The 72,089-nt window shown below is 35.5% G+C and overlaps 2 protein-coding genes and 4 pseudogenes across 2 annotated transcripts in view; 4 read left to right on the forward strand and 2 right to left on the reverse strand.

Moving 5' to 3' along the window:
* Positions 1-34,475: 34,475 nt before the first annotated feature.
* LOC120155274 (extensin-3-like) lies at positions 34,476-35,273 on the forward strand. Its single transcript, XM_039166846.1, has one exon. The coding sequence runs from the start codon at positions 34,476-34,478 to the stop codon at positions 35,271-35,273; it is 798 nt and encodes a 265-aa protein (XP_039022777.1).
* Positions 35,274-39,548: 4,275 nt separating this feature from the next.
* LOC120155187 lies at positions 39,549-43,805 on the forward strand (annotated as a pseudogene).
* A 1,660-nt stretch (positions 43,806-45,465) lies between these two features.
* On the forward strand, positions 45,466-47,873 carry LOC120155220 (annotated as a pseudogene).
* Positions 47,874-49,316: 1,443 nt separating this feature from the next.
* Positions 49,317-52,630, reverse strand: LOC120155275 (annotated as a pseudogene).
* A 4,123-nt stretch (positions 52,631-56,753) lies between these two features.
* LOC120155242 lies at positions 56,754-57,246 on the forward strand (annotated as a pseudogene).
* A 13,444-nt stretch (positions 57,247-70,690) lies between these two features.
* The window catches only part of LOC120155276, a 2,251-nt gene continuing 852 nt past the window's right edge, over positions 70,691-72,089 (reverse strand). The window contains exons 1-3 of the mRNA XM_039166847.1: positions 71,654-72,089; positions 71,387-71,534; positions 70,691-71,288 (exon numbers count right to left, since the gene is read on the reverse strand). The exon at positions 71,654-72,089 is cut by the window's right edge and continues 852 nt beyond it. Coding sequence (XP_039022778.1) covers positions 70,691-71,288; positions 71,387-71,534; positions 71,654-72,089 — 1,182 coding nt within the window. The remainder of the gene's footprint in view (positions 71,289-71,386; positions 71,535-71,653) is intronic.

Consider the following 72,089-nt stretch of genomic DNA (forward strand, 5'->3'; position numbering starts at 1 on the left):
GTTCATTTCATACCACCAAACCCAATTACAAGCACTTTAACTATTTTTATCATTCTAATACCTTAATAACTTCAATATCTTATTCAAATTCTTGAAATTAAGAATCTTACAAAATTTTCAACATAATCCAAACTCATTTCTAACACTTATTACTTCTTATTCTCACTGTTGACAAGTCAATTCCAACTTCCAAATTCACTTATTTCATCTTATTCACAATTTCACTTATACACTTCTTACATTTAATTATCCATAACTTACAATTCTTTAAGTTTCTATATCCCTTTTTGTCTTTATAATCTTTCTAAAGCTTCATCAATCAAAACCACTCCTAAATTTCAAGAATTAATCAGTTGAAACCAAATTCACCTTAGTTTATGGAGTTTCACGGTTGGAGGAGGAAGAAGATGAAGAGATGTCTAGAATCCTTTTGTTCTTCCAATTATGAGCTCCATGTGGTTATAAAATAACCACAACCAAATTTTTAATTATTTTCCTTGTCACTTGACCATTTTGCCCTTTTATTTCTCATTCTTTGCTAATCAATCATACATAAAATATTCCAATTAAGTCCCTAAACTTTTCAATTTATCTAATTTAGTCACTGAATTCTAAAATCTCACAATTTGGTCACTAACCCGATGTTTGGGATGTTACAAATATCCCCCTTAAGAAAATTTGTCCTCGAATTTTCATTGCACGAAGAGATGGGGGTATTGATTACGTATATATTCTTCACGTTCCCACGTTGCTTCCTCTACTTTGTGATTTCTCCATAAAACTTTGACCAATGGATGTGTTTTATTCCTTAACTGGTTGACTTCATAAGCTAATATTCGCACTGGTTCCTCCTCATAGGTCAAATCGGGTTGAACTTCTATTTGTTCCAGTGCAACGATATGGGAGGGGTCGGACCTATATCTCTGCAGCATGGACACATGGAAAACATTATGAATTTTCTCCATTTTCGGTGGTAAAGCTAACTAATATGCCACTGGTCTTATCCTCTTAACAATCTCGTATGACTTAATGAATCTAGGAATCAATTTTCCTTTCCAACCAAACCTTAATACTTTCTTCCAGGGAAATACCTTCAATAAAACTTTATCTCCAACTTCGAATTCAGTTTATATTCTTTTAAGATCAGAATATGACTTCTGCCGGTCGAATGCCACTTTAAGATTATGCTGAATTTCCCGAACTTTTTCTTTCACATCTTGAATCAAATCCAGACCAAGAACACTTCGATCTTTAAGCTCATACCAATTTAATGGCATACGACATTTCCTCCCATATAACGCCTCATAGGATGCCATCTTAATGCTGAACTGATAACTATTATTGTAAGTGAATTTTGCAAGTGGTAAATACTTTTCCCACGACCCTTTGAACTCAATTATGCATGCTCTCAACATATCTTCCAATATTTGAATAGTACTCTCGGATTGTCCATCTTTCTGAGGGTGGAAAGTTATACTAAAGTTCAGTCGAGTTCCCAATGCTCTATGTAAAAATTTCCAAAATCTCGAGGTGAATTGAAGATCTCGGTTAGAAACTATTGAAACAAGCACTCCATGTAATCTAATAATTTCTCTAATTTACAACTCAACATACTTTTCCATAGAGAAATCAGTTTTAACAGGAAGGAGATGTACCGACTTGGTCAATCGATCAACAATTACCCAAGTTGAATCTCTTTTGTTCGGAGTCAGATGTAGCCCCGAAACAAAATCCATCGTCACATTCTCCCACTTCCATTGAGGAATGGAAAGTTGTTGCAATAATCCTGAAGGAACTTGATGCTCAGCTTTGACTTGTTGACATGTTAAACATTTAGACACAAATTCAACAATACTTCTTTTCATTCTTGGCCACCAATATCAATTCTTCATATCCATATACATCTTGTTTCCACTCGGGTGCATCATCAATGGACTGTAGTGGGCCTCTTTCAATAGATCCTTTTTCAATTCCTCATCATCTGGAATCACCACTCTTCCTCTATAGTACAAATTCCCATTAGACTTAATCTCGAAATCCTTATTCTCTTCATTCTTTACTTGTTCCAATCTTTTCAAACACATTTCATCTTTATTTTTCAATTCTCTAATTCGATTCAACCATGTTGGTTTAAACTTTAATTTTGCACATAGACCACCATCTCCATTTAAAGATAACCTACGTCTAAAGTTCGTAAGGCTGCAAACGTTTTTCTACTTAAAGCATCTATAACCATGTTAGCTTTTCCATGATGGAAATCAATTATTACATCTTAATCCTTTAAGAACTCCACCCATCTTCTCTGCCTCAAATTTAATTCTTTCTGAGTCATCAGATACTTCAAGCTTTTATTATATCTATAAAGATAACAACATTCTCTATATAGGTAGTGACACCAAATCTTGAGAACGATACTACTGCAGTAAATTTCAAATCATGTGTTGGATAGTTATTTTCATACAGTTTCAATTGCCTAGAGGCATATGCTACCACTTTTTCTTCTTGCATCAATACACATCCTAAACCGTTATGAGATGCATCACTATAAACCACGTAATTCTTACCAGACTCAGGTTGGACCAACACTGGAGCTTCTATCAAAATTCTCTTTAATGCTTCAAAACTTTCTTGACAGTCGGAAGTCCAAACAAATGGTACACTTTTCCTCATTAATTTGGTCAAAGGTAGAACTATCATCGAGAAATTCTTAATAAATCTTCGATAATAACCAACAGCTCAAGGAAACTCCAAACTTCAGACAAATTCTTTGGAACTTCCCATTCTAAAATTGATTTTATCTTTTGAAGATCCAACCGAATCCCATCTGCAGAGATCACATGCCCTAGGAAAGTCACTTCATTTAGCCAAAACTCGCATTTAGACAATTTGGCATAAAACTTCTTATCTCTTAGGGTTTGCAAAACTACCATTAGATGTGCACTATGCTCTTTATTAGACTTCAAGTACACCAATATATCATCAATAAAAGCAACTACAAACTGGTCCAGATAAGGTTGAAATATCCTATTCATGAGATCCATAATAACAACAGGTGTATTTGTTACCCCAAATGGCATCACGATGAACTCATAGTGACCATATCTCATTCTAAAATCTATCTTCGAAATGTCTTTCTCCTGAATCTTCAATTGATGATAACCAGAATGTAAATCAATCTTCGAGAATACCGAATCTCCCTTTAACTGATCAAACAAGTCATCAATTCTTGGGAGGGGATACTTATTCTTGATTGTTACCTTGTTGAGCTATCGATAAACAATGCAGAGACACATTCAACAATCATTCTTCTTAACAAACAACACTGGAGCTCCCCCAAGTTGACACACTTTGTCTTATAAATCCCTTCTCTAACAATTCTTGCAACTGATTTTTCAACTCGCTCAATTCTTTTACAACTCGCTCAATTCTTTTTGTGTCATTCTATAAGGTGCCATTGAAATAGGCGCTATTCTAGGCATCACTTCAATTTGAAATTCTATTTCTCTATCTGGAGGTAGTCCTGTCAACTCTGCACGAAAAACATCAGGGAACTCTCTGACTATTGGAATTTCTTCTAAACATTTCTCTTTAGCTATGATATCTATCATATTTGCAAGGAAACCCTGACATCCTTGTAGCAGCAACTTCTTTGTTGATATTTCTGATATTACATTTGCTAAATGATTCACTCTTTCACTGATCGCATTCACTGTTATTCCATTTGAACTAATTAAAGTTACATTTTTTAGTCTACAGTCGACATTTGCATGATAATGATACATCCAATCTATCCCCAAAATTACTTAAAACCCGTCAAAGGGTAATTCCATCATATTAACAAGGAATTCAATTCCTTGAATCCTTATAGGACACCCTTTAAAACCTTTATTTACCCGAGCACTATGCCCTAAAGGATTAGTCACTATCACCTCACTACTCGTAGTTTCTAATGGAATTCTAAACTCTTTTACTAATTTACTACTAATATATGAATAAGTGGAACCCGAATCAATCAACTAACACCAATTTATCAAACAACTGAAAAGTACCTGCTATAATCACTGGATCATCATAGTCTTCATTTGTCTTTATACTATACACTCTTGCAGTTGAACGCACTTCATGTTGTGTAGAGGATTCAGTCTGGTTTCTCCCTCTACCTCTTCCTCATCCTCTTTGCGATGCAGAAACGATTCTCGCGGATGGTGCAGATTTTTCAACCATCAATGGACAATCTCAGATAAAATGTCTGGTGTCCCCACATCAGAAACAGGCTCCGGAGGCCATCAAACACATTCCAAAATGATTTTTCCCCACAATGCTGAAACTATCTTGATTGACCCTGATTTGATCTCCCAATACCAAATCCCACTAATTGTGTATGTCTAATTCTCATCTGACTTAATCCTCTTGCAAAGGATGCAACTGACTCAGACCTAGCCTAAAGTTGAAATCCAGAATCTCTACATCTTTTTGATGGTGCTGAGCTTGAAGAAATACCATTTCTCTTAGATGTCTATACCCTTTGTTCTCAAAATCTTTTATTCTCATTTTGTTCGGGGTTTCATTTAATCTTCGTTTGTTTATATATATATATATATATTAATAATTAGTTTTAATATTAGGTTCATTTGACAATATTAGTTGAATAAAACCCAAGATTGCAAAACCCAAATATAGCTCGTGTGTTAAGGTTGGAGAAACCCTATCCCTTTTTTACCCAACACTGCACAATTCACAACGTGCGCTTCAACAGTTTCCACGTGCCTGTAATTGAACTCTGGATTTACCCATGCCATTGGAATCAACCGGAAAGGCAGAACCTTTTACTTCCATCGCATACATGCAAAACACAAGCACAATAAAGAATCAGAAAAAATGAGGCATTTTTCGAGTAAAAAAAGGATATGTAGCAGCAAAAGAAAACAATAAAAGAGGATATTTTCCCCTCGGTAAATTGAAATAGTAGCCAATATGCATAAAATGGGGTTCCCCTTTTTCGAGAAAGATCGCAGAACATGAAAGAGGAAAATCATTTTCCTCAGTAAATTGGATATATCAATGAGACAACAACAAAATAGGAGGAAACATTTTCATCTAGAACGGTAGCAAAAAAACATTATCTTTATCAACAACCAAAAGGAAAAATTGGAGGGGTTCTTCGTAAAAAAGATAGATTTTTAGAGGAAAAAAAGAGCAAAGTAAAACACAAAATCGGGAGGGATATAAAAAGAAAAAAATAAAATAAAATAAAAAACAAAGATTTGAAAGAAATCTTATCTTTCTCCTTCAGGTGGGGACGAACTCCGGCTATTGAAGTAGAGGATACCTTTAAAGTGAAGAATACTGGGAACTTCCAAGCACCCGTACAATACTAGGAAAAAGGTAATAGAGGAGAATAGACCAAATTGAGAAAACACAGCTAGAAATACATGATAATATAAGGAAAACTCAAGAATATATGCGTGAACAAATGTTGAAATCCCAGAATGATATGATGGAGAAACTTGCAAGCATGTTATAGGGAAAAAATACAGATCGAGAAAAGACCTCAGTTGTCGGTGCTATTGTTGAAGAACCTTTGTACCCGCAAGATTTGTATCGCGTGAAGATCATGGAAATGCTCCAATTGTTGATGTTCCCACTGAAGAACCCCTATACCCTTCAGGCTTTACACCACCTCATGTTAGAGTACAACAAGGAGCAACTGCTCAGCCAAGAAAAGTGCACATAAACTTACTTGGCACCTTCGCGAGCCCACAACAAGCTGAAAACGTTCCAGAGAAAGGCAAAAAAGAGTAGAACAAATAGAAGATAAAATCAAGGCCATAAAAGAAAACATTAGTGTGTATGGAATCGATGTCAATGAACTGATATGGTTCCTAATTTGGTGTTACCTCCAAAGTTTAAGGTTTTGGACTTTGAAAAATTTGATGGCACAAGTCACACACTAAGTCATCGACTTAGTGAGACACAATATATATAATGATACTATAATGAAATTTGATTTGGTGTTCCTCATCCTCTTTGCGATGCAGAAACACTCATACACTAAGTCATCGACTTAGTGAGGCACAATATATATAATGATACTATAAAGAAATGTTGTATTATGCAATCATATATTCATTCAATGCAACCTATATAGGCATGCATTTCACACATAGAACTTATCACAGTATTTAATATTAATTCATATTATATATTTGATTAGCCCATGATACAATATCTAGAGCTTAAGGTATATGATTGCATTGAGGTTGTGCAAAAATATTATCACCACAAATCGTATAAAATGCCCTGAAGTGCCACGTAGAAATGCACCGAAGTGCCACGTAGAAATGCACCGAAGTGCCACATAGAAATGCACCGAAGTGTCATATATAAAGTCCCGAATGACCACATAGAAATCTCTTAAGAATCATATATATATTCCAAAGAACCAAATATGTGTCTCAAAGAACCGCATATATGTTCCAAAGGATTATATATATGTCCCCAAGGACCACGTAGAACTATCAACTCTTGGCATGCCAATTATACCTATAGCTCTCATTTACATAACATTGACTTTTCATAATTCACATAGTTTATATCTCATAGACATATAAGTTCGTAGCTTTTATCACAAAGTTCATGTAAACTTCTCATACATATTCACTTAGATCACTGTCTTATAATGCATATCATATGAGTTCATGTCATATATCATATCGTGTAATGTAATCAAGACATGTTTATACCCTACCATTCGTAATTATGCTTCTACTTATGCAATCATGTATTAAATATGTTGAAACTAGACTAATCATAAGTCTAATTTCAATATCTTATTATAAATATTATATAAGTATGCACTCACCTTAGCCTTGCTATTCTAAGCAACACACCTATATCTCTTTGTCTTTCCCTCGATCAATCTTACTCGTCAATTATTTGGGAACTTGTTTATGCTCGGTATCTACATAAATAAGATTTCCAAAATAATTATCAGAATCCTAAACATTATGACTCGATCTTAATAATTTAAGTATGACGAACATAATTCACATTTTCCTTATTAAGTAGCATCGATACCTAAGGTACAATATTGATACTTCCTTTATAATGGTATCGATACTGTGCTTGAGTATCGATACCCTTTCCCAATTCTGTAATTCTATTTCTCAAAATGGCATCGATACCTTTCTTATGGTATCGGTACCCTTCGTATCGATACTACCCCTTTCGGTATCGATACCTCATGAAGAAGTTGTTCATATAGGCCTTAAGGTATCGATATGTTCATGCAATATCGATACCTACACAATATTTTCACCTAATATGGCTTTATAGTATCGATACTTGTTTATCTAGTACCGATACTACCAACCCAGAACATACTCCCAACATAAAAAAATTATCAACACTTTACTTAATTTCCACCTTTAAAGTTCCTTTCATACCACCAAACCCAACTACAAGCATTTTAAATATCTTTTATCATTCTAACACCTTATTAACTTCAATATCTCATTCAAATTCTTGAAACTAAGAATCTTACTAAATTTTCAACATAATCCAAACTCATTTCTAACACTTATTACTTCTTATTCTCACTATTGATAAGTCAATTCTAACTTCCAAATTCACTTATTTCATCTTATTCACAATTTCACTTATACACCTCTTACATTTAATCATCCATAACTTATAATTCTTTAAGTTTCTATATCCTTTTTGTCTCTATAATCATTCCTAAAGCTTCATCAATCAAAAGCACTCCTAAATTTCAAGAATTAATCAGTTGAAACCAAACCCACCTTAGCTTATGGAGTTTCACAGCTAGAGTAAGAAGAAGATGAAGAGATGTCTAGAATCCTTTTGTTCTTCTAATTATGAGCTCCACGTGGTTATAAAATAACCACAACCAATGTTTTTTTTATTTTCCTTATCAATTAACCATTTTGCCATTTTATTCCTCATTCTTTGCTAATCAATCCTACATAAAATACTCTAATTAAGTCCCTGAACTTTTCAATTTATCTAATTTAGTCGATGAATTCTAAAATCTCATAATTTGGTCTCTAACTTGATGTTTGGGATATTACATGTTAGTTTATCTTCCTCAAGTGACGGATGAACTTGTATGACCACATCCCTCCACCTTTGAGCATATTGTCTGAAGCTCTCATTAGATCTTTTCTCCATGCTTTACATCATGATTCGATTATGCCTCACATCATTCACGTGCTTACATTGCTCAAGAAAAGCTTTGGCCAAATCCTTCTATGTTTTGATATGAACCCTGCTTAACTGGTTGTACCATCGAATGGTTGAACATGCTAAGCTCTCCTGAAAACAATGGATCAACAGTTGATCATCCCCATACGTAGCCAGTCATTTTCATGCAGAATATAGTGATGTGAGCATAGGGGCGTCTTATGCCATCAAATTTTTCAAAGTCCGAAACCTTAAACTTTGGAGGCAATACCAAATCAGGAACCATATCAGTTCATTGGCATCGATTCCATACACACTAATGTCTTCTTTTATAGCCTTGATTTTATCTTCTAATTGTTTCCATTTCTCTTATAACTATTTGTTATGCTCTTTTTTGCCTTTCTCTGGAACATTTTCAACTTGTTGTGGGCTTGTGAAGGTGCCAAGTAAGTTTATGTGCACTCTTCCTGGTTGAGCAATTGCTCCTTGTTGTACTTTAACATGAGGTGGTGTAAAGCCTGAAGGGTATAGGGGTTCTTCAGTGGGAATACCAACAGTTTGAGCCTTTCCATGATCTTCACGCGATACAAATCTTGGGGGTACAAAGGTTCTTCAACAATAGCACCGGCAACTGAGGTCTCTTCTTGATCTGTATTTCTTCCCTGTAACATGCTTGCAAGTTTCTTCATCACATCATTCTGGGATTTCAACATTTGTTCACATATATCTTCTTGAGTTTTCCTTATATTCTCATGTATTTCTAGCTGTGTTTTCTCAATTTGGTATATTCTCTTGTCTATTGCCTTTTTACTAGTATTATACGTGTGCTTGGAAGTTCCCATTATTCTTCACTTTGAAGGTATCATCTACTTCAATAGTCGGAGTTCGTCCCTACCTGAAGGAGAAAGATAAGATTTCTTTCAAATGTTTTTTTTTTGTATTTTCTTTTTTCCTTTTTATATCCCTTTGATTTTGTGTGTTACTTTTCTCTTTTTTTCCTCTAAAAATCTCCCTTTTTTATGAAGAGTCCCTCCAAATTTTCCTTTTGGTTGTTGATAAAGATAATGTTTTTTGCTACCGTTCTCGATGAAAATGATTCATCCTATTTTGTTGTTGTCTCATTGATATATCCAATTTGCTGAGGAAAATGATTTTCCTTTTTCATGTTCTGCTATCTTTCTCGAAAAAGAGGAACCCCATTTCGTGCATATTAGCTGTTGTTTCGATTTATCGAGAGGAAAAGATCATCATTTATTGTTTTCCTTTGCTGCTACATATCCTGTTTTTACTCAAAAAATGCCTCATTTTTTCTAATTCTTTATTGTTGCTTCTGTTTTACATGCATGCGATGGAAGTGAAAGGTTTTGCCTTTCATGTTGATTCCGATGACATGGGTAAATCCAGAGGTCAGGTACAGGCGCGTGGAAGTTTGTGAAGCGCGCATTGTGAATTCTACAACGCTGGGTAGAAGAATGGGCTAAGGTTTCTCCAACCTTAACACACGAGCTTTATTTGGGTTTTGCAACCTTGGGCTTTATTCAACTAATATTGCCAAATGAACCTAATATTCAAACTAATTATTAATATACATATATATATACACACACAAACGAAGATTGAATGAAACCCTGGATAAAATGAGCATCTACACTTTTGATTTTCGTGATTTCGTCCATGTTAGTCATAATGTCTGAAGCACGAAGACCTGATAATCCAAACGGGTTTGACAACTTGATAAATAATATAGAAATGAAGTTATCGATTGTCGGAAGATCTAATCTTCTTTATGGTTCTTCTGATATTAAAAACATAATTGTGAAGAGACAAATATCGAATATATTATATCCTCTTTACAATACATCTCTCGGTCCTGCTACTATTAATGAGTTCGTCATGAAGAGACAAACACTGAGTGGACCAAATCCTATTCATAATGGTCCTCCTGGCTCTCCTCCTTCTAATGAGTTTATCATGAAGTGAAAACACCAGAAGAACCATATCCTCTTCACAATAAACCTATCATCTTTTCTACCTCTAATGAGTTTGTCGTGAAGAAACAATCAATAGGAGGATTGAATCTTCACAATACACCTCTCAATCTTCCTGCCTCTAATGAGTTTGTCGTGGGGAGACAAACACCGGGAGGACCCAATCATTTTCACAATAAACTTCTCAGTCCTCCCGCCTCTAATGAGTTTGTCGTGAAGAGACAAATATCGGGAGGACCCGATCTTTTCACAATAAACCTCCCAGTCCTCCAGCCTCTAATGAGTTTGTCTTGAAGAAAGTAACACTGGAAGGACCCGATCCTCTTCACAATAAGCCTCTCAGCTCTTCTGCTTCTAATGAGTTCGTCGTGAAAAAACAAACATCATGAGAACCCGTTTCTCTTCACAATAAACCTCTCAATCCTCCTGCCTTTAATGAGTTCACTGTGAAGAGACAAACACCGGGAGGACCTAATCCTCTTCACAATAAACCTCCTAGTCCTTCTGCATTTAATGAGTTCGTCGTGAAGATACAAACACCAAGAAGACCAAGTCCTCTTTATAATACTCCTCTCGGTATTCCTACCTTTAATGAGTTCATTACAAAAAAATAAACACTGGAAAAAATGAATCCATTTTATAATGCTTTTGTTCCGCTTAACATTCATAATGTCATTAGAAAAGAAGAGTATCAAGGCCCACTCCTCTTAATGATGGGCATTACTAGTCTTTGATTAATGTACTAATTCATAAATCTTTTAAAAGAATAAAATAGTTTTATACATATTTATGGAAAATGGCAAATCACTAAAAAAATCATTCTTTTTAAATAAGTGTAAAAAGGAGTGCATTTGAATAATTCTTTCAATAAAGAAAATTCAATGTTTAATACAATTAGATGGTTCCGTCAATTTATCTTTTTATTAAAATCAAACGAACTTAATCCGGTAAAAATGATACTCACATGGTACAATTTTATTGATTGAGATTTTAAGGTCCTTTTAACCTTGGCCCTTACAGTTGAGGTTCATTTCAGTTTTCATTACAAATTATGATCATAATTATGATTACTTGTAGTTGTATGGATAGTAAAAGGTAATAGTACCTTATCAATATGAAAAATTATATATTTTTTAGATTGGTATAAAATTTTTAAGTTCTCATATAATTTATGTATTTTCTTTATATATTTTTTAAAATTTTATAAAATTAAGTATTTTAATTTTTAAAATTATCTCATACAAAATATCCAATTAAAAAAGTCAACAAACAACAACATTTATATTTTCCTTTTTTACTCTTATATGTCTCCCTCCTTTACACCTATCAAAATAAATCTATCAAATTTATTAATAACTTTTTAGGGATAATATTATTATTTACTTTTATCAAATATATCTTCTAAAACTATATACATATTTAATATAAGACATAAATTATAGAACAGAAGAAGTATAAAATTTTATGTATCTTTACCTCTAAATCGAAAGGCTAATTGCTGGGTAGTCCAATTAGATGGTGTATGGGAAAACCATTTAAACAAAATATAGAAGCCCTTCTCCCTCGTATTAAATAAAATTGCATAATTTTTTTATTTTAATATTTATTATATTGTAATAACCTAATTTTGCTTGGGTTAACAAACCTGGCAGAACGTTGATGCCTCAACACACGCCACAAGCACCACAATAAGCCAACAACCGTACTGGTCCAAGCAGCTCCGCTCCTTGCCACGATAACACTGAGCTCACATTCCAACAATGGTCCCATGGCCACGTGAGCATTCCCTTTGCAGGTCCCCTCTCTACCACGTCCTCAAGTGAAGGATAACAACAACATATAGAGAGCACGAATCAAGCCAAAAAAGGAGAGGAATCACAACTTTCCATTTGGCACTGTACAACAGCAGATTAATGGCCAAGGAATCAAGAAATTCTTGGTATAACCTGCACAAAACAAGAAAAAAAGGAGGGATAACCAGAGGAGCGAGCAACCCAAAAAAAAGAGGCCCTTATATTTTCATCGAGCAACCAAAAACACGACAAAAAGGAGAAACCCCTTTCGATTTTTGGGAACAACCAACCAAAACCCAACAATCAAACAAAAAAGGAAAGGCTTTTCCTTTATGAGCAAATCGAGCACCCAAAAAAACACCGAAAAGAAAGAAAACACTTACCTTCTCTGTGGGAAGGGGGTCGTCACCGTCGTCTGGAGTTAAACCCCCCAAATCGAAGGTAATCTATTCCAGGTGTCTTATTTAGGAGGAGGGGTTAGAGATTTTTGAGGGATCTTTGATTGGGGTTTGTTTTAGGGAGAGTTTAGGAGCCCCTCGGCTCCTCGTCGAAGTCCCAGGGGCGAATGGAGGCTGTAGTGGCCATTTGTTTTGTTAGGGGCGAGGAAGAAATGAGAAAAGAGAAGAAGAAAAAGAGAGGGCGACAGAGAAAAAACAAAAGAAAGAAAGAGGGGAAGGATGCAAATGAGGGCTAGGTTAGTTTCTTACCCAAAATACCTTATATATACTACTGCCAAAACGTCAGCGTTTAGGGGTTAGGGCAACCCGCGTCTGGTTAGTAGGGTAATATCGCTTTAGGTCCCTGATACCTTTGTAATCTTTCGCTTCAGTAATCAATCGAAAGTTTGCATCTTTGTGATTTGGGTCGTTGATTTATTTATGTTTATGTTTTAATCACCGTTCATTTTAATTACTGGTTTACTATTTGAGTTTGTACATGTGTAATTCTTGGTATATTTACATGTTGGTCCTTATTAGCTCTGTTCAACTGTGATTTGATCCTTGTTTTAAATGGGTAAAAAACATTTTAGTCCCCATTCCTTTCTAATTAAATTATTTTTAGTCCTCATATTTTACATATACACACACCCACATATATATATAAGGGTTGTAAACCTGAAATAGAAAATATTACCTTTTGTGTTAGAGTTTAGGATAAATCATGTAGAGGCCCTCCCTATTTTGGCTTATTCTTACACTCTGGTCACTAGTCTTTGGGTTATTCTCCCTTTAGTCCTTTTAACTTGGTGTTTTTTTTTTCTATTTTTGTCACTTATTTGTGTTGTTTTGAAGTAATTTTCCCTTGATATGCTGTTTTAAGTTGAATCTTTAAATTTAGGTCTCAAGTATTTTAGTCATAATTTAGATTATTTTATCTATTAGATTTAATTCTTGCATTTTTTATTTATTTTAATTTAGTCCCTTGTTAGATAGTTGTATTCTTTAATTAGTTGTATTTATTTGTTTTGCATGTTGATAAGTTTATACGTGTACAAGTGTGCGAACGATCTATTTAAGAAACACATGGCATCATTTGTTACATAATATGTATGATATCCTCACAAGCATTACTTGACTCGATCCAAATAATTTGAATAAGAGTAATACCTTTTCGTTTTAAAATTGACGTGAGATGGTTGTCTTAACTTATGAGAAGGCTACTTCCAACAATTTTAAATCAAAAATGTATCTCGTTAAGTGAAACCCTAAAATTTGACTATACCTAAAATTTGGGAACGAGAGAACAAGAAATGTTCATCTATTTAGAGTCTTCAAGAAAATATTGTTAGAACTTATCTAAGGTTTAATCTCGATGTCTTTAAATAATCAAATATTCTTCTTCTTTCTAAAAAGATTGGTAAGTTCTAATTAAATTTGTTTAAATTACGTGCATTTGAATATTACAATGAAACCGTAATATTTCTTTATTTCGATTGGAGTAAGAATTGATTGTCTCAAGGTACGAATGTTGTTTTAAGGGATCTTAAATTAAATTAAATTTGAACTCGTAAATTTCATTGTAAAGACAATTAATTAATTGACTAGGTACCGATTTAGGGCGCTGTGGGGGTGCTGATCCTTCCCCACACGTAACCAACTCATGAACTCAATTTTCTAGTATGCAGACCGCAAATTTGTTGTTTTAATTAAAATTAATATTTTTTTATTAAAATGTCAAAATGTTTTTGGGTGCAAAATCACACCCTAATTAAATATTGGTAGCGACTCCTCGAACCATATTTTACTTTATTTAAAGAAAATCTCAAATTTTTTGAAGCGAGGGATATTTTAAAAATCACATTACTTTTAATTAAAAATTAATCAAAAGATAATTAAATGTGTTTTTTTAATCTGAAAAAATCGTTTCGACATATATACTATAAATTTAACTTTTATGAGTTATAAATTACATAATATGTAGAAACAAAAAATAAAAGTAATATATTAAAACATTGAAATGAGCTGGCCACGTAAACTTGAACCTTGAATATTGAGAATCAAGCTCAATCCACATATTAAATGGGCATAAGATTTTTTATTTCAAACTTTATTTTTCAAATTAAATTCTTTTATTTAAACCTCTTAAATATAGAATAAAAGTTAAAATTCAGTAGGATTATCCCACTTTTGAATAGGCCTAAGACACAAGACTGAATTGTAATATTTCAAAAATAAAAATAAATATTGTCGGAATTGTCTTTCGGGTGGGTCCGAAATTGGGCTTTGACATGAATAAATGAGTTAGAGTTGCCACCGATAATTTATTTTATGAACAAATGGGTTGATCGGATACCTTGATTTCTTACATGATCTAAATCTTACCAGCGATGTGTCAGATTCGGGAGTCGATTACAGTCAAGGAAAGGTTAGCACCCTTGAACTGCCCTTTCGATACTACTTAATTTTCAGTTATCTTTAATTAAGAAAATTGAAAGCTAAATTAAAAGGTAATAGTTGATCCTGATTACTTACCTCTAATTGATTTTAAAAGTGTACCCTTAAGAAGTCATGGAAAGCATTAGATAGGAAAAAATAAATAAAACCAAGCAAAAAAGGGAAAAAAGACTAGGTAAATAAATAATCTAAAAACAGAAGGTAAAAAAGAAAAATAAGATAAAGTAATGAAAATAAAAAAAATAAAATCAATAAAAAAATAAATAAAAAATAAAAAACTGAAAACCAAACAAATAATAAAAAAATATAAAAATAATAAAAAATAATATTTAAATGAAATAAGAAAAAGAAGAAAAATATGTGTATACATTAGTAACAAGAAAAAATAGAAGAATAAAAAATATATGTATATATAAAAATGTTTAACAAAATAAAAACAAACAAAAGAAAAAAACTAATATATATATATATATATATATATATATTAATGTAAAATAAAATAAAATAAATAAAACAAGAAAGAAAAAAACATATGTATATATATAATAATAAAATATAATATTTAATAAAATAAAAATAAGATATAAAAAAATTAAAATGTGAACGGACTGAATTGAAAAAAAAACAAATCGGGGTTCAATTTTAAAAGAAATTCAGGGTTAAATTAAATTAAATGGGCCAAAATGAAATATTTAAAAAACGGGGGGACCAAAAACATAATTCCCCCCTTTTTCTAATGAAAACACGTGGATTCTATGTCCGGGTCGGTCAACATGTGGGTCTAGGTATAAAACCCAAACCCAAAACAAATTCTCATTTTCTCCCTAGCCTCCAAATAGATCAAAACCCCAAATTTTCAAACTCTCCCCCTGTTCATCGTGTTCTTCTGCAAATGAAGAACACGATCACTTCAGCCCAGTTTTCGGTGGCTGTCATCGGTAGTGGCCCAAAATCTTTTTTACACCATTCGAAAGGTTTTCTCCTATTCTTTTTAAAAATAGGGTCGTTTTTGAAAATAAGTCTCAGAGAGCTAGATCTGAGGAAAACTCCTCGGTTGCCCTCCCCCGATCATCGGCGTTTTGGTGTTTTTTTTTCAGTCAAAATTGACGAGCAAAAAGAAGCAACACATGAAAAATCGAGCAAGGTAACAATAAAATACTTTTTTATTCTCTTTCCCATTCAAAAATTACAACAATTTTCCTGCTTTTTCTTTTGTATTTCGTTTGTATTTCAGTGTGTAATTTCTAGTAATCTCTTGGTGTATTTCATATATTGTTTACATCCATTTATAGTGCTAAAATGTCCTATTTTTAGTTTGTTTTAGACTCCTATTGAGACTAAAATTGCTCCTTTATTCTCGGTTTGTTGAAAGTCCCATGGGACTAACTTTTTTTTTGTTGACTTGGTGATGTTGGTGTCGTGAACTCTGTGGAGAGGTTGTGGTCATGGCGAGGAGTCTTCGAACGAGGGGCTGGAACGACGCTGTGGAGGGAAAAGGGATACGATTGGAGCAAAGTGAGGGTTAGGGTTTTAAAACCCTAACTGGTTCGAGTTGACAACTAGGCAGGTTCGAGTTGCTGGTTCGGGTCGCGGGTCTTGGATTTTTTCTGGATCACTGTGTTGAACCGCATGTTGGGTTTGGGTGTTCTGTTGGGCCACAGGTTGCACTTGTATTCGGGCCTGAAATATGTAAATGAAATGAATAATATATATATATATATGTTGAATATAATATATATAAATATTATAAATGTGTCACATATGGTGATATAAATACGTAATATATGCGATACATAATATCACATAAATCGGGATGAAATGACGTTTCTACAGCTACCACTGTTTGCTCATTATCGTGTAATAAAAATAGGGAAAAGATTTAAAAGACACAAATTTCGTTCACATCGATTGTCCTATGTCGTAGAGTTGAAATCTGATGTCATGAACGGTTTGTCAAATTGGACTAAATCGCGAAATGATTCCCCTGCCGTGAGGTTGAGTTGAACTGGAAAATTTTGAGCACGATATCATTTGTTGTGAAGTTGAAACTGAATTCAGAGCATTAGGAAGTAACTCCTGGATCATCTTCTAGTCCAAGACACTTCGTCGCGAAGCTGAAAATTGACCCGATGGCTTCGGTGTTGCTGTGTTACAAATGACTCTTTCGTTGTGAAGTTGAGTCAGTCTTTTCGGTACGATATCTTTCGTTGTGAATTTGAAATCATAGGAAAATCGAAAAGTGGCTTCTTATTGACAATCTTGACCTTGGTCTTCTTCTCGACTTAAAGACCTTGGTGTGGAAATTTGACCGGAAAGTAGTTCCTTACTACTACTTGCGACAGATATGTTCTCAAGCTGAATGAAATCGAACTCGCCAGTGTTTGTTAAAAATATCTCTTCTCGCCTTTGAGTTATGTTGTACTTGGCTGGGGAATAAATCCATGTTGTTGCAGATGACTTTAAGTCGATTCGTTGGGTACGATATCATTCGTCGTGAAGTTGAAATCGTGGATGGCTCCTTTATTGTGAAGTTGAGCTTTGAGTTCGATATCATTCGTCGTGAAGTTGAAATTCAAGTATTATTTCACCAAATTGGCTTTGAGTTGGATATCATTCGTTGTGAAGTTGAAATCTAATCTTGAATATTGTTTGGCTTTGAGTTTGATATCCTTCGTTGTGAAGTTGAAATCCAATCTTGAATATTGTTTGGCTTTGAGTTGGATATCCTTCGTTATGAAGTTGAAATCCAATCTTGTATAAATTGTGTCGCTTCGAGTCCAATATCTTTTGCTGCGAAGTTGAAATTGACTCTAGCATGAATTTGCAAAATTATACACATATGTGATGCTATGGATGCAATTCTCTTATGTGTGCCTAAAATGCATATGCGAAACATGTTATTTTGGGCTTTGGAGAGAAATCTTAATCTCTGGTTGCCTGTTTTGATTCTGGAATCTTGAATTTCTGATTCCCGATCTTGAATTCTTCAAATGTTTAAATCTGATGTGCAAATTTTATTTTTTTCTCCTTGATTTGGGAAATGTTTTTCAATCATATTAAGTGTAGTGCATGAGCCTTGATCGGCTTCCGAGTACCTGTACTTTTCAAAAATCTTTGTACAATAATATACAATTATCTTTTTCAGAAGTGAATAAATCATTAGGTTTAAATTCAACCCAAGATGCTTAAAAGGAATTGGTTTAGAAAAAAGATCGTCTTTATTCATAAAGAAAAAGAACCAACGATACATGACAAACATTCTGAAAAGTAAATACATAGAAGAAATATGAATGTATATTTTAGATTTCAATAATGCAGGCACTTCTGAACTGATAAGTCGTTAGGTGACTTTGAACATAGCCTTTGTCAAAGGATCTTCGAAGATGCGACAACGTTCAAGAGAGTGCAACCTTTCTCCGACTCGTTAAGTCTGTAGAAGATTCATATGCCCGGATACTTTACTATCTGGATTAGGGACCTATCTTGAATCAATATCCAAATCGCCCTTTCGGGTTTTCAATTTGGACCCATCATTGGTTTCAAGATGCCCTTTGCGGGTTTTCATCTTGAACACACCTTATTTTTTCATTTCTTTTTTCTTTTTTTCTCTTCGTTTTTTCTTTTTCTCTCTTTTTCTTTTTCGACTTAAGACGCCTTCTCGGGTTTTCATCCTAAGCGAAGTATTTCTTGACTGCATCCGAATTGACGGATTTGGCAATTCTGGTTCGTCCATTTCAACCAGAACGAGCGCTCCTCTGGAGAATGCCTTTTTCACGATATAAGTCCCTCCCAATTTGGCATCCATTTTCCTCTGAAGTCTTTTTGAATTGGCCAAATTCTCTTAAGCACAAGATCTCATTCACGGAATGCTCTCAGGTGCACATTCTTGTCATGTTCTCGAATCATTCGTTTCTGATAGATTTGACTATGATGAATGGGTTTCAATCTCTTTTCATCTATCAGGTTCAGCTGATCATATTGGGATTGCACTCATTCTGCATCATCCAGCTTGACTTCTGACAAGACCCGGAGTGACGAGATTTCTACCTCAATGGGCAGCACTGCTTCTATCCCATATGCCAATGAAAATGGGGTTGCCAGAGTAGAAGTTCACACTGAGGTTCGATAAGAAAACAAGGCAAAGGGCAGTTTCTCGTGCCAATCCTTGTAGGTCTCAGCCTTTTTCTCCACTATCTTCTTGATGTTCTTGTTTGCTGCTTCTACTGCTTCGCTCATCTTTGGTCTATAAGCAGTAGAGTTATGATGCTTTATGTTGAATTGCTCACAAGTAGCATCCATCATTTTGTTGTTTAAGTTTATAGCATTATCGGTAATGATCCTTTCAGGTAAACCATATCGACATATGATCTCTTTCTTCAAGAACTTGCAAATAGTGGACTGAGTGACACCAGCATATGATGCAACCTCTATCGATTTCGTGAAATAATCAATTGCCACAAAAATGATCCAGTGACCATTTGAAGACTTAGGATAAATTTGTCCGATAACATCTATGCCCCACATAGAGAAAGACCATGATGACATCATCACATGAAGTGGATGAGGTGGAACATTAATTTTATCTCCGTAAATTTGACATTTATGACATCTTCTAGCATAGTTGATGCAGTCACTTTCTAGTGTGGACCAAAAATATCCACATTTCATTATTTGTCTTGACATCATATGTCTATTTGCATGTGTTCCACAAACTCCGTTATGTACTTCTTCCACTATCATCTTAGCCTCTTCTGTATCTACGCACCTTAACAGGACCTGATTATGGCTTTTCTTGTATAAGACCTCCCCGTCAAGGACATATCCAATTACCATCATTCTAATAGTTCTTTTATCAGTCTCAGTGGCTTCCTCTGGATAACTTCAATTCTTAATGTACTGTAGAATGTCGTGGTACCAAGGCTTAGTGTCTTTTACTTCCTCGGTTTGGAAATAATGAGCCAGGTACTCATACGAATGTATGTCAATTGACATCATTTCAGACTCCCTGCCAGCCTTGAATGTGGCTACCAAGGTAGTTAAAGCATCATCCATTTGATTTTCTTCCCTAGGCACATAGTGAAAGGTGAATTCATCGAATTCATCGAGCAAATCCAGTATTAGCTTCTGATACTCTACCAGCTTCATATCCTTGGTTTCTCATTCTCCACGGAGTTGATATATTACTAAGACTGAGTCTCCATATACCTGCAAGGTCTTTATATTATGCCCTATTGTAGCTCGAATCCCCAAAACACAAGCTTCATATTCTGCCATGTTGTTGGTACAATCAAAATTTAGTCTGCAAGTGAATGTGTAATGATTCCCTTCTGAGGAGACCAGTATTTCCCCAATGACATGTCCTAATGCATTTGATGCACCATCAAAATGCATTTTCCAGGAATTGTCTGTGGAAGTACTTGCTTCTTCTACGGATATAGCCATCAAGTCTTCATCTGGGAAGTCAAAGTCAAGTGGCTCATAGTTTTCATCAGTTCTGCTTGCCAAGAAATCTGATATGACACTTCCCTTTATGGCTTTCTGGCTCACATATTTGATGTCAAATTCAGACAACATCATCTGCCATTGCGCTAGCCTTCCAGAAAGAGCATGTACACCCATCATGTACTTTAGAGTGTCTAACTTGGAAATTAGCCAAGTGGTGTGATACATCATGTTTTGCCTGAGTCTTCGCGTAGCCCAGATTAGAGCACAATAAACCTTTTCGTTAAGAGAATATCTGGCCTCGCAATCAGTGAACTTCTTGCTCAAGTAGTAGATGTCCCTTTCCTTTTTTTCTGGATTTATCATGTTGACCTAGGACACACCCCATTGAATTCTCGAATATGGATAGATACAAGAATAGAAGTTTTCCCGGGAAAGGGGACATCAAGATGGGAGTGTGAGATAAATACTCATTTACTTTTTTGAATGCAACTTGATAGTTCTCGTCCCATACCCCAGGGTTGTTCTTTTGGAGAAGGAAAAAGATTGGGTCACACTTGTCGGTTAACTGAGATATGAACCATACTATGTAGTTCAATCTACCCAGAAAACCTCGAACTTCTTTTTGTGTTTATGGAGGAGGCAGATTCTAGATAGCCTTAACTTTATCGGGATCGACTTCAATGTCTTTCCTGCTGAACACGAAGCCTAAAAACTTCTCAGACGTTACTCCGAATGTGCACTTGCTAGGGTTCAGTCTCAACTGGAACTTTCTTAATCTCTGGAAGAGCTTTCTGAAATTCTCGACATATTCATTCTCAGTTTGTGCCTTGACAATCATGTCTTCGACATAAACCTCGATTTTTTATGTATTATCGTGGAATAGGGTCACCATAGCTCTTTGATATATTTCCCATCATTCTTTAATCCGAAAGACATCACTTCGTGAACGAGAAGAAGGCGTTCCCGACAGTATTATCCACCAAAGTGTCTATGTGTGGCAAAGGAAAGTTATCTTTAGAGCTTGCCTTATTAAGGTCCCGGTAATCAACACACATGCGCACCTTCCCATCTTTCTTCGAAACTGGCACTATGTTGGCCACCCACTCTAGATACTTGGCCACTTAAAGGAAATCGGCATCGAATTGCTTCTTGACCTCTTCCTTGATCTTAAGAGCATTTCTGGGCGCATTCTCCTCAGCTTTTATTGCACGAGTTTGCATTCTAGTTTGATAAGAAGTTTATGGACTATCATATCTGTGTCTAGCCCGGCATGTCTTGATACGACTATGCGAACACATCTATGTATTCTTGAAGTAAGACTATCAAGTTTTGTTTTGCTTCAGCCGAAAGAGTTGTGTCGATTTTAACCTCATTTCTCTCCTCTTCAGTGCCCAGATTTAAGATTTCGATCTTATCCTCATGTGGCAGTATTTGTTTGTCTTCTCTTTCTACCATTCTCAACAATTCGGTAGGTAAGTTGCAGTCTCTTCATTGTCGCATTCATCAAATTCCCCGAGATAAATGGCTGATTTAAAATCCACTTTCGGATCAGGATCATCAGTGTCTGCATTATCGTTATATGGGACCTGAAGGAAAAAAAATGTGTATGCGTGAGAGAACAATATCCCACATGGGACAACCGAAAATTAAATTCGAAAGAGAATGAAATGGAGTACTGAAATAAAGAAAATGGAAAATGAATTCAAAAGAAACGAAATATAAAAAAAACTTGTTTGCCATGGAAGAAATTGCATCTTTTATTGAATTTAAAACAACACGTTTATTCACCCTTACAAAAGATCACCTATTGCCCGTGTATAGGCAAATAGGGATAGTTCGAATATTACTCTGAAAGACATTTGTAAATCACAGGCAGTTCTTTCTCGACCAGTTGCTAAGCACAGACCTAGGTGGCAGTGGGCGAATTCCGGATCTATCCGTGTCCTCGGTATTTTCTGTGATTACAACATTGACACTCAGATCTTTCAGAGCCACTTCCAAATCGAATGAGGTGGTCTCAAACACATAATCACCTGACTTAAATGTGTCGTTAAGAGGTGGGAGTACTATGGGTTCCCGTTGGAGTTCATCTCCAATTAACCTGGATATTCTTCTTTCTCGATTCTTTTGAATTTTCTTTCTCTTCTCTTGATAACTGGGTTTAAAACCAAGCCCAAAATGATCAAACTTTGATATAGGAAGGACTGGATTAATTCTCTCTTGCAGCAGTTTTCTAAATCATCTTCCCGTCTTGGCGTATTTTCTCAATGTCTGCTTTATTTCCATATTGGTGCACTTGGAAAGTTGGGGTTTGGAAATCTTCTTTCCTTCAGCCACGAATGTGGCATTCACAAATTCCAAGGAGTGGAATGAACATTCTACTGCCTCCTCGTCTACTTCGATGTATGGAGCCTCTGTGGTCACACTCGCCACAACATCTTCTTCAGCGTTAATAATTACTAAGACTCCGTCAATGATAAACTTAACCTTTTGGTGCAGCATGGATGGTACTGCACCATCTTGATGAATCAAAGGTCTTCCCAAAAGGCAGTTATAGGAAGACATCCTATCCATCACTAAGAATTTGATATTATAGGTGGTAGGTCTGATGGTTAATGGCACCTCAATCTTGCCAATTACCTCCCTCTTGGTCCTATCAAATGCTCGAACCACGTTCTGACAGGTTCTCATATGAGAGGTGTCTATTGGCAGTCTTTTCAATGTGACTGAAGGTATCACGTTCAGGGTTGAACTATTGTAGATTAATACACTCGGTAAGGCATGCCCCTTAGTGGATGGTGATATGCAATGCCTTAGTTCGGTCTCTCCCTCCAGATAGAATCTCATCATCTGAAAATGAGATGAGATTATCGGCTTGAATGTTGTTTACCAGTCGATCCATCTTGTTGACTAGTATGCTTTGTGGCACGAGCGTCTGATTCAGGACCTTCAACAATGCCTCTCAGTGTGCCTCCGAGTTCAACAATAGTGCTAACATTGAAGTACGTATCGGTAAGCTATGCATCTATTATGCAATGCTTTATTTGATGTGCTTCAAGAATTTGAGGAACTCTCTAGTTTCTTCCTCTTTTATGGGCTCGTTGATTGTTAGTACATCCTCATTGAAAGGTTCAAGTAGTCTCTGCCCCACTTTTCTAGCATATTCTCTTTAAGTGCTCACCTAAAATTCATAATTCCATGGTACTTGTCGGCTGTCCTTGTAGTGAAAAGGTCGTGGTACTGTGATAACCACCTTCGCTTGCATTTTTTCTACTGTCTTTGCTTTATGGGTAATTATCAAATGACTACCCCTGTCGTAACTTCTTTTTGATGACTCTCTGGTAGCGTAAATGTCTGCTTCCAAAGAATCTCAAACTTCTTCATAAAATTCCAACTCTTTCTATCCATCATGAGATGGACCAACATTTTGAATTCTAGGCAATCTTGTACCTCATGCCCCTCTTCGTTGTGGTAACAGTGGTTACCATCTTCATTCCTTGTTGTATCTGACTGTGGTGTGAAAGCTCTGCCTTCACCATTTGGCTTCATACCCAAGCCAAAGGAGATTTTACTTCCGAAACACCAGTTTTGACTCTCATGCTCTTCTCGGTAGTGACTGCGTTAATCCCTGTCTCCTGATGATTACACAAGAAATTTTGTTCAACGTTCGGTGCTCCAAAGTTAAAGTGGATCCAATTCTTGTTACACATCCGTTGTACAACCTTTTGAATACTAGGCAGTTTTCGATCGTGTACCCCGACGTACTACCATGGTATTCGCAGTGAGTGTTCTCATCTTACCATCTGGGGTAAGGGGACTTTATTGGCTCCATAGGGTAAGGTCACACCACGTGAGTGTCAAAAAGCTGTTGGTATAATTCCTTGTACGACATGGGAATATGATCAAATTGTTCATTCTCTCTTTCTTTCCTAGGTTCCATCTGATTTTGTCTAGAAGTACCAGATGATACAGCTGCACTTGTTTCGGTGCTTGAGATCTTAACACCTTTGTTGGCATTGTAGGTTTTGACGTTGTTGATCTCTTTGTCTTTGTTCTTCATGGGAGGTTTCTTTCTTGATTCCCCTCACTTTATTTTGCCTTGTTTTATGGCTAACTTGTTCATCTCTCCGATCATAACCAAGTCTGAAAAGCTTCCTGATGTGATTGCGACCAGGTGCCCGAAGTAAGAAGCCTTCAGGGTCTGTACAAAAAAATTCCTAGTTTTCTTTTCATCTAAGGGTTTATGAACTTGCACACCAAATCCATCTATAAGACTTAGCTAGGTCTTTTTATGTCTTGATATGAGATCGGTTCAACTGATTATACCATCGGATAGTTGAACAGGACAAGCTCTCCTGGAAGCAATGAATCAGGAGTTGATAATTTCCCACATATCATGTCATCTTCCGACAGAACATAGTGATGTGGGCTGAGGGGCAACTATTTCCATCGAATTTCTCGAACTCGGGACTTTGAATTTGGGTGAAAGCACTAAATTTGGGACTAGGCTTAGCTCCGATGCATCCACCCCATAGCAGACATGGTCCCTTTTGACCACTTTCATTTGGTCTTCCAGCATCTTAATTTTCTCTTCCATCTTCTTCGCCTTATCCTCCTCATCAAAATCCTGTATACGGTAATCATCCGGATTATTGTCAGGGTTGGTTATAGAAGTATGTATCTTAACAGTATATGCGACTTTCCCTTTGGTAGCAGATGAGTCACCAGGTAAGATTCTGTGTGAGATAACTACTTGTGGGGTCGGTGGTATAGTTACCCCTTCAGATGAACATATCCCTTGTGCACTCGCTTGATGTAAAACAGATAACTTGGCCACTATTTGATTGACCAAGGACTCTTGGCTCTTCGTGATGGTATCCAGGGTACTCTGACTTTCTGGGTTATCTTGTCTTCCAGTTTTCTCTTCAATTTCAACATATTCTCCTCGAGTTAATCGTTTTGGCCTCCATTTGTCTTTTCTTCGTTCGAGTGTTGTGAGGATGATGTATTTCTAGAGCTTACGGAGGTAAAATCGGTGTTTGTTCTTTCTTCTGATGAGACATGTTTTGTTAGTTAATATGAATGTAAAAACATGGAAAATATAAAAATAAACATAAAATATAAAATACAAAAGATGAGATGCATGATATATGAAATTTTAGAGGCATTGATCCAGAAACATGGCTGTTATTATAAATAATCCTTATTTAAACAAAAGTGTTTTATCTTCTAATATACAATAAACATATCAAATATACATCCAAACTAAATCCTCTAGACCCCGAACTATTTCTAATAGGTTGAAAATCATTATTCCTTCATCTGTACTGGTTGAATGCCTTGTCGAACCACTCCGGCTTCCCTTGCTAAGCCATGCAAATGACGAACTGCCTTCTGTACTTACTCCAAGAAATCATAGATGACTGCATCTTTAGCCTTCACCCTTTGCTGAGCTTGTTCCCAATGAAAACGTCACTGTAAACCTCCGTAAAAGGGCACTATCTTAAGCTCGCTTGCTTGTTTCTTGAATCCATCAACAATGGCTTCTAACTCAGTTATGGTTTTGCCATCCCGCTCTTGTTGTTTCTGAAGAGACTTCTCTAAGTCAGTTATCTGGATTCTCAAATGCTTGTTCTGATGCTGGCTATCTATCAAACGACTTTGAGCAGTCTTTAGCCGTTCTTTCAGAGTATCTCTTTCATCATGCCCTTCAAACTTCCTTTTTAGGTTGTTAGCTTCGCCTTTCCAATACTCATAAGTCCTTTTCAGATTGGAGTTATTTTGGACTTGCTCTTGGTAACCATTTCTCAACTCTTCAAACTCAAAGCGAACTTTTTTCTATTCCTTCTCAACCTTGTCTGCCTGTTCCTTCTGAGTATCGGCATCTAACTTTTTTCTATCCCTCAAGTTCTCTTACTCTTTGTTTCAGTTCATTCTTCTCAGCTTCAAACTCTTCATTTTCTATTTCCAGCTCGGAAGGGAAAGGCCTAAGATGTTCCTCCATTGTCCGGGTGTCCTCACAATCTGGCATTGGGATGCTGTCATTTTTCCTTAACCTTCGCCACTCCAAATAGTCCGGAGTAAGCATGTCTTTGGTAGCCACAACATCCATTCGGAACACCTCTTCCATGGCTCAGCTACTTCGTTGACTCGTTTCTTGTAGTTGTCACCATAGTATACAAATTTCGATCCAGATAGTTCGTATGTTGTTGGGACAAACTGGCGTGCCCCATACTGTCGAAGTGCCAAAAGCGGAGAATACCCTACTCCTCCCCATAATCTAATCAGGGTCATAGTGTCTAAATCCCCACATCGGAAGAGAATATCACTGTGAGTCAACCAAGGGGCTCTTCAGGCAATATCTTGGTCCTGAAGATGTGTGAAGACTTTCATCTATTTTTCTTTTGAGGAACCTTCATGACATTTCATTGTAACAACCCGAGAAAAAAAATTTAAATCGGTGTAATTTGGTGAAATTTAGTGACTAAATTAAAATTTATGAAAATTTATAGGTCATATTAGAAGTGAAGGAAATTTAGGGACCAAGCCCTGAATTACTTCTTTTAGTGTCGACAGGAAATTTGATATATACGTATGAATGGTTTTCTGTTTTCAAAACAGAAAACAATTGTGAAATTCCTCCTCCCGCACTCTACTTCAAAGCCCGATTCCGACGCCGTCCGACCTTCGATCGTCAAATTGAAACCACCATCGTGTTCATCTTCGACCCGTGATCAAAACCCAGTAAACCAATTATAGCGAAACGCTGCCAAACGACGTGAATTTTGAGTCAAAGTCTCGATGTTTTTTAGCACCACCGCCGGGAAAATCTTAAATTCATCTCCGATGTTGATCGATTTTTGACACCTCCCGCACCATCGTGTTCCTGGTGTCGTTCCGAGTCCGACGGTGTCCTCCTTGTCTCCGTGGGCGGCGGCGCGTGAGGGAGGTGGAGCAGTCAAAATTCCGATCGAAGTGAAATCGAGCTCTCCACCGTTCAAAAATTTGAACCAAGGTTGGTAAGTGACTCAAAAACGCTTAAAAGAATTTTTGCAGGAATTTTTGGAGGCCGGAGGCGGTCTCACGCGCCCCCACGCGCCGCCCCTGCGCGTGGGGAAGATTCAAACTGAGTGTTAATTGGTTGACCGGTTTGACCTGACCCGTTGACCGACCAGACCCGGTGACATTTTAGGAATTATTTTAAAAATGGTGACATTATGGGAAATATTTTGAAAATGGTGACATTTTGGGAAATATTTTGAAAAAGGTGGCATTCTGGAAAATATTTTGAAAAAAGGTAACATTTGGGAAATATTTTAAAAAATATGACATTTGGGAATTATTTTGAAAAATATGACATTTTAGGAATTTTTGAATGTGGACTATTGAACCCCTTTGACCATAACTTTGACCGGCTTTAAACGGCCATTAAACGACCTTTGATTTTGTTCGAGTATATCTATTCTGACATTTTTCGACGTGCCGAATCCGTTTCCAAAGTCCGTTTCGCCAAATTCGAACCCAAAGGTCCTCCAAATCATCCATCAAACCCGTTGACTTTGATTTTGACCAAGAATTTGAATTTTCAAAAAGTCATACTTTATGTTTTTTGACGTCCTGATTCCGATTCAGCAATCCGTTTGGTCAAATTCAGACTCGAAATCATCCAAATTGATAGTCAAACCCGAAAATGCTTATATACTTAAGATTTTTAGCTTTGATCAATTAAGTAAGACTTGAAGTTGATAAATTATTATTGTTTGAAGGTATAAGAGACTCTCCGGATCGTTCGACAGCTCGACCCAGCTCTTCTAGATCAGTTAAACCACGTGTACCAGTATTCACCCGTAAGACCCGTAAATTTTATGATTTTAGAGATTAATTATGTTACCCATTAGTAATATAGTGTTATTATAAATTAGGTTCGAAAACTGTAGCAGAGCGTGGTGAGACCAGCAATCAGTAGATCTACTATTTGAACCTATTATCGAGGTGTGTCCCTATTTATTACTGAACTATTTTATTTATTTTAATATGTGGTACACTGAATTCTTTGGTTATTGTTTTATTGATGCACCGATTTAATGTGATGGTTTATGGATTATGACTGTTATCTGATTTTGTTTTGAAATGGTATATGATTACCATGTTTATGGATTTATGGAATTTATGTCACGGTGCAATTGAATTTTTGGAATACGAATTTATAAAGTACAGCTCTGATCAAGCTGGAAAATTTTACGGACCTAATGTTACTCTTAGGTAGGCTCTGCGGCCCTGAGATCATTCTCGGGTAGGCCCTGTGGCCCTAAGATGTGTTCTTAGGTAGGCCCACAGCCCCAAAATCTATCTTGAGTAGGCTCTCAGGCCCTAAGATGTTCCCTTAGGGTAACTCTTTTATGACATTTACTGCAGTATAATTTTATGAGATTTACTGGACTATGATTTGTTTAGTGTACCTATCATGATTTTATAGTAATGTTGGGACACATTGAGCCTAGCTCATTTCTCGAAAATGTTTTCCCCTTTCAGATACTGTTGGTTAGATTCACCTGATTGAGCACTTGGATGATCAACATATCTCTTGAAGTATATCGTATTGTAATGTTTTATCTTTTAAGTTGACACTATTTTGGTAACATGGGCTTTATTTTAAAGTATTGGATTTTATAATGATTTCTCCTTTGCTATTTATATTTGGGTTATTGTAAATTTGGATTTTTTAAGACATGTTTAAATTAATTTGTTTTTCTTCATTATATTTATGAGATGTATTTTATAGTATAAATTATTATAATTTCATAAACGTCATTTATAATGTGATTTTACCATGATTGAATAATGGTTTCGGAACAATATCTTTAAGAATCATGAATGTGATTCACTAGACTTAGTCTAAACGCATAGACTGGGTCTAGGGGGTTACATTCATAGTGATTAATTCTCCCAAAGGTGAATAAGTGGTGTTGAATCGGCGGTATGTAATCTCGTTAGTCTTCCAGAAATGAGTGTAAATCCAGACTTGGATAAGCTGAACACACCCTATGAACCTTCCTCCGCCAGTCTTTCTGCTGTGGTTGAGAGAGAGAAATATCTCGACTGAGATGGTTGGTGCTGGATTTACTCACCTCGGGAGTTGTTCAAACAGTTCCACCACAGCTGCGTCGATGCACTCTAAAGTCTTCGGGAAGATAACCAAACCATAAAGGTCTAATTCGAAAAGATCTATTGTCTTCCATTCATCTAGATGATTCTTCATCAGTTGCTTGATGTCAGACCAAGGAATTCCTTCCCCACTACCTTTGATTAAGTTCGGTTAGTTATTCATTTCTCGTATACTCCCACAACTTTTGCCAACCCATTTTTGAAAGTTTAACTTTTGATGTGCTTGATATAGGCTCACTCCAATCTGATCCTTTCACAGTGTAGCAGTGTAGTGTACTCTTCGATTGTGGGCACCATGTCCTCCTAGATAAAGATAAAACTGCTATACCTAGGATTCCATAATTGAACCAAGGCTCTGATTAAGGGCTCGTCTATCTTGACATAGAGCAGGAGTGCGATATCACCATACCGCTGGCTGAACTTCTGTTTCCGATCACTCTTCCAACTGTCCCAAATGCTTCGTAGCTCTTGGAAATCATTCTGCTTTAGGCTGACAGAGGCGTAGCTAACAAGTTCTGACACATAGCTTCCCTAAAGACTGTCTCCCTTTTTCTTTCTGAGTTTTTTTGGACTATAGTCGTACCTCGACATTTTTTATCTCTTGCATTACAACACCTTTGTCAATTAATGCATATTATTTGCGCAACTGACACCGTTTTATGGATCAATAGCCTTTTTTATGATGCAAATGCTAAAAATACAAACACGAAAGCAAAAGGTTAGTAAGATAAAAAAATATAAATGTTAGAAAAAAATAAAAATAAAGATGACACACAGCATGAGTAAGAAAATCATCATAGGTTTTGAAATGGGGTTTTGGGGTAGGCTCTAATTCTCTGTAGTCCCCTGGTTTAGGTTCTAAAAAAGGGTACCCGAGTTCTCCTTGTTGGTGCCCCCTTGGGCTTGCTAGACCCTTAGTCCTAAGCCCATTACAAGCTTATGTAGACTAAGTTAAACTAGAGATGATACATTACCTTATGCCCATACATAGAATAAATTCACACGAAGACATAAGGTATATGAATCTCAAGGTTACTTGCTAGCCCCATACGGAGAATAAATTCTCATGAGAGCGTCCATGTCACCCCCACTTAAAAACGAGTTTGGAGCTCGGGTATAGAGCCGTAGATGAAAAACAAGGTTGATAAGCTGAAACCACTGAAATAAATCATCAGTATAACTATTTATTTGAAAAGATAATCAAAAGTAAGTAATAAAGATCAAAAGTTACCTTAAAATTTAAACTTACCATTTTCATTAAACAGACAACTGGAAATTAACCTTAGCCTGACTCACTTACCTGTCCCCAGCAAAGTCTCCAAGTTATCGGAACCGTCTTTCGGGTAGGCCTGAAATTGAGCTTCGACGTGAATAAATGGGTTAGAGTCGCCACCGATCATTTATTTTACGAACAAATGGGTTGATCAGATACATTGATTTCTTACCTGATCTGCATCTTACCAGCGATGTATTGGATTCTGGAGTCGGTTACAGTCAAGGAAGGGTTAGCGCCCTTGACCTACCCTTTCGGTACTACTTAATTTTCAGTTATCTTTAATGAAGAAAATTGAAAGCTAAATTAAAAGGTAACAGTTGATCCTGATTACTTAAACCTCTGATTGATTTTAAAAGTGTACCCTTAAGATGTCATGAAAAGCGTTAGATAGGAAAAATAAATAAAATAAATAAAACCAAGCAAAAAAGGAAAAAAAGACTAGGTAAATAAATAATCTAAAAACAGAAGGTAAAAAAGAAAAAATAAGATAAAGTAATGAAAAATAAAATCAATAAAATCAATAAAAATAAAAATAAATAATAAAAACAAATAATAAAAACTGAAAATCAAACAAATAATAAAAAATATAAAAAAATAGTATTTAAATGAAATAAGAAAAAGAAGAAAAAAATATGTGTATATATCAGTAACAAAGAAAAAAATAGAGGAATAAAAAAATATATGTATATATAAAAAATGTTTAACAAAATAAAAAACAAACAAAAGAAAAAACTAAAAATATATATATAAATATTAATATAAAATAAAATTAATTAAATAAAATAAAAAATAAAAAATAAAAAACATATGTATATATATAATAAAATATAATATTTAAATAAATAAAAATAAGAAATAAAAAAATTAAAATGTGAAGGGACTGAATTGAAAGAAAAACAAATCGGGGGTCAATTTTAAAAGAAATTCGAGATTAAATTGAATTAAATGGGCCAAAATGAAATATTTAAAAAAACTGGGCCAAAAACACAATTGTCCCTCTTTTAATGAAAACACGCAGATCCTGTGTCCAGGTTAGGTCAACACGCGAGTCTAAGTATAAAACCTAAAACCCAAAACAAATTCTCATTTTCTCCCTAGGCTTCAAATAGATCAAAACCCTAAATTTCCAAACTTTCCACGTGTTCATCGTGTTCTTCAGGAAATAAAGAATACATCCACTTCAACCCGTTTCCGGCGACTACCGCCTTATCGGCCGCTGTAGAATGGCGTCGGCCGTTGTTCATCAGCATTGGGCCAAACATTTTTTTACACCATTCAAAAGGTTTTTCATCATATTTTCAAAAATAGGGTCGGTTTTTAAAAAATAAGCCTCGGGAGGGCTAGATCTGAGGAAAACTCCTCGGTTGCCCTCCCCCGATCATCGGTGTTTTGGTTTTTTCAGTCAAAATCGACGAGCAAAAAGAAGCAACACATGTAAAACCGAGCAAGGTAACAAGAAAATACCTTTTTATTCTCTTTCCCTTTCGAAAATTACAATAATTTTCTTGCTTTTTCTTCCGTATTTCCTTTTTATTTCAGTGTGATTTTCGTGTGTAATTTCTGGTAATCTCTTGGTGTATTTCGTATATTGTTTACATCCATTTATAGTGCTAAATTGTCCAATTTTTAGTTTGTTTTTTACTCCTATTGAGACTAAAATTGCTCATTTATTCTCGATTTGTCGAGAGTCCATTGTTTTTTGTTGACTTGGTGATATTAGTGCCGTGAACTATGGGGAGTGGTTGCGGTCATGGTGAGGATTCTTTGGACGAGGGGCTAGAACAACACTATGGAGGGAAGGGGAATGCGGCTAGAGCAAAGTGAGGGTTAGGGTTTTAAAACCCTAACCAATTTGAGTTGACAACTGGGCCGGTTCGGGTTGCTGGTTCGGGACGCGAGTCTTGGATTGTTTCTAGATCACTGTGTTAGACAACATGCTGGGTTTGGGTGTTCTATTGAGTCATAGGTTGCACTTGTATTCGGGCCTGAAATATGTAAATGAAATGAATAATATATACATATATATTGAATATAATATATATAAATATTATAAATGTGTCACATATGGTGATATAAATATGTAATATATGCGATACATAATATCACATAAATCAGGACGAAATGACGTGTCTACAAATATCAAATCTTTTCTTCATCAACGAATATATTATACTCTAACAACATTGCATAGAACATGGAATCAAATATTATATACATAAACGAAATAATTATTTTGCATAAAAGACAATTAATATTTCCATAACAAAACCAGTGGAGTGGCACTATGGAAGTATAAATTCAATGTGCTTATAACTATTTTATTATTAATAAAATGAAAAATGTTGTCAATAAAAATATTGCTGCAAAATAGAGTTGTTAGTATTGACTAACACAAATAATAAATAAATAAATAAAGTAAAGACAATATAATCATTGTTCCATGTAATTATTATTTTAGAAATAATTTCGTCGGTATTGATGTAATCTGGAAAGTGGATGCTGCCTAAAGGAATTTGTGTCACCAATAGTGAAGTATAGTTTGATATTTAAACAAAATGTTAGAGATAAATCAATAATAAATATAGATGATTATCATAAAATCTCAACCACTCTCTAATATCTTTCAAGTATAGAAAAAAATCTTCTCTAAACAATATTTATATTTTATTTAATTATTTGCATTATCCAACAAATACATGTTTCTAAAATTCTTATTAAGTCCACGCAATCAAACATAAAAAAGTTAAAAGTCATAATTACACAGTATCCCAAAATGTTTCCTTCATCGGGATTCTAATTGAAATTTTGCCTATATAAATAGTTTACCATACCATGCTTAGTACCATCACCTATATTTTTACTTTAACTTAGAAAATGTCTATCAAAATAGAATATGTTTTTATTTACGTGATTTTATCTAAGTTACTCATAATTTCTGAAGCACGTAGGTCTAATGGCCTGAACTCTCGAAAGAGTTTACCACGAGCAGGATCAAATTCTCTTCACCACAATCCTCCTCCTCATTCGTCGCCTCGTGATTTGAATAACATTGTGAAGAGAGATACTCCAGGAGGACCAAATCCCCTTCATCACAATCATCCTCCTTCATCACCTCATAATTTCGATATCATTATGAATAGAGATAAGCTGGAAACGCCAAATCCCCTTCAGCACAATCATCCTTCTTCGTTGCCTCATGATTTCGATATCATTGTAAAGAGAGATACGTCGGGAGGTCCAAATCCCCTTCATCACAATCATCCTCCTTCGTCGCCTCATGATTTCGATATCATTGTGAAGAGAGATACGCCGGGAGGACCAAATCCCCTTCATCATAATCATCCTCCTTCTTCGCCTCTTGATTTCGATACCATTGTGAAAAGAGATACGCCAGGAGGGCCAAATCCCCTTCATCACAATCATCCTCCTTTTTTGCCTCATGATTTCGGTATCATTTTGAAAAGAGATATGCCGGAGGACCAAATCCCCTTCATCACAATCATCCTCCTTCGTTACCTTATGATTTCGATATCATTGTGAAGAGAGATACACAGGGAGGGCCAAATCCCCTTCATCACAATCATCCTCTTTCGTCGCCTCATGATTTCGATATCATTGTAAAGAGAGATACGTGGGGAGAGATACGCTTGGAGGGTCAAATCCCCTTTATCACAATCATCCTCCTTCGTCGTCTCATGATTTCGATATCATTATGAAGAGAGATACGCCGGGAAGGCCAAATCCTCTTCATCACAATCATCCTCCTTCGTCGCCTCATGATTTCGATAACATTGTGAAGAGAGATACGCTGGGAGGGCCAAATCCACTTCATCACAATCATCCTCCTTCGTCGCCTCGTGATTTTGATAACATTGTGAAGAGAGATACGTTGAGAGGGCCAAATCCCCTTCATCACAATCATCCTCCTTCGTCACCTCATGATTTCGATATCATTGTGAAGAGAGATACGCCGGGAGGGCAAAATCCCCTTCATCACAATCATCCTCATTCGTCGCCTCATGATTTTGATATCATTGTGAAGAGAGATACGCCTGGAGGGCCAAATCCACTTCATCATAATCATCCTCATTCGTCTCCTCTTGATTTCGATATCATTATGAAGAGAGATACGCCGGGAGGGCCAAATCCCCTTCATCACAATCATCCTCTTTCGTCTCCTCATGATTTCGATATCATTGTGAAGAGCGATACGTCGGGAGGGCCAAATCCCCTTCATCATAATCATCCTCCTTCGTCACCTCATGATTTCGGTATCATTGTGAAGAAAGATACATCGGGAGGGCCAAAACCCCTTCATCACAATCATCCTCCTTTGTCGCCTCATGATTTTGATATCATTGTGAAGAGATATACGCCAGGAGGGCCAAATCCCATTTATCACAATCATCCTCTTTCGTCGCCTCATGATTTTGATATCATTGTGAAGAGAGATACGCCGGGAGGGCCAAATCCCTTTCCATCACAATCATCCTCCTTCGTCGCCTCATGATTTCGATATCATTGTGAAGAGAGATACGCCGGGAGGGCCGAATCCCCTTCATCACAATCATCATCCTTCGTCTCCTCATGATTTTGATATCATTGTGAAGAGACCAAACCCCCTTCATCATAATCATCCTCCTTCGTCGTCTCATGATTTCAATAGAATTGTAAAGATAGATACATTGGAAGGGCCAAATCCTCTTTATCACATTCGTCCTTCTACCTCTATTTCTCGAAATGACTAATCCTTGTAATTTCATTAGAACAATAATTTTAACTTATTTAAATAAAATAAGCATGTGGTTTTATTTATTATTTATGAAGTGATATATCTTATCTTCTTATAATAACTTTATTGTTCTTTTACTATATTATTTTATTTATTTTATGTTTTTATATTTCACACATTAATAACATAAAATTTTATACACTGTTAACGGATACAATTATGAATAATCTAACATAACCAAAGTTTCTGATGAAAGAGCCATGACATTCTCAAAGAAATTGATAAGTTTTGAATATTGCATATTTTTCCTATTATTTACTCCTCATTTTTCGCTTGAATATTACCAATTTATTTCCTTTTGGATTTACTTTGCACAAGAGCTTCATTAGATTAATTAGCAGCCCAAAACTAGCAGATTTTGATGGTCCAGTTAGTATATTCTAGAAGTCGAGTGAAATTATCTTGAATATTTAATTGAATTTTACCTAGCATAAGATTATGCATAAGATGAAGCATAATTCAACCAGAACTACGAGACTTAAATATTTAATTTTATCTTTTGTAGTTTCAAAAAAATTATCTTTTGTAATAAACCTATTAAATATAGAATTTTAGTTTGATTATTTTATTTATTATTAGTTATTTTATTTACTTAGAACTCTCGGGTTATAAATATCCCTTAGGTTCAACCTTTGCTCTCATATTGGAATTTATATTTCCTTGGCTATTTATTAAAGTTCTACTTTTATTTTATCTCTTTATTTTCTTTTCATTATGCTAAGTATGATCCAATCAATGCATAGTTAAACTCCATTAAGCCTAAAGTTTTATGAAGCTCAACTAAATTGTGAGAATTGAGTCTTGTTCTTCATAACTTCAGATAACATTATTCGGTTCTCTAGAAACTAGGAGTGGCAATCGACCATTCCTTTAAAGTTAATTCATCTTCAATCCAAAAAGACATCATTGGCTTGAAAGTTGTTTTGGCTTACAGTTAGGAAGATAGATCGATTGGTCATAATTCAACTTCCTATGAACAAACTTAGGTGTGATCCATTAAGGGAAATCAAGATCGAGTTCAATTTTCAGAGAGACGATATAACTTGAGTCGGGCTCTACCAACACTCAAAATTGTCTTGGTCTAACAGTGATAGACATGGTTAGCCCAACAAAGACCAAATTTCGGAGATAGACTTGGAATTTTCGGTTAACTTGAGAGAAGAGTTAGTTGCAAAGGTCGAGCTCCGTTAACTGTAATCAGCGTGCATCAAAGAGAGAAAATAGATTTCGATGATCGATCGAAATTGAGGCTAAGCAAAGTCTAAGGCTATATTATCACAATTGAATTTTCTACTTTATTTATTTGATTATTTATTTGTTTATTTTCTCATCATTTATTCATTATCTATTTTTACTATTTTATTATTTTCATTATTTCTAAATCCCCATATTTATTTTTGCAATTTAAACCAAAGGATCAAAACAAGCAAATTTATCAAACTTTCTTAGTCCCTCGGGATCGGCCTCTACTTTTCTATACTATTTTTATATTTATTTGAGATTAGAATATTTATTTAATTGACAAATTTAACGCTTGTTAGAAGTCATCCATGCTGGCATCTTCATCAGTCAAAGCTGCATTGACCCATGTTTACACATCACTCATTCTGGAAGCAAAGCTTGTGCCTTGAGTCTCTTCCATTTTAGAAATAGACCGTGTGAATTCATCAACGAAATCACTTATTTCGTCCACGCAATCCTCAACAGCCACAACCTCTTTAGGGTTTAGTTAGTCCCTGCGTTTTGCCGAGGTCCGTTGGTGTTTGTGAAGCCGAGAGCGTGGCGTTAAGTGCCATAGAGAGGGATACCATGACTAACATTTTGGGGTTGGCTTGGATTTCAGCTACGTAGTTAGAAAAGGTGGTGAAATACAGATCAGTGTTGGTGGTCGTATTACACCAAGTTCTGATATTGATGTTTGTATCTGCGTCGGAGCTGAGAATTTTTCAAACTGCTAAGCAGTTATTTGGGTGACTTGTAAAGAGAATGATGATGAAAATAGTTGCTGGTGAAAACTCTTAAGTAACTGCCATTTTACTTTCCTTTTCTCTTTAGCTGAAAAGATTGATGAAATGTTGGGGAAGAGAGGTGAAGACAACGCTTTTTTCTTTTAGAAAATCGTTCCTAAAAATACAATATGAATTTTGATAAAATAGAGTTGATATATATCGTTTTAATTTTAGTATAATTGAATATTCATAGCATTATACTTTTGAAAATATTTTTAGAATTTATTTCTATTTGTTAGATAAAATATTTTCTTTTAATAAAATGGAATAATTTTAAGAATTAAACCGCAGGGTACAAAATATTGGTGCAAAGAGAAAATAAAATAAAAGGTAAAGAAAATTTGTTACTTGCAGAATTTGTTTGTATATAGGCTAGAGAATTTTTAGATGAAATAGATAACACCGCGTGTTTAGTTCACACAAACATTTAATTTAAATTTCACTCCAATTTTTAACATTTGAGAGCTTTTATGATCTAAAATATCATTTTAAAAAATAAAAATAATATTTATGATAAATAAAAGAATGATATTATAATAATTGGCCTTAGAAAAAAAATGTTACTAATTTTAGAGATTCATATTTAAAATTAAAACAAAAATTAAGTTTAAGAATCAATTATACGAGAAAAAGATTCGAGCATTTCACAACGTAAAAAAGAATTACACTGACTTTGAAATTTTTTATATTGACAAAATAATTTTTAAAGTATAACACTTCTAAATAAACGACACTGGATCAATGAGTGTTGGTACAAATAGTTGGAATTCAGAAATTTGAACTTGTAAGGCTAAGTTCGAATACTATAACCGTCACTCTTGGTGGACAATCTGTAAATTCCTATGTAAATCTCAATTGGGTCTTAGGTATGCCCTGACACTGGAATGGATGAACCACCCCTAACCTTAACTTTTTTGTACAAAAAAAAAAAACGAAACCGAAACAAAAATATATTAGTAATAATAATAACAATAAATAATAACATGTTCAAGGACTGAATTAAAAAAAAGGAATTATAAAGACTAAATAGTAAAGAAATTAAAATTTATTTTATAGCGTGTGATTTTTTTTATTTTGAATTTTAAATATTATTTTGAATATTATTTTTTATATTTTAGTTTAATGTTTTTATTTTTTTAATTAAATAAACTTTCAAATTTTAGAAAAAAATTCAATTAGGCCCTAAACTTTATAAAAGTATCAATTAAAATTTAATTTTAGTTTTAATTTTTAATTTTAATATGTAAATTTTTATGAAATCTCAATTGTGTCTTATGTATTTCTAGACCCTGACTAGGGAACCATCCCTAACCTAAACTTTGTTGTACAAAAAAAAATAAACGAGACTGAAACAAAAAATATACTAGTAATAATAATAACAACAATAAATAATATAAATAATAACATGTTCAAGGACTAAATTAAAAAAGGAAATTATAAGGATAAAATAGTAAAGAAATGAAAATTTATTTTATAGCTTGTGATTTTTTTATTTTGAATTTTTAATATTATTTTGAATGATTAAAATTTTAATTTTAATATTTATTTTTATAATATTTATTATTTTTATATTTTAATTTAATGATTTTTATATTTTTTTAAATATTAAATAAAATTTCAAACCTAAAAAAAATTCAATTAAGTCATAAACTTTATAAAAGTATCTATTAAAGTTCTTTATCACATCATCATTTATTATGAACTGTCACGTCATCATCATGAATTATCATATTGACTTCATAATTTTTGCATCAATATTATAACGAGCAACATTTAATTCCATAAGTTAAAAAGGTTAAATTATTATTATTTTTAATTTAAAAATTACATTAGATATAAAATAAATTCATGAAACATATTATTTAAAATTTGACCTTATTTTTTTTAAATTTTCAAAAGAAAAATAAATAAATAAAACAAGGCCTTATATAAAAGCCCATCATCCCCCAAGCAAAATTTCCACATATACTCTATATACATAAAAAGAAAAAGAAAAAATTATAAAGTATAATCTGCGAAAAATTAAATTCAAAAAAGGGGGAAACACTAATTCCTGCAATGGCCAGAACTGATCAAGAAGCAATCGAAACTTTCATCGGCATCACTGGGGCATCAGAAGCTGTTGCAGTAGAAAAGCTCGAGGTAGTTTTTCGGAAACTTTTTAATTTAATTTATTTATTTTAGCTTGGTTGTCCAATTGGATTCTCATTATAGGTAAATAACTTATCGGATGCAGTATTGATTGATTTGTTAATTAATTGGATTTTTGTTGCTTCGCATTGTTGATTTAGTTTTGCTTGCGGTTGGATAAGAATTTTATTCAGTGACTTTAATCAATGGGTTATTTTAATGGATGAATGAATTATCCATAATTTCCCCCTTTTCAATTAGTTTTTATATGCGTATATTTCAAATGAACAAGCTTAAAAAAGGAAGAAATTGGATGGTTGGAATCCGAAAGGCGAAAATTGAATGAAATGACGAGGTTGCATTTTTCAAATTTGAAGTTTTGTTCTCTTTGTAGTTTCTTGAAAATGCATTTGATGTTGATTAGTATAATGCCTAAGGTTTTCTGAACCTCCAGTAGTTAGTCTCGAATCTCTTACAAAGGCTATAGAAGCAAGGGGCACTAAACATGGATTGGTGCCCCTTGAATGTTTTTAGTGATTTTAGAAGTCTTGCAGTCGGTGCCTTTGGAACTCTTGCATTTGGACTCCTTAATGAGCTCACCCCTTATTCATCCTGATGGTTAAATTGAGCTTTATTCTAAATATCTGACTCTGTAATTCCTAGGCATCACTTCAATTTATAGTTTGCTAAGGTGTTCTATGGAATTTTATGAAGAAAATTGCTTGAGGATGAGATGTTTGGATAACACCATTATCACTATCGAATTGACTTCTTGAGTTGCATTATTTAAGTTTGTTTGGATTCTTTGTATCTGTTCCTAAATTCAAGTGTTAGATATTTGCATCTCTCACTTATCTGTTATTTATTTTGCTTGGAATCAGGAGCATGGTGGTGATCTAAATGCAGCTGTCAATGCACATTTCAGCGAAGGAGATAGAATCATATTTGTCAATTGTGCTATTCTCTCTTATGATTAGTAATACTCTGTTTATAGCTTTATTTATTTATTTATTTTTCCTGTTTACAGCACAAGGTCAACATCGGCTGTAGTTCCTGTAGATGATGCCATGGATATAGACAATCCATTAGAAACTGTACCAAGCAGGCCAGTCTTTCCACTTCTCCCCGCGTCTAGAACGATGAATGCATTCTCATTGCTTGACCCAAACTTTCGTAGAAGCTTCTTTAATGGTGTTTCTGATTTTACAACTTGTGAACCATCAGTTGCACATCCAAGAGAGGTGAGAGAGATACCAATAGAGGCTAAGGATAGCAATGAGCCATCAAATCATTCTGGTCATGCTCCTGTCATTGAGGATGTCTCTGAAACTGCACAAGCACATGGACCTAATTCCAATGAGACTGCTATAATTGATGAAGTGGATGAGGACTCTACCATGCCGCCACGTGAGCTGAACAATCCCTCTTGGGACCAACGTGTTACACCCACTGCTCCTGTCTTTGATAACTTGCCAGACTATGGCAATGACATTGAAGAACAAATGATTCGAGCTGCAATTGAGGCTTCTAAATGGGAAGTTGAGGTAAATTTTTACAGACAGGTGTTTCCAGTGTCATACTGTTCTGGTGCACTTCTTGTAGATGACATAGATGTTTGCCTCACAATTTGCCTTTTAATGTTTGTGCAGGATACCAGTGATCTGGGGCCTCCACCCAATCAGTCTCATATGGAAGCAGTTTCATTGTCCTTAAAGGTTTGTTGTGCTTTAGTTTGTTAAAACCATGCTTTCATATGATAATCTCTTCATTTTGTTCAATGTTACCAAATTCAGTTAGCAGAGCAAGAGAGGGAATTGCATGAGCAGGGTCGGTCTGCCGTAACATTGGAGTCGGTAACTTCTAAACCAGCTGAGGTGCAGCTTGGAAACTTGGCTACCTCAAATGGGAGGTACATCTCATGGTCACTTGTTAAGCATTAGGTGTTATGTCATGTTATTGTGTTATGATGACAAAACTGTAACTCTATTTGCCTTTGCTTCATTTTATGATGTACTTAATTGAGTTGATTTAGGTTAATGAGAGGAAGCTCTTCCATTCAAGATGATACTGAAGATGTGGAGGAGCAGCCTTTAGTTAGGCACAGGCCCAGACAGGCATTATCTGGCTCGAGGGAATCTGTGAAAGAAATTGGAGCTGTTGAGGCTAGCCCACCATCAAGTCCTGGACAGCAAGACATAGGCAATCTCCCACATAGAAATGGAAATGCCTTTCCTTCTGATGAGGTTAAACCCTTGCCCAATTTCCTCTGCTGTGCAGTTAGAACTTGAGTATACAATGCATTTCATATCTTTACTCGACTTTGTCTTCTAACCGGTTCCTTTCGCTTATATTATTTTCTAAAAGTAATATTTGGTTTCTGATCTCTACTAAATCATAGTGGGGAGGCATCTCATCTGAGGAACATGATGAAGCAGTCATGCTTGAAGCTGCAATGTTTGGTGGAATCCCTGAAAGTGGATATCGTTCTGCATATGCACCTCATCAGTTCATGCGACCTGAGGGCTCCAATCCCTGGCGTGCCCATCATCCTCCGTCACCCTCTTTGCAGCCCAACGCTTGATACGGGAACAGCAAGTTAGTTTTTATTTTGTTTATATTTTTTTCTATTTGACTGCAAGGTGAGTATTTTGGTCCAGCAGAAATGGTATAACATTTGCCCACATACATGATGCATTCAGGATGATGAATATCGTGCATCATTGCAAGCTGACAGAGAAAAAGAAATGAAAGCAATAGAAGAAGCCGAAGCTCGCCATTTAGAGGAGGAAGCAGCTAGAAAAGCTGCTCTTGAAGAACAGCGAAAAGAGGAAGAGCTGCGCAGGAAAGTGGAGGAGGAGCAGGTAATTATTTTGTTATAGTTCTGATCATTAGTAAACTTAACCGGTGTATATTTTTGGTCCATGAATTGAGGAAAATGATATGTTCTATCTTGTGTCTTGATTTTGTGGATAAAGAATTACATTCTAGCAATAATTCAAAGGCAATTTTTTACATAGATGCTTGTTTTTAAATTTATGCAGGATGATTAAATTTTTACCAGCAATCTTTTTCATATAGGTGAAACAAACTTTTGTTGTAAATCTCGTACAACTATTGTCCTTGTCAATTTTATCTTCATTACAGCAATTCATTCTGTCGATGTCTTACTGTAGCCTGATATAAAATGCATTTTATTATTGAGATAATTTATTTTTTCCCTATAATTAAGAGAAAAAAAAAGAATTGTTAATTTGGCTGTTGCTTTCCAATCAACCTATTTGTACTTAATTTATGCTTTGAAAATATAACTTCATTCACTGTAGGAATCTAGTTTTCATGGTTCTGAATTGCATGATTTCTGATTCCATTTGCAGGAATCTGAGAGACAATTAGCTGCTAAAGAAGCTTCACTGCCTCAGGAGCCAGCAGCCAATGAGCAAAATGCTATAACCCTTCTTGTGCGAATGCCAGATGGAAGTCGCCGGGGGTGCAGATTTCTTAAGTCTGATAGGCTGCAGGTAAACATGCAAAGAAGAATCAGTTGTGTCACCTCTCCTTGTGCATGCTTAATGTTAGACCTGACTTTGATTTTGTTTTGCAGTCTCTATATGACTTCATAGATATTGGTAGAGAGGTCAAGCCAGGAACTTATAGACTGGTAAATTCTCATCCAAAGTCCATACCCTATCATTCGAGATGGATGGATGAATTATTTTTCAGCATTGGACGAAAATATTCGCTACTTGCTTCCTTCCTGCAAGGAATATATATATACAGGCGCGTTCTAATTACAACATTTGCTGCACAGGTGAGGCCATACCCAAGGTGTGCTTTCGGCGATGGAGAGAGCAGTTTGGCACTAAACGAACTAGGGTTAACAAGCAAACAAGAAGCTTTATTTCTGGAGTTGATATGAAGAAGTAATAACATATTAATTCCTACACGATTATAGTAGAAAATTACTGGGAAAATCTTTAAGTTTTATTGAAACCTGAAGAACATGAATTCCATTAAGGGTTGATTGATTAAATTTCAGGATAGGATACAATTAATCTGACTTGACAATGGTCAGTAGTATTTGTGCATTTTGTTGGTGGTGGTTTTCTATTGATTAATAGAGGATGATGCACTTATATTTATTTGTTGGTCCTTTACTCAAACCGAACCCCTACCTAAGGTAGATTGTAAGCATATTCTAGTTATAATAGGAATAATTACACTGTCAATCACTTAATTATTGGTATTTTTTTAATCATTTAACAATAAAATGTTATATGCTAAAAAAAGAGTTACAATTTGATCCTATTATTATCAATATTTTTATTTTCACTCATCTGTTAACTTAATAATGGACTGGTAAAGAGACCTTTAAACTATAAAATTAATACCTAATTATAGCTAAAAGAGGTTGAGAAGTTAAAAGAAAAGGTTAATTTTCGTAAGATGACAAAAAGGAAAGTTGGAAACAAAATATATATAATTGAGGTATGACTGTATGAGAGCCGGTGATCCAACGGTTAAATGAGTGGGTATCAGCCTATCAGGAGACAAGCACGTGCACATCGTGTGAATTTCAGCACTCTCGAAATTATAAAAATAAAGAGTTTATTTCACATTATATCCCCAAATTATGACCCATATTCTAAATTGGTATCTAAACTTTACATATTTTATATCAATACTTAAATTATGACCACATTCTAAAATATTCTTTAAACTTTGAAATATTTTTTATCAGTTATCAAATTATCAAGATCATTCTATTTTTTAATTTTCTATTAACATGTCGTTAACTCTATTTATTAAAAGATTAATATGTTTTGAAGTACTGAGAATTGAACTTATAACATTCTAAAAAAATTATAGGACCTTAAAAATAGATTAATTTTATTTAACTAATAGAGTTAATGACACATTAATATAATGATCAAAACAGATATTGATAGTTTAAGAATTGATGGATAATATTTTTAAGGATTAATTTAGAATAAAAAATATAGTTTGAGGACATCATTTGCAATTATCTCAATAATAGTACAAGTAAACAATGAAAATTAAAGGAGAAAATTCGCTCAAAAAACATTTAGACACCAACTCCTTAACGGTCATATTTCAGCGACAACACTCCAACGGTCACAAAGGGTATTATTCACCATGGTATTTTTTGCCTGAAATCAAAGTCCAGAAACCAGAAAAGAGAAAGCAATGATGGAGACGTGAAGGGTGTGAAAGAGGTAAGTATTTACTAGTAAGGTGTATACAGTAGTAGTATACTATAGACTATAGTCGTAGAAAGAGTTGATTCAAGAACATGAACCCAGACAAATACTAAAAGGTTTTCAAAAAGCCCTTATTTAGTTTTCTTGGGTTGAGAGCTTCGAGGAGTATGTTTCATTTGTTGGTTGATCGTTTAGTTTGATTTCAGTCCTGGGTAGTTTGGGTTCTGTTTTCAGTTAGCTTGGAGTCTTTGCAAACATCAAAAGCTGAGATGGGTGTCAATGTTTTTCAGGTTATCAACTCCAGGTTTGAGTTTCTATGCGCTTTTGCTTCCAATTTTCATGTCTTTTACACTGTTGATCATACCCTTTTCGAATAAGTTTTTTTTAATGTTTGGGAATCCGATGATTGTTTTGTGGTACATGTTTTAGTGTAGTTCTTAACAAATCTTTTGATTCTTTCTGGGCTGGGATTCTTTTTATTTCTTTGTACACACACAATGTTCATATAGGAACACTTGCATTTCTAATATTCGTCAATTCGTTTCTGTACATTTTTTTAGAAAAAATCGGATTCATTCTTATTTTGTGTCTTGAAAATCACACACTCACTTAGAATTTGTCCATCTCTCTGGATTTAGTTGTCCAAATATACATGCAAAGTTCTATATGAACATATAACATTTTATACATAGAAAAGAGAGACAAAAACTCATACAACGTAAAACTTAGACAAACAAAGAGAGGGGAAAGAAAATAGAGAAAACAAACTGGGGGTGAGTAAATTGAAAGGGGGAAAAAAAGACAAATAGCAAGGTTGTAGAGAAATGTTGGCAGGGTGTTCTAGTTCAACATTGCTGTCACCAAGGCATAGATTGAGGAGTGAAGCGTCTGCACAGTTTCAAGCTTGCCATTTCCCAACTTCAATGAGCACACAGAGATTGGACTTGCCATGTAGTTTTTCTCGCAAGGACACTGCTTCAAGGTCACAGCCTATTAGGCCTGTTGGCCTTTCTGTGGAGAAACCGATTGAATCCAAGACCAGCGGTTGTTCTCTCAAGCAGAATATCCTGCTGCCGCCATTGACTACTGCCGCGCAGAATCCATTTCAAGGACGGAGAGAGATCAAGGATGAGCTTTGGGAGAAAGGGAGATGTTTGAAGAGGTTTGCCGACGGTTGCATTGATGAGTCAGTCATTGATAGGGCCAAGAGGAAAAAAGGTAGCTGTCATAATCAGATTTCTGGTGATATTCATGAAGGTGGTGGAGATAGTTTGAGTTTGGCTGCAGATTTTTGGTTTCGGCCAGGTTTTACTGGACAAAGTGCTCCTCAAGTTCCTTTCTCTCTGGCTTGTTCAGGGGATGAAGAAAGGTCGTGCTTTGTGCCTAGTGAAGCGATTTCACTTCCTTTGCCATTGTCCAACAATCCTTGGACTGAATCAGTAATAACTGAAATCACTGATGTCGGGGAAAAGGATGTTGAAACGACCCACAGACCGGTAAGGGAAGCTTCGGGATCGAGTACTTCTTCGGAGAGTCATAGTTTGGGACTTCGGTTAAACGAACAAGCCACAGAATATGAAGTGGGCAACGGGTCAGGGAATCCTCACCCACATGAGGGTGCTGGTATGGGTGCTTATGAGGAGGAGAACAACCATGGGGAGCATCAGGGGTTCGAGCTTGTTCACTTACTGACAGCTTGCGTTGAAGCAATTGGATCAAAGAACATTGCAACCATCAATCATTTTATAGCTAAGTTGGGTGATCTTGCTTCTCCAAGAGGAAGTGCTATAAGCCGCGTAACTGCTTACTATACTGAAGCTTTGGCTCTTCGAGTCATGCGGCTTTGGCCTCAGATTTTTCACATCTCAATTCCTTGTGAGTTTGATCGGGTTGATGAAGACAATGGTACAACATTGAGGCTCTTGAATCAGATAAGTCCAATTCTGAAATTTGTTCACTTCACATCAAATGAGATACTCTTGCGAGCCTTTGAAGGGAAAGACAGGGTTCACATAGTAGATTTTGACATCAAGCAAGGGCTACAGTGGCCTAGTTTGTTCCAGAGTTTAGCTTCAAGGACTAATCCACCAAGCCATGTTAGAGTTACTGGGATTGGCGAGTCGAAGCAAGAACTGAATGAAACAGGAAACAGGCTCTTGGGATTTGCCGAGGCATTGAATTTGCCTTTCGAGTTCCATTCAGTTGTGGACCGGTTAGAGGATGTAAGGTTGTGGATGCTCCATGTAAAGGAGAAAGAGACTGTAGCTTTGAACTGTGCGTTTCAACTGCACAAGACACTTTATGATGGAAATGGAGGAGCTCTGAGGGACTTCTTGGGACTTATTCGTAGCACGAACCCTACGGTGGTCATCATGGCGGAGCAAGAAGCTGAACATAATGTACTCAGCTTAGAAGCAAGGGTTGCCAATTCATTGAGATACTATTCTTCCATTTTTGACTCCATTGATTCAAGCCTTCCCATGGAGTGTCCAGTTAGGATCAAAGTGGAGGAGATGTTTGCAAGGGAAATCCGGAATATATTGCTTGTGAAGGAAGTGACAGGCACGAAAGGCACGAGAGTTTCGAGAAGTGGAGGAAGTTGATGGAGCAAGGAAGGTTCAGATGCATGGGCATTACAGAGAGAGAACTGGTGCAGAGTCAATTGCTGCTAAAGATGTACTCTAGTGATAAGTACAAAGTGAAGAAGCAAGGGCAAGATGGAGGGGCGCTTACTCTAAGTTGGTTAGATCAGCCACTTTATTCAGTCTCAGCTTGGACTCCCATTGATGTTGCAGGCAGCTCATCCTCATTTCCTCAGCCAAATTGATACCATTATTACATAAAGGGATTCTTTGTAGGCAGAGAAATCATTCTTTCATTCTTTTGTTGCATACAGTAACTTCATACATACCGATTCATTTGTAGTACCAGAGTCAATTAATTTGCTGTTTATTCTTTGATACTTTATGCATCATAAAATTCTTTGTAGTTTGTTGTAAGATTTATCAGAAGTTAATGTAGTTGGAAATTTATCTTCATATAAAGGATTTTGTTGATTTGTGTTCGTTCTTGCTTTGGTTTTCTCTTTATCTTTACCTCTTGTTTCATAAAATTCTACATCCAGCAGCTTGTTTCAAGGAATGCATCATAAAATTCGATCTGGGCCAAGAAATGCAAATGAAATGATACTCCATACTCTGGTGATGAAATAAGTACTGTCCTCCCAAGAATCTCTGCACAAATAATGTTATGTTATCTGCAATAATGTGGTGTAGCTTTGGAGATGAGAAGGTACACATGTTTTACTTGAGGAAAAAGAACTACAATATCTCAAATTTATAACTTACTGATTTGATATTCTGAATTTATGCTTTGATGTTTGATTTCCTGTTTCAGGAAGCCTGCGATTGATGGACTGCTCGCAGAACACTAGTAGTGATAAAAAAACATTGAAGAGGTGGTTTTTCATTGACTAAAGGGTCGGGTTTTGACAAGGATTCAAGGTTCACAACTTTACTTGACAGAGTTGATTCTGTCGTAAAATATACAGTTTAACCTGTTGTTAGTGTATTTAAAAGTGGTCTGAAGGTAATGGAGTTGATTTTGGTACGTCAAACTATTTCTTTTATGATAAGAGGGTATTATTTCTGAATGTCTGGTATGTAGTCTCCAAAACCATAGCTGAGGATACTTCCTGGACATTTGCAAAAGAGAAGGGCCTTGACGTGGTTGTCATAACCCGGCAATGGTGATTGGTCCTCTTTTACAGCCAACACCTAACACGAGTGCAAGCATTCCCAAATGCAACTTTTGGTTATTATTAATCTCCTCTGGATCCTCTGTTCTATCTGCAGGAGCAAGCATTCTCAAATGCAACTTTTGGTTGGTTAATGTAAAAAATGTTGCAAATGCACACATCCAGACATTTGAGATTCCATCAGCTAGTGGAAGATATTGTTTAGCCGAGAGAGTTGCACATTGCTCGGAGGTTGTAAATATGTTAAAGAGAGCTATATCCTTCTTTCCATCTTCCAGAAAGGTAATTTTCCGGCTTCTAAATCCAGAGAGTTGCACAGTGCTCGGAGGTTGTAAATGTTATACATTATCGTTGAATGCTCGTTTTTTCAGATATATATTATATTCTGAATCAGTGAGCGATTTTGATGGCAAATGTGCAGATGACAAGCCTTATGAGCCGCCAACATAAGGCACATAAATCTTACAAGAAGCTACAAAGAATTTTACGATGCATAAAGAATCAAAGAACAAACAGAAAATTAATTGACTCCGGTACCACACACTTTTCTAAAAAAATCCTGTCCTTGAAACAAATGAATCGGTATGAAGTTACTGTATGCAACAAAAGAATAATGACTTATTACTCTACCTACAAAGAATTCCTTTATGCAATAACGGTATCAATTTGGCTGAGGAAATGAGGATGAGCTGCCTGCAACATCAATGGGTGTCCAAGCTGAGACTGAATAAAGCAGCTGTTCTAACCAGCTTAGAGTAAGCGCCCCACCATCCATGGACAAAGATCCACCTGATGACTGATAGGAAAGCAGATTCGGTGGATGCCTAGTCTCCAATTGTTTACAGGAGTAGGATCAGTGAGAACAGGAGATGAATGATTCGACTTCAACTCCATTACCTTCAGACCACTTTTAAATAAACTAACAACAGGTTAAACCGTGTCTTTTACGACAAAATCAGCTTTGTCAAGTAAAGTTATGAACCTTGAATCCTTGTCAATTTTTTACCCGACCCATTTGTCAATGAAAACCACCTCCTCAATGTTTTCTTATCACTACTAGTGTTTTGTGAGCAGTCCATCAATCGCGGGCTTCCTAACTGGAAATCAAACATCAAAGCATAAATTCAGAATATCAAATCAGCAAGTTATAAATTTGAGATTTTGCAGTTCTTTTTCCTCAAGTAAAACATGTGTACCTTCTCATCTCCAAAGCTACACCACATTTATGACAGATAACATTATTTGCAGGTTCTTGAGAGGACAGTACTTATTCATCACCAGAGTACGGAGTATCACCTCATTTGCATTTCTTGGTCCAGATTGAATTTTGTGATGCATTCCTTGACACAAGCGGTTGGATGTTGAAATTTAAGAAACACACGGTAAAGATAAAAACATGTGTACCTTCTCATCTCCAAAGCTACACCACATTTATGGCAGATAACAAACATTATTTGTGCAGAGGTTATCAAGAGGACAGTACTTATTTCATCACCAGAGTACGGAGTATCACCTCATTTACATTTCTTGGTCCAGATTGAATTTTATGCTGCATTCTTTGACACAAGCGGTTGGATGTCGAAATTTATGAAACACGTGGTAAAGATAAAGACATAACCAAAGCAAGAAAGGCACAGAACGAACACAAATCAACGAAATCCTTTATATGAAGATAAATTTCCAACTACATTAACTTCTGATAAATCTTACAACAAACTACAAAGAATTTTATGATGCATAAAGAATCAAAGAATAAACAGCAAATTAATTGACTCTGGTACTACAAACGAATCGGTATGTATGAAGTTACTGTATGCAACAAAAGAATGAAAGAATGATTGATTTCTCTGCCTACAAAGAATCCCTTTATGTAATAATGGTATCAATTTGGCTGAGGAAATGAGGATGAGCTGCCTGCAACATCAATGGGAGTCCAAGCTGAGACTGAATAAGGTGGCTGATCCAAACAACTTAGAGTAAGCGCCCCTCCATCTTGCCCTTGCTTCTTCACTTTGTACTTATCACTAGAGTACATCTTTAGCAGCAATTGACTCTGCACCAGTTCTCTCTCTGTAATGCCCATGCATCTGAACCTTCCTTGCTCCATCAACTTCCTCCACTTCTCGAAACTCTCGTGCCTTTCGTGCCTGTCGCTTCCTTCACGAGCAATTATATTCCGGATTTCCCTTGCAAACATCTCCTCCACTTTGATCCTAACTGGACTCTCCATGGGAAGGCTTGAATCAATGGAGTCAAAAATGGAAGAATAGTATATCAATGAATTGGCAACCCTTGCTTCTAAGCTGAGTACATTATGTTCAGCTTCTTGCTCCGCCATGATGACCACCGTAGGGTTCGTGCTACGAATAAGTCCCAAGAAGTCCCTCAGAACTCCTCCATTTCCATCATAAAGTGTCTTGTGCAGTTGAAACGCACAGTTCACAGCTACAGTCTCTTTCTCCTTTACATGGAGAATCCACAACCTTACATCCTCTAACCGGTCCACAACTGAATGGAACTCGAAAGGCAAATTCAATGCCTCGGCAAATCCCAAGAGCCTGTTTCCTGTTTCATTCAGTTCTTGCTTCAACTCGCCAATCCCAGTAACTCTAACATGGCTTGGTGGATTAGTCCTTGAAGCTAAACTCTGGAACAAACTAGGCCACTGTAGCCCTTGCTTGATGTCAAAATCTACTATGTGAACCCTGTCTTTCCCTTCAAAGGCTCGCAAGAGTATCTCATTTGATGTGAAGTGAACAAATTTCAGAATTGGACTTATCTGATTCAAGAGCCTCAATGTTGTACCATTGTCGTCATCAACCGATCAAACTCACAAGGAGTTGAAATGTGAAAAATGCGAGGCCAAAGCCTCATGACTCGAAGAGCCAAAGCTTCAGTATAGTAAGCAGTTACGCGGCTTATAGCACTTCCTCTTGGAGAAGCAAGATCACCCAACTTAGCTATAAAATGATTGATGGCCACAATGTTCTTTGATCTAATTGCTTCAACGCAAGCTGTAAGTAAGTGAACAAGCTCGAACCCCTGATGGTGCCGATAGTCGTCCTCCTCCTCATAAGCACCCATGCCAGCACCCTCATGCGGGTGAGGATTCCCTGACCCGATACCCAGTTCATATTCTGTGGCTTGTTCGTTTAACCGAAGTCCCAAACTATGACTCTCCGAAGAAGTACTCGATCCCAAAGCTTCCTTTACCGATCTGTGGATCATCTCGACATCCTTTTCCCCGACATCAGTGATTTCAGTTATTACTGATTCGGTCCAAGGATTGTTAGACGATGGCAAAGGCAGTGGAATCACTTCACTAAGCACAAAACACGACCTTTCTTCATCCCCTGAACAAATCAGAGAAAAAGGAACTTGAGGAGCACTTTGTCCAGTAAAACCTGGCTGAAACCAAAAATCTGCAGCCAAACTCAAAATATCTCCACCACCTTCATGAATCACCAGAAATCTGATTATGACAGCTACCCTTTTTCCTCTTGGCCCTATCAGTGACTGACTCATCAATGAAACCGTCGGCAAACCTCTTCAAACATCTCCCTTTCTCCCAAAGCTCATCCTTGATCTCTCTCCGTCCTTGAAATGGATTCTGCGCGGCAGTAGTCAATGGCGGCAGCCGGATATTCTGCTTGAGAGAACAACCGCTGGTCGTGGATTCAATCGGTTTCTCCACAGAAAGGCCAACAGGCCTAATAGGCTGTGACCTTGAAGCAGTGTCCTTGCGAGAAAAACTACATGGCAAGTCCAGTCTCTGTGTGCTCATTGGAAATGGCAAGTTGCAGACGCTTCACTCCTCAACTTATGCCTTGGTGACAGCAATGTTGAACTCGAACACCCTGCCAGCATTTCTCTACAACCTTGCTATTTTGTCTCTTTTTTTCCCTTTCAATTCACTCACCCCCAGTTTGTTTTCTCTATTTTCTTTCCCTGTCTCTCTTTGTTTGTATAAGTTTTATGCGGTTTATGAGTTTATGTCTCTCTCTTTTTATGTATAAAATATTATATGATCATATGAAAGTTTGCATGTATATTTGGACAACTACATACAGAGAAATGGACAAATTCTAAGTGTGTGATTTTCAATACCAAAATAAGAAGGAATCCGATTTTTTTTTTTAAATACAGAAACGAATTAACGAATATTGGAAATGCAAGTGTTCCTATATGAACAATATGTGAGATAAAAAGAATTTAAAAAAGAAAAAGAATCCCAGCCCAGAAAGAATCAAAAGATTAGTTAAGAACTACACTAAAACATGCACCACAAACAATAATCGGATTCCCAAACATTAATACACAAAAAAACTCATTCGAAAAGGGTATGATCAACAGTGTAAAAGACATGAAAATTGGAAGCAAAAGCGCATAGAAACTCAAACCTGGAGTTGATAACCTGGAAAACATTGACACCCATCTCAGCTTTTGATATTTGCAAAGACTCCATGCTAACCAAAAACAGAACCCAAACTACCCAGCTCTGAAATCAAACTAAACGATCAACCAACAAATGAAACATATCCCTCAAAGCTCTCAACCCGAGGAAACCAACTAAAGGTTTTCCATGTTTCATTGGGTTAATGTCTTGAATTAACTCTTTCTACTACTATAGCCTACAGTATACATCTTACTAGTAAATACTACCTCTTTCACCCGCTTCACGTCTCCATCATTGCTTTCTTTTCAGGTTTCGGACTTTGAATAATAGCCTCTGTGAGTCTGTGATCGTTGGGTTATTGTCGGTGAAATACGACCGTTGGGGAGTTGGTGTCTAAAAATTTTTTGAGCGAATCTTCCCCGCTTTTTCCTTTACTATATTTTTATTATATTTTATTTTTAGAATTTAGAGAGTGCTGAAATTCACGTGATGTTCACGTGATACACCATTCATTAACCGTTGGATCGCCGGTCTTATACCTCAATTATATATTTCGTTTCCTTCTTTTTTGTTGGTTTTATAAAAATTAACATTTTTTAACCTCTTAATAATATATTAGCATCAAGCATGCACATGGAGAGGTAAAATTTTGCTGGTAAAAGTTTTAATCATCCTGTAAAAATTAAAAACAAACACTATATAATAAATTGCCTTGGAAGTATTGCTAGAAAGTAATTCATGCGAAATATGATGCATGATGATTTCATGCTCCTCCTCCACCTCCATGCGAAGCCCTTCCTAGTATAGTATAAAAATCTAACCCTTCATGTTTGAAATTTCTATCATTTGATCTTTCTTCTCCTCCTAATAGCTTGTTCTTCTCCCGTAAATGTTGTAAGTATTACTTTCTATCACTTTCTTGGAATAATAACAATTTAACAGTAATTATTGTTTATGATATAATATAGTATTCAATTATTGTTATAATTCGACAGACTGTTTAGTCTGAAGTATCGTAAAAAGAACTAAATGAAGTAATTTTTAAATATAGAGTGTTAATTTATGAATTATTTGAATTAGGATCAAATTAATAAAAAATTATAAAATTTGTGGAATAAAATTATTATTATACCATGACATGTTAAACAATTGTTTCAGTTTTAATAATTTTTGCCATATTTCAACCAAATTCAGTTGGAATTTCAGAATGCTCTTAGGTAAACAGATCAATCAATTGATTAATTTGGTTGGCAAGTCCAGGCTCAGAACCCCGTCAACTTCTCTCTTAAATTAATGCAATTGTTGATCATTTCTAAGTAGGTATGAAAACTACTCGTACCATGATTTTTGCCAACTTGTTTTTTCCATGCATATATTGCATCATCTTAGGCAGTTTACCGTCTCAAGGTTAACTCAAACATTGGCTTATCGATTTCCAGATCTGCCAGTTTGCATTGGCAATCAATCACAATCTCTCAATTCCTTAGAACAGATTCGGGTATAGTTATAGCAATGTTTTCTGGGATCAGCACCGTGCTTAGGCTCAGATTACACAGAAGTTAGCTATTAAAACCGCATTGGAGATTTTGTGGAGGCAAATTGGCCCGGAAAAGCAGAGTTGATTATAGAGTCCGACTCGGAAGTTGCATTGAATTGGGTTTTTCATCCAATACGTCCTCGGAGGCGATGGAGTCTTTTTGATGAAATTGATCGATTGAAGAACAAGATTACTAGAGTGCAGTTTGTTTATGTACCAAGGGAATTAATGCCATGGCGGATCACTTATTAAAGCGAGACTACAAAGAAATGACCTATTTAAGGCGTCGTGGTAATGCAGCAATTGGTAGGTGATCCTACTTGCTTCTCCGTCACTGAAAGGATGAATTTATTCAAAGTTTTCTGGTGTTCCTAGCAGCTGCCATCGCATGGATTGTCTTGCTAAAGTAGGTAGCAAGTGGCGAGGTTAGTTTGTGTGTTATGCTGGATGGCTATAGAAGCTTGAAGTTTGTGCCTTTGTTCTGTGGGTTAGGCAGTGTAGTTGAGTTCTGCTGCATTTGTTGGTACCTTACCACCAGTTTAGTTGGTTTTATTTTTGGAATTAGATATTATAGTTGTAGCAGTAGGTTTTGTTTCGTCAGAGTGTACGTACTCTCTGCTCCTCTTAAGATTTGGAGATTTTTAACTAGGCATACAATTGAATAGACTTTGTTAAATTTTTATTAAAGTCATCTTGCCTAGCAAAAAATATATATATATATATATTAATATTGTTTTGAAAATCGGATCGGACCGGTCGGTTCAACCGAAATCATTGTCTAGTCCGGTTCAATCTAAACCGGTTGAACCGCTACTAGTGAACCGGCCAGAATCGTTGAACCGTTCAAACCAGACCGACTGAAAATCAGAAAAAACCGGAATTTTTTTTTTAAATTAAACCAAACGTTTGTTAAACGAGCCAAGTCGAACTCGAGTATTGCTGAGCTCAACTCGAACTTGAAAACTTTAAAAGTAAGCTCAACTCCACTCAAACTCACAAGTTAAAAATTATCAAGTTCAACTCGAACTCGAAATATAATATTGAAACTTGAACTCAAAAAGGCTTGAACTAAAAAAAAAATTAGAGCTCAATTGAAGCCTAAAATTCAAGCTTGATTGAAGTGAAAGAATAGTTCACTCAATGCTCACCAAAAGGTTCCATGATTTGAATGCCAAATTACCTCTATTATTTATAGAAGTTAGTTGTGATGCTCTTCTATATTCTTAGCAATGTGGGATGTTTTGTTCTCATATTTTTACTTTAGACTTTTAGGAGTTCTTCTATGTTTCTTAGCCATGTGAGATTGTTTTAAAAAAAAAAACCAAACAATCATTATTATGATTTTTTAGCCCCAAATTTATTTTTAATTATAGTTATATATTATTATTATGTTTTACCTTAAATATTATGTTGTAGTAATTTGAATCATTTTCACTTGATTTTATTTTTTAATTTATATATGTTATGACTTGCTTTGATATGACTTGTGATATAAAAAATTTTTTTTTTTATTAATATTTTGGTATTTTTTTTAATTTTTTAAATAATTATGACGTCGTCCGGTTCTTCCGACCGGTCGAACCGGTTCGACCGGTTGAACCAGTGAACTGGTAGCATGATGGTTCGCTAACCGGTCCGATTCTGAAAACCATGTATATATATAAACAAAATTAAGGGAGGCTAAATTCCACAAAGGCATTTAGCAGGTGTACTGTGTTTGTGCTGCAAAAAGGGGCAGTTTAGGCATTAGTTTTAGACTAAACAAGGCGATTTACAGTTTCATCGTTTCCACTTCAGTCTAAAGCCCTAAAACAAAGGCATTGCAACACAATGGCTGGCCCTGCCGGGCACGCGAAGTGCCCACGTTTTAGCCTTTTTTTTGTTTAGAGTGTTGCCGAGACCCACTAAATATCATATATATTACTGTAAAGTGTAAAGCTTTCAATGAAATTCTCTTTTCTTTGAATTTTATTCGTGGTTAATATATGATGACTGACAATAATCCATCAGTGTGCCTCAACTAAACCATCCTTCTAAGTCACCCGTACTATCATCCTTAGACCACCCAAACGTCCAAGTACCACATCCTTTACTCACGACAACTAATAGCATGTGCCAGGGCCCCTCCCACATGTCCTTCCAGAACTACAATGGCCTCATCCTCCTCGGAAAACACCCAAGTATCATGGAATCCGATACCGGAGCGGCAAGGTGTCTGAAATCTGGAGCCACGCAAAACTACGCGTATATTACCCTACCCCGGAAATGGCTGCGGCTGCCTATGATGTGGCTGCCTAGCCCTAAAAGGCGGAGAGGCTGTTGTTAACTTCCCGTCCTCTGCTTCTTATCGGCTTCCCGCTTCTCTTCGTCAGCTGATATACGTAAAGCAGCAGCCGAAGCTGCTGTATCACTTAAAAAGGCAGAAATCAGGAGTGAGATTGAAATAGGAACGTTGATGATCATGAGGCCAAAAATGAAGAAATGAGAAAAGAGGAATATGTGGACGAGGATGCCCTTTTAAACCTTCCTGATTTGCTTGTTGAAATGGCGCATGGAATGCTGGTGTCGCCGCCCAGGATAAGCTCAGCGCCATCCAATCACTCGCCGGATAATTCTGATGGAGAAAGCTTGTGGAGCTACTAATCATCCATATTTTTTTTTTCTAGTAATGCTGAGAGAGCATGAGTTTGACAACATGGAGTAGGGGGATGCGGCATTTGATGCAGCTTGAGCTTAAACCTGTCTGCCTATGAAACAATAAACAAATGTTAAATAAATACAAATATGAAAGGAAAAAAAACCAAAAGGATTTTTTTTTGTGATATGAAATAGTGATTTCCACGTAAAATACTATGAGATTCAAATCGTTGATAGGGTTCCATCTTTCTTTGCTTACGAGTGATGTTGTGATATGTATATCAAATGATGTAATTTTGGCCTGTTTGTATCAATTGTTTTTCTTCTTTTTCCTTCCGTTTTGAGATGTTCTCGCATCTTCTTCTCAGTTCCTCTATGGCTCTGTCTTTATATAATATTTCATCGTTTTCCAAATGTGTTTTAATTTAATTAAGATTCACTCGTTCAAAAAATTATTTAAGTATATGAATAAATATGACTAGAAACTCAGAATTCATCAAAGGTGTTAAAGGAAGGGAATATTATGATTATGTATAATTTGTGTATACCGGTAGCCTATAATAGAGAGTGAAAATGATGCATAACTCATATATACGGCTGACCAAAATGTACATACACTCAATAAATTATTTGATTATACGCATGCTAGCTTCTATAAGGTTTCAAATCCAAACACACATCAAAGCCAAAATCGAACCTTTCCTCTCATTTTAAGCAAGAAGCAGATGATGCTTCTTTAATTATGTCAGTCGCTAGCTAGGTATGATGCATATGTTAGAACTAAAATATAATAAGATTTAATCACGTCAAACCATCACGAATAATAAATACTAAATTTATAGAAATGTACCTAAATATATGGTTGGAGATTACCTAGAAGTTTGAGATCTTAAAGATTGTCTTATGGTTGAAATCTTCAAGAAGATAGAATTATCTTTAATACAAACTTTCTAACGTCACTACCAGGGAAATGCATTTTTAGTGACGCTAAGAATCGAAAAAAAAATCAAATTTAGTCACAAAATATCATAGTTACAAAATTTTGAGGTCACTTGCCGTCACTAATATCTTTGTCACTATTATATTAGTGACAACTTAATGAATTTTGTTACAATTACTTAATTTTTTGTGACTTCATTTTCGACACATAAAGATTAATAAATTGACCAAAATAACAAATTGCATATAGTATAGAAATTACTGATAAATTTATCTTTGACAAACTAATGGTAACTACATTTAAATTTTTTGTCAATATTTAAAAAAAATAAATTTTAAGTGACAAGCCTTTATTGTCACAACAATATCAAATAATTGTGATCGTTTTATATGCTGTTACTATCATAACATTTCCTTCCAAGAAAATAATTTGTGCCAAAATTACTCACAGTCACTATCAATTTGTCACTAATTTTCTTATAGTGTGGAATAAGTTAAATATGATATGATCTTTTCTTATGATCATAACTTCTTTAAATAGTTGATTATGAATCGGTTATTATATGTAATTATAATTTTGTCTCTCATCAAATTTAAATACAACTTTAATAGTATTTATACTTTTACTTTCATGATACTTCTAATACCTTATGACTTGCATAATATAATTAATCACTTAATTTATGCATATTTATAATAACAATATATATTAAATATAACTCATAATTATATATTTTAATCACATCATAAATTTTGTGACCTTTTGCAATGGATAAATTACAAAGTCAAAACGTTAAAGGAGGAGACATCTTGAACTTTGTAAATATCAATTAAAAGTAGGGGTGTAAAAAGCTGACTCAACCTGTGAAATTGACTTAAGTTAAACTGTTTTTGACATGCGTTGTGGTGATCCGAAACTGACTCGGGTTGGAATTGGTGTTGACCTGAACCTGAGTTGGACCTCAAATTATGGATCTAAACCCGACTGAGAAGCTTGAACCTGAATTGAACCGAAAATATGATACTGAACACGAACTGCATCTGACTGATATTAACCTGAATCCGAGATTGACCTGGTAAATAACTGGTATTACCTGACTTGTTTTTAACTCACCTGCTTTCAACTTGACATGTAAATGATCCGACTTGTTATATGACTTGATCTGATACTTACCTGACTTGACATTTACCTGACTTATATATCATCGATGAAATTATAAGATTTTAATAAAATTGTGAGATTTTGAGTTTATAATCATCATATTCATTAATATGATTAATTTTTAAATGTTATAATAAAATATTGATTATGATAATTAAATTAATAAATAGACTTATTATATTAATTTGATTATTATATGATTCTTATATTATAAATCTTCAATATATCTTAACTTTATTTTATTAAGTAATTTATGTATTGAACATTATTAATTAAATTAATTATAATGATTGCAAGTTAGAATAATTTATTGGCATTGAACATGATTAATAAAATTGTTTTAAATATATAGTTTAATTTATGTAAAAAATTTATCTAACAATTATAACATATATAAAACATAATATAAAAGATGAATTTAATTGATATTGATAATGTAAATAACATTTGATCTAAAATTTGAATAACGACATTTGATTTATTGCAGTTGAATACAATAAAATCACAATAAAATGAACAAAAACAAAGTTTTTTTAAGCTCTCAGATCTTATAACAAAAGTTTTAGGTTAAAAGCCTAACTTTGTTACCCAGAATTTCTTCATTGAGCTTTTGCATCAAAATATCTACATGTTGCCAACACTGTTAAATTATGGGAACTTTCAGCTTTTCAGCTTTAAAGCCACCAACATAATTTAACATTAGTAACAATAGAGAAAAAAAATAACAAGTTACAACAATTATTTCTGCATTAAACAAGCATGCAGTCAGTGGTAAAGCCAAAGGGAATACGATGACAACAGTGCCAAACATTTCCGACTTTACCAAACCCTTATAGAATCAAGCATTCAACATAGTTTTAATAACAGAACAATATCAAGCAGAATCAAGAAAAAAAATAGTAAGAAGCATTTAGAATAATGTTGTTGTAACTTGCAAGGTACCCTACAAAAAAACAAATTAGTAAACAATGGTTTCAGTTGCTCTTAAACATAAAAATAATAAGTCATTAGTAATAAAAGTTACTTGTAAAGGGAAGAAACAAGACAAAATCTCCAATTCCAATGGTTTCACTTACTGTTAAACACCCTAAAAAATTAAAATTAAAATAATTAATAAACAATTTGAAATATTAATAACATTAACATAAAAATAAAACAAAATAAAACAATTGGCATACCTTTACATAGAAGACTCATTAACCACAGTAAGGTATTCTTCATCCTTATCCTCTGACTCAAAACCATACAACCAATTACGAGTTGTTAAAAAATCTCAACATTTTTAGGTAAGAGTTTAGCTCTTAATTTGTTCAAAATTCGACCCCATACTAAAGGACGATTCAGATGCAACTGAAGTAATTGGAATAGCCAATATATCTCTCGTCACGCGAGAAAGTATCGGATATAAAATACTTTGATTTTTCCAATATTCAAAAATATCAAAGTCAGATTCTCCAGTATGAGGGACAAGGGGCAAACTGATGTAAGAGTCAACATCGAATCGTCCACTCCTTGAAGCAGCTAAATTGGCATCAAAATTCTGAAAAATAAAAGACAAAAATTAGTAAATGAAAACATGAAATAAATAAGATAAAATTCAACTCGAAATTAAAATAACTAACATGAAATAGATCTGATTTTCTAAATGTTCGAGGCCGTTTGAAACTTGAGTCACTTCTATCTAAAGATGTGTTACTTTAGATAGAAGAAAAAGAGGAAGAACAACAATGTGCATTTTTTTGAATAAAATACATATAACTCAAGAAACTCATTATAAATAAGACTTACCCTCCATCGAACCTCATCCTCAACATAAAGAACATTTTACAATTCTTCCAGAAGTTGTAATTTATATCGAGGATCAAGTAAAACATCAAAATATAGAATCATTGAGTGATCAAACCAATATTTCTCATATAGTTCAAGCATGGGTCTTGTCATTGCAGAAATATCTTCACAAGGATCATTATGAGTTTCACACAACAAATTTTCAATTACAATAATGTTAGCCAAATACAAGTTAGAAGTGGGATACTTAGAACCAGAGAACAGAGTAGTAATTTTCATAAAAAGGCTCAAGAAAATCACAGATTGTTTGAATAATTTCCCATTCATGATCAGTAATGATATCCAACTCATTTTCCCTATTAACAAACAAGTTAATTGCTAATCTATCCTCAAGTGCCCTATGAATCATCAAGTAAGTAGAATTCCATCGAGTAAGAACATCCAATACTAACTTGCCAGAGAGAGAAGAATCACAGTCTTTAACAGCTAATTCAAAGGCACAAAGTCGAGAGTGAGAAGAATAAATAAACTTAATGTCGAAACGATTTTTTTCCCGTGTGAGATTTTGGAAACCACACCAATTTTTAATTATTCTCTTCAGATTAAATTTAAATTAAAAGTGAATGTGATTAAAAAAACCTCTCGTTTCGAAAATTTGGAAATTCTTTTATGATAAAAATACGGTTCGAGGAGTCGCCACTAATCTTTAATTAAGGTGTGATTGGGCACCCAAAAACGTTTTGTCATTTTAAATAAAAATTAATTTTAATTAAAACAACAAATTTAGGTCCGCGTTACCAGAAAATGAGTTCGGGAGTCGGTTACACGTGGGGAAGGATTAGCACCCCCACAACGCCCTAAATCGGTACCTAATCGATTAATTAATTGTCTTTGCAATAAAATGTACAAGTTCAAAATTAATTTGATTTATGATCCCCTAAAATAATAATTTTCAAAATTTTGGATGAAAGAATAATAATATTTAATTATTTCCTATCGAGAAGAAATGATCTATCATACCTTGAAGCAATCAATTCTTACTCCAATCGAAATAAAAAATATTAAAATTTCATTCTAAATTTCAAAATAATAACACCCAAAATAATTTTTAGAGATAAAATAATAATATTTAATTATTTATAATCGAACATTATTATTTTGAAAAATCCTTTAAAAACACATGGAAAAGTAAAAAAAAACTATCAAGCAATTGATTAATTATTTATTTACCAATATTTAATGAGAATAAAGGTATTCAATTAATTAAATATCAAGAGACGAGACCATAGATTCGATCTAACTGTCTTTTCTCGATGAATTTAATTAAAAGAATACGATCTTTTCCTCAGTCCCCAAATTTTAAAAAAATGAATCTGTTTTAATTGGTGTCACTTATAGGATAGACTTTCATTTTAAAATTATCGAAAGTAACTTTCTTATACGTTAAGACAGTCACTTTACGACGATATTAAAATGCTCGAATATTACCCTTAGTCAATTTATTTCAATTCAAGTCAAGTAATGCTCATGAGGCTATCATGCAAATTATGCAAAAAAGTGTTATGTAAAAATATTTAAACACCACAAATTATATATATTATAACTTATATATATATATATATTAATAATATAATGTACGAAAGTGACTTAAAAAACATATTAACTTCAAAATACAAATTTCACGAAATAACTATATTTAAGGATTAAACCATATTAAATAAAATATTATTTTTAAATACAAACAAAGTAAGAATTAAAGTACATGCAGATATTAAATGGTCAAATATATGAAGAAATAAATCAACCTTTAGGACCTAAAAAGAAACATGCAAAAACATAGAACTCTAATGTCTAAATGACAAAAACAAAATAATCAACATTTGTGACTAAAATTAAATAAACATGCAATATAAAGACCAAATAAAAACACAACAAATTAAATTTAAAGGATAGAACATCAATTAATCATAATTACGCGCCAAATGCATAAACAAACAAAAAATTAACATAAATTGATGACTAAAATAAAATAACAGAAACTATAGTGTTAAAATCAAGAAAACATATATATTCATATGCTGGAATGAAAAACACACATAAAAGTTCAGGGATTAAGCAGAAATTATACCAAAAATACATAACATGTGTCATAAATGATTCACCGGCCATCGTGTTGCTGCGCTGCCGTGCCACCGTCCGATTGTCCTGAAATTTCAGTATGTTGTTCGTGTTGACATCGCGCAATTTTTGACCGTTCGGAATATTAATCGAAGGTTCCGATCACCGACGAGAGGCTAAAAACCGTCTGGATTTGTTTTCTCCCGATTCACCACCGTCTATGGTCTGATCGTCATGAAATTTCAGTATGCTGTTCGTGTTGACATTACACAACTTTTCACCGTTTCAAGTATTGATCGGAGATCCCGATCGCCGGAAAAAGGCTAAAAACCATTCGAATTATTTTCTCCGATCCACCGCCGTCCACCGTCTGATTGTCCTCAATTTTCAGTATGTTGTTCATGCTGATCTCTCGCAACTTTCGACCGTTCGGAATGTTGATCGAAGATCCGGATCTCAGGAAAGACGCCAAAAATCGTTCGGCTTATTTTCTCCGATCCACCGCCGTCCACCGTCTGATCGTCCTGAATTTTCAGTATGTTGTTCGTGATGGTCTTGAGCAACTTTTGACCGTTCGGAATGGTGATCTAAGATTCCGATCAACGGTGAGAATCCGGAAGAATCACTGAAGCCTTTTTTTTCCTTTTCTCTCTCCCGTATATCCTCCCACGTTTTGCTCCCCTCCTCCTTTTTTCTTGCACTCTCCCTCGTATTTATGGTTGCTTCGAATCCATCTTTTTCTTTCTTCCTTAGATTAGTGCTGAAGCAGGTATGTTTTAATCCCATAATTTCTGGGATTTATTTTTATTTCAAAGTTTAGGTAAAGGTTTGTCGAATATTTTTGACTTGGGTGGCTGATTTGGTGCATGTTTTGCTGACTTTTGATAGAAGATAAGGAAGCATGGATGGCGTGGCATGTAGTTTTCAGTGGTGGTGCCAAATCTGTCATTTTTTTTACTTATGGGAAAAGGAAAATCCACTTGGACATAATGCAAAAGCCATATTCATGTGTGGTCCACCCCTAGATGTAAGAAAATGATATTTCACCAATCCTGTGTATGAATATCTCATGTAAGAAAATGATGATTGGCTGCTTGCATGGCCTACAAAAGCAATATTAATATTAATAAATAATAATAATAATGATAATAATAATAATAATAACGGGATGAAAATCGAGTATCGACAGTGCCCTCTTTGTCCATTCTTGTGTTAACAAGAATAGGGCAAAGATGAAGAGACAATCATTTTAAGTCCAGTCACTTCATAGTTGAAATATGATAAAGGATCTGTTCGCTGTCATTCAGGGATTATCAGATCTGGGATGTTGATCCACTCCATTGTTCTTCAGGGAAGATTGAATCAGGGTAGACTTGTTCCATTATCACTTCTGAAATATCAAATCTTGAAAGAGATTTGATTTGTTCCACTTCTTTTGAGGGAATATATCAGATCTAGGAAAGTTGATCCATTGAATCAGGGTAGACTTGTTCCACTGTCACTCAGGGAATATCAAATCTTGAAAGAGAGGGATCTGTTCCGCTTCCTCTGAGGGAATATCATATCTGGGAAAGTTGATTTATTGAATCAAGGTAGACTTGTTCCGCTGTCATTCAGGGAATATCAAATCTTGAAAGAGGGATATGTTCCACTTCCTCTGAGGGAATATCAGATCTGGGAAAGTTGATTCATTGAATCAAGGTAGACTTGTTCCGCTGTCACTCAAGGAATACCAAATCTTGAAAGAGAGGGATTTGTTCCACTTCCTCTGAGGGAATATCAGATCTGGGAAAGTTGATTCATTGAATCAAAGCAGACTTGTTCCACTTACTCTGAATGAAATATCAAATCTTGGAGAAATTGATCCATTGAATCGAAGCAGACTTATTCCACTTACTCTGAAGGGAATATCAAATCTGGAGAGTTGGTCCATTGAATCAAAGCAGACTGTTCCACTTACTCTGAAGGGAATATCAAATCTTAGAGAAGTTGATCCATTGAATCGAAGCAGACTTGTTCCACTTACTCTGAAGGGAATATCAAATCTTGGAGAAGTTGATCCATTGAATCGAAGCAGACTTGTTCCACTTACTCTGAAGGGAATATCAAATCTTGGAGAAGTGATCCATTGAATCGAAGTAGACTTGTTCCACTTACTCTGAAGGGAATCAAATCTTGGAGAAGTTGATCCATTGAATCGAAGCAGACTTGTTCCACTTACTCTGAAGGGAATATCAAATCTTGGAGAAGTTGATCCATTGAATCGAAGTAGACTTGTTCCACTTACTCTGAAGGGAATATCAAATCTTGGAGAAGTTGATCCATTGAATCGAAGCAGACTTGTTCCACTTTTTCTGAAGGGAATATCAAATCTTGGAGAAGTTGATCCATTGAATCGAAGCAGACTTGTTCCACTTACTCTGAAGGGAATATCAAATCTTGGAGAAGTTGATCCATTGAATTGGGATCGAACCTGAAAATTAAAACATTAACATTTGTTAGTATGTGTTTGAGGATTCAAAAACATCATACCTTAAAGTCTTGGGATGATATTTTTTTTTGAAAAGATTTTTCTTGTGGAGCTTGTCTTGCCATGACAAACATGAAAATTTGAATTGGTTATTTCTATGTTGGGTCTTTACATCTTTGTCCTTTTTAAGAGAACCTGCAACACACATTATGCATTTTATGTCATGGTCCTGTTTATGCCTAAAATGTGTGCAATTATGCATTTATTTTTAAGGTATTTCTTTTCAAACGAGAATATTTTGTTAACGGCCTTGTCCTTCAGTTTGATTTGGGCACGAAAAATCAATCAACATTCCATCTCAATCAATAACCCTGATTAGACACTCTTTGGTTGAGCTTGACTCTGATTCTCTTTACTCTTTGAATCCATGTGCTTCTCATGACCCGCTATTTAATCAGTGACAAAACCTCTTGGTTATCCCACATTGTTGAGTATTCAAGTATATCCCAAGGCTTTAAATTCTTGTGGTATGACATTGCATAAGCCTTATGCTAAAACCATTTTCGGCTTCAGAATATCTGTATTTTCCAAAACTTTTTGTACAATAATGCACAATGACCTCATGTTTCCCGAGTTAAACTACATTTTTATTTTCAATAAGTATGATTGCAACGTGGTTAAAAACATCTTTTTTATTTAAATAAAGAGTTTTTAATTTCTTTCACCGTCTTTCAGTATAGAAAAAGACTTGAAGAGCAGATATTTGTTGGTAATCTTTAAATCGAACCATAAAGTCAAAGGAAATGGTATCTTGAAGCCGAAATGTATCTTTCGGTTTCATTTTGTTTCTTTTTCTGGCAACTTTCCATGTTGAATGAAGCGAAAGAGTTTGACCATAAATGGCCGACATAGCACCTTTGTTTGTTTTTTCCCCTACTTCACTTTCTCTCCGCTTGGTAACGTGTCTTCTCTCTATCACTATCTCTCTGTTAAACAATGTATAAATACATTCAGAACCTCCCCATGCACGAATTCTGAATTTACACCATTCTCAAGCCAACCTTTACGGGTTTTCAACATGAGACCTTTTCTGGTTTCAAGACGCCCTTTACAGGTTTTTATCTTGAACCCTTCTTTTATTTTTCTTTTCCTTTTTCCTCATTTTTTTTTTTTTTCATTTTTTTCCATTCATTTTTCCATTCATTTTTTCAGGCGAAATACTTCTTGACTGCATCAGTATTCACAAGGTTAGATAACTCTGGTCCATCCATCTCGGTGAGGATCAAAGCTCCTCCAGAAAATGTCTTCTTTACCACATAAGGTCCTTCCCAATTTGGCATCCATTTTCCTCGAAAGTCTTTCTGAATTGACAAAATCTTTCTTAGCACCAAGTCTCCTTCTTGAAACTCTCGTGGATAAACCTTTTTATTATGTGTCCTTATCATACGTCTCTGGTACATTTGCCCATGACAGATAGCTTTTAATCTTTTTCCTCAATCGGGTTCAATTGATCATACCTAGCTTGCACCCATTCTGCTTCATCTAACTTAACCTCTGACAGCACTCGTAGTGACGGAATCTCAACCTCGATGGGTAACACAACCTCCATACCATAAACTAAAGAAAATGGAGTTGCCCCAGTAGATGTCCTCACTGAAGTTCGATAGGCAAACAGAGCGAATGGTAACTTCTCATGCCAATCTCTATAAGTCTCAGTCATTTTCTGTATGAGCCTCTTGATGTTCTTATTGGCTGCCTCTACCGCTCCATTCATCTTTGGGCGATAAGTGGTGGAATTATGATGTTTAATTTGGAATTGTTTACATACTGACTCCATCATCTTATTATTTAAATTCAAGGCATTGTCAGTGACAATCATTTCTGGTAGCCCATACCGACAAATAATTTCTCTCTTCAAGAACTTGCAAACTGTTGACTGAGTGACATTTGCATAGGATGCCGCTTCTACCCACTTAGTGAAATAGTCTATTACCACAAATATGAAACGATGGCCATTAGAAGCTTTGGGTGAAATTTTCCCAATGACATCCATGTCCCACATAGAGAATGGCCACGGAGCATTCATTACATGTAATGGATGAGGAGGGGTGTGGAGCTTATCTCCATAAATCTGGCATTTGTGACATTTTCTGGAGAAAATGATACAATCAGTTTCCAGAGTTGACCAATAATATCCAAATCTCATTATTTGTTTAGCCATTACATGTCCATTAGCATAGGTACCACATACTCCTTCATGCACCTCTTCAATGATTGTTATGGCTTCTTTGGCATCCACACACCGTAACAAGACTTGATCATGATTTTTCTTGTACAAGACCTCACCATCAAGCACATATCATGCCGCCATTCTTCGAATAGTTCTTTTGTCATTCTCAATGGCATGCTTAGGGTAGCTTTGATTTTTAATATATTGCAGGATATCGTAATACCAGGGATTTCTATCCTCTTCCTCTTCTATGCTATAGCAATGGGCTGGATACCCGTAAGCTTCCATCGTAATAGGCATCATGCTTGAATATTCATTGACTTTGAAAGCTGCTGCCAAAGTGGCCAGAGCATCCGCCATTTGATTCTCTTCTCTGAGGAGATAATGAAATATCACCCTCTCGAATTCTTTAATGAGCTCTAAGACCAACTTCCGGTATTGCACCAACTTCGTATCTTTTGTTTCCCATTCACCTCTGAGTTGATAAATTACCAGGGCTGAATCTCCATATACTTCGAGTATTTTCACTTTACGCTCAATGGCAGCTTTCAGACCCAGAATACATGCTTCATATTCGGCCATGTTATTTGTGCAATCAAAATTCAATCGGCTGGTGAAAGGATAGTGTTTTCCATAAGGTGAGATGAGAATTGCCCCAATCTCGTGCCCTAAAGCATTAGAGGCACCATCAAAATTCATCTTCCATTGTTCATTAGTAAAGGAAACTGCATTCTCTGTTGAAATAACCATTAAATCTTCGTCTGGAAAATCGAAGTTCAGTGGTTCATACTCTTCAGAAACCCTACTTGCAATGAAATCGGCCACAACACTTCCTTTAACTGCTTTTTGGCTTACATATTGGATATGAAATTCTGACAATAAGATTTGCCAATGAGCCAATCTTCCAGATAAAGCAGGTACATCCATTAGATATTTCAGAGGATCAAGTTTAGATATGAGCCAAGTAGAGTGATACAACATATATTGTCTGAGCCTTCGGGTAGTCCAAACTAAAGCACAACACAACTTTTTTATTGGTGAGTACCTTGTCTCGCAATCAGTAAACTTTTTGCTGAGGTAGTAAATTGCTCTTTCTCTTTTCTCAGTTTGATCATGCTTCCCTAATACGCACCCCATTGAATTCTCAAGATTGATTAATACTGGAGCATTCGACAATATCCTTTTATTGCTTCAAAAGCTCCCTGGCAATCATCATTCCATACCCCTGGGTTATTTTTACGGAGAAGGCGAAAAATGGGATTGCACTTCTTAGTTAATTACGAAATAAATCGGGCAATGTAGTTTAATCTTCCCAGAAATCCTCGAACTTCTTTTTGTGTTTGTGGGGGTGGTAAATCCTGAATAGCTTTGACCTTGTCAGGATCTACTTCAATCCCTTTTTTGCTTACTACAAACCCCAAGAGTTTTCCCGATGTTACCCCAAAGGTACACTTGCTTGGATTGAGTTTTAACTGGCAGTTCCTTAATATTTTGAAGAGTTTCCTCAGATTCTCGATGTGTTCTTCCTCCGTTTTAGCTTTAACAATCATATCATCGACATAGACCTCTATTTCCTTGTGCATCATATCGTGGAATAGTGTTACCATGGCCCTTTGATAGGTTACCCCTGCATTCTTTAGTCCGAACGGCATCACCTTGTAAAAGAACGTACCTCACATAGTGACAAACGTAGTTTTTTCCATATCATCTGGATGCATCTTTATTTTATTGTAACCTGAAAACCCATCCATAAATGAAAATAGAAAGTTTCCAGCTGTATTGTCCACCAGGGTGTCTATGTGTGGCAGAGGGAAATTATCTTTTGGACTGGCCCGATTAAGATCTCTGTAGTCGACGCACATGTGAACTTTTCCATCTTTTTTTGGTACTGGAACAACATTCGCTACCCATTCCGAATACTTGTTTACTTTTAGGAACCCATCATCAAATTGTTTCTTTACTTCTTCTTTAATTTTAAGTAACATTTCGGGTTGCATCCTTCTGAGCTTTTGTTGTACCGGTTTACATTCAGGCTTTATTGGCAATTTATGTACCACTAATTTAGTATTTTACCCTGGCATGTCCTCATACGACCAAGCGAACACATCTCTGTACTCTCGAAGCAGCTGAATCAGATTTTGTCGTCCCTCAGCAGATATGATGGTGCCAATCTTTATCTCCTTTTTATCATCCTCTGATCCTAGGTTCAAGATCTCAATGGGCTTTTCATGAGGCAGAATTTGTTTATCTTCTCTTTCTACCATTTTTAGTAGTTCAGAAGATAAGTGGCTTCCCTCATCACTATCATAACCTTCAATTTCCCCTTGACATATGGGCAACTCAAAATCTATCTTCAGGTCAGACATCAGCATTCATACTATGATATCGGAGGTCCTGAAAGAATAACGAACGAGAGGATATATAACATACAAATACAGGAAATCTATCCCATATCAAAATAGAATAAAATAATAATATATAAAAAAGAAATAAATAAAAGAATGTAAATGATGATATTTGCCATTTCGTGAATTAAGAGGAATGCATCATTTATTTAAAAAAACAGATAGATTAACCCATTACAAGAGATCACCTATTGCCTCAGGGTTTAAACAATAGGGAAAGTTTTTGTGCATTACTCTGAAATAGTTTTGTAAACTACAGGTAATTCTTCTGCAGTCCAATTGTTTAGCACAAAGCCTGGTGGTGCGGGATAGATGCCCATAGCCCTTCCATCTTCGATTCATTCCTCTGATATCACATTTATGCCCAAATCCTTCAGGGTATTTTCAATAACAGACTCTTTTGATGATCGACTCCCCTGAAACATATGACCCCCAGATATGAAGGTATCACGCAACAATGGGAAATTCATGGGTTCCCACTTAATATCTTCCCCGACTAACCTGGCTTTCCTCCTTTCCTGGCTCTTTTGAACATTTTTCAACTTTTCCTTTAAGGTCGGGTGATATCCCAGACCAAAACGATCTCGCTTAATACCAGGAAAAACTGGACTAATATTTCCTTGTAGACGGCTTCCCAGCCCTCTTCCAACCTTGGCTCCTCTTCCCATAGTCATTTTCAGTTCCATTTTGGTACAATTGGATAGCCTAGGCTTCGGAATTTTCTTTCTTTCGGCAACAAAGGTGGCATTAATGAATTCCAAGGCTCTGAAAGAGAACTCGACCGCATCTTCATCTATTTCGACATATGGAGCGGTAGTAGATATGGAAGCAATGATCTTCCTCAGCATTAAGGCATACCAGTCTCCCTCAATTACAAATTTGAGTTTCTGATGCAAATGGATGGCACAACTCCTGCCTGATGGATCCAAGGCCTTCCTAACAAGCAGTTATAGGAAGGCATTATATCCATTACAAGGAATTCGACCTCATAGGTTGATGACCAATGGTAAAGGAATATCGATCTTCCCCAGCACCTCTTCTTTGTTCCGTCAAAAGCTCGAACGATGCTTTGGCAATTTCTCATGTATGTACTATCAACGGTAGTTTTTTTCAATGTCATAATGGCATCACATTCAGGGCAGAGCCATTGTCGATTAGTCGCGATAACACTGTCCCTTGCACCTGATGGTAATGTGGCTCTTCTTTAGGATTGCCCATCATTCCGGACGGGATTTCATCAGAGAGAAGAGATGAAATTGTCTACTTGAATATTTGCAACCAACCGGTCTATCTTTTTCTACTGGCACATCTTTTGGCACAAATGTGATTCAAGACTTTCATCAAGGCATTTCGATGCCTCAGAGTTAATAGTAGAGCCAGGATTGAGATGCGAGCTGGCAACTTGTGTAGTTGCTCGACGATGTTGTACTCGCTATGCTTCAAAAATTTTAAAAACTCCACAGCTTCGTTCTCAGTTACAGGCTCATTAATTGTTGGCTCATCATCTTTCAGCTGTATCTCGACCTTTTTTCCTTTATCCGGGGTTGCTATTTTTTCGGGTTCATTTGTCGGATTAGGAGAATAACACCTCCCACTTCTGGTGAAGTGGCCTACCTCATCCACCTCTTCCTTGGCATCCTTTGAAACACCAACATCACCTAGATGGCACTCGTACCTCCAGGGGATCTGTTTGCTATCTTTATAGGGAAAGGACGACGGGGGTATGATCATCACTTT

Source organism: Hibiscus syriacus, unplaced genomic scaffold, assembly GCF_006381635.1.
Source record: "Hibiscus syriacus cultivar Baekdansim isolate YM2019G1 unplaced genomic scaffold, ASM638163v2 tig00111166_pilon, whole genome shotgun sequence".
NCBI lineage: Eukaryota > Viridiplantae > Streptophyta > Magnoliopsida > Malvales > Malvaceae > Hibiscus > Hibiscus syriacus.

Excerpts from the sequence above, each read along its gene's own strand:
- LOC120155274 (XM_039166846.1), top strand. The coding sequence starts at position 34,476 with ATGAAGAGAGATACGCCGGGAAGGCCAAATCCTCTTCATCACAATCAT.